This window comes from Trichosurus vulpecula, chromosome 1 (genome assembly GCF_011100635.1).
Source record: "Trichosurus vulpecula isolate mTriVul1 chromosome 1, mTriVul1.pri, whole genome shotgun sequence".
NCBI lineage: Eukaryota > Metazoa > Chordata > Mammalia > Diprotodontia > Phalangeridae > Trichosurus > Trichosurus vulpecula.
In genome coordinates this window covers 523090335-523162423 of record NC_050573.1, presented here as the reverse complement: position 1 = coordinate 523162423, position 72089 = coordinate 523090335, and the positions used below count along the sequence as shown (strand labels likewise).

Here is a 72089-nt window from a genome sequence, read left to right as displayed (position 1 = left end):
CCCTGGGCAAATCACTTAACCACCCTAAGTCTTAGTTTCTTCATGTTAAATGAGGTAGTTGCAATAGATAGCCTCTGAGGTCCCTTACAGCTCCAAATCTATTACAGCCCAGGTTTCTTTGAGCAGGCCCCATTTGCTTAACATATATCCCATGTATATCCCACCTACATGGTTGGGGACACAGGGGATTCCATGTTAGACAAACTGGGCATACTCAAAGGAGTCTGGGCTACAGTATGATCCTATATATGTCTTCAAGGAGCATATAGTGGGGAGGGAGACACACAACATCTACACAAATAAATAAATGCAAAGTATATACCAAATAATATGGGGGATGGGAGGGAGGGAGGGAGAGCCCTAACAAGCAGGAGAAGCTCAGACAAGTCTTTGTGTAATAGGTAACACTTTAGCTGAGCCTTGAAGCCTAAAAGGTGGGAGGAGGGAGCATAGTCTAGGCATGGGAAGCTATCAGTGCAAAAGCACAGAGATGGAAGGAAAGAAGGATTTATTAAAGCACCTATTATGTGTCCTACATTACTAAGCACTTTACAAATTTTATAGTATTTGATCCTAACAACAATTCTGGGAGGTGGGTGCTATTATTATCTGCATTGTATTTTTTTTAAAAAGGTTATTTATTTTTAGTTTTCAATATTCACTTCCATAAGTTTTAAATTTTCTCCCCTTCCCTCCCCCCCTCCCTCCCCAAGATGGTGTGCAATCCAATATAAGCTCTCTATATACATTCTTATTAAACATATTTTGATGTTAGTCATGTTGTATAGAAGAATCAGAATGCATGGGAGGAACCATGAGAAAGAAAAAACAGAACAGAAAAGAGAACAAACAGTCTGCTTCACTCTGCATTCAGACTCCATAGTTCTTTCTCTGGCTGTGGATGGCATTTTCCATCATGAGTCTTTTGGAGTTGTTTTAGGTCCTTGCATTACTGAGAAGAGCTAAGCCTATCAAAGTCAGTCATTGCACAACGTGGCTGTTACTGTGTACAGTGTTCTCCCAGTTCTGCTCCCCTCACTCTGCATCAGTTCATATAAGTCTTTCCAGGTTTTTCTGAAGTCAGCCTGCTCATCATTCCTTATAACGCATTAGTATTCCATTACATTCATAGTATTATCCCCATTTTAAAGAATAGGAAACAGAGGCAGAGGTTAAGTGACTAGCCCAGGGTCACACAGCCTGTAAGTGTCTGAGGCTGGATTTGAACTTCTTGACTCCAGGTCCAGGGCTCTTCTCACTGCCCACCTAGCTTTCATGAGATAGTTAAGCATGATGGAATATCATGTACAGGGAGCAGCAAGTAGGTTAGTCTGGTGGGAAGGTTGGAATTCACGAAGGAGAATAATGTGCAATAGATAATTCTGGCAGGGTGAGCTGGAGCCAGGTTGTGAAGGGATTTAAATGCCAGAGAAGTTTGCATTTTGTCGGAGGCAATGGTGAGCTATTACAGCTTCCTGAGCAGGAGAACAACATGGTCAGACCCAGTCTTTAGGAGTGTAATTTGTGCGTAAGATAGGCAGGAGAGGGGGCAGCTAGGTGGCGCAGTGAGTAGAGCACAGGCCCCGGAGTCAGGTCAGATCAAATCTAGCCTCAGACACTTGACACACTTATTAGCTGTGTGACCTTGGGCAAGTCACTTAACCCCAATTGCCCTGCCTTCCCCCCTCCAAAAAAAAGATAGGCAGGAGAGTCAAGAGGCCTGTGGCAAGAAGGCCGATTAGGAGGTTTTTGTAAAAGTCCAGGCAAGAGGTGATGAGGGTCTGAATGGGAGCAGTCATGTTTCTCCAGGAGAGTGTAAGCTCCTGGAGGGCTATTTCTGATTTTGTATCCCCTTGTGTCCCACAGTGAGCACAGCAGGAATGGTCAGTGCTTGTCCTATTTAATTAACCCTTTGTTCCCAGGCCCAGGTTGCTGAAGTATTTTTAAGCAGTTTCTCCATATCATAGGACAGCAGGATTTAGGAACAGAAACTACCTTAGAATTACGCATAGCCTATGTTCCAGCAATACCTCTACTAGCCCTATAATCCAAAGAAATAAAAGAAGAGGAAAAGGACTCATAGGTACAAAAATATTTATAATGACTTTTGTTTTTGTAGTGGCAAAGAACTGGAAACAAAGGGGGTGGCCATCAATGGAGGAATGACCAATGGGACAAGTTCAGAGAAACTTGGGAAAACTTGTATGAACTAATGCAGAGTGAAGTAAGCAGAACCAGGAGAACAATTTCTACAGTAATGACATTATAAGGATAATTAACTCTGAAAGACATAAGAACTCTGATCAACAAAATGCCCAACCACGATTCCAGGGGGCTCATGTTGATGCATGTTACCCGCCTCTCTGCAGAGAGATAGTTGACTCAAAATGCAGAATAAGACATAGAGTTTTGGACATGGAGAATGAAGGAAATGGTTTTGCTTGACTATGCCTGTTTGTTACAAGGGTTTTCTTTTTCTTTTAAATTGGAGGTGGGTAAGTGTGAGAGAAAATAAATATTAAGCAAAAAACAAAATAAAGTTAAAAAAAACTACTTTAGAGATTATCTAATTCATCTCTTTCATATTATAGATGAGAAAACTGAAGCCCAAAGACTAGTGGTCATTTACTTCAACCTCCTCATTTACAGATGAGGCCCAGAGAAGCTAAATTAGGTCACACAGGTAGTAAGTGGCTAGCCTGGGATTCAAACCAATGTCCTCAGACACATATGCAGCGGTATTCACAGCACATTCATTCTGCTGCCAGGATTTAGATGAAATGTTAGAGCTGGAAGAGATCTCAGAGCTCATCAGGTCTTATGCCCTCATTTTGCAGATTGAAAAACCAAGACCCCCAACAGAGGAATGTTGGGTTTGGGGATTGGGCTGTTTACGGAGGTCATGCAGTCAGCTGTCAGCCGAGCTTGGCCTAGAACTCAGGTCTGGTAAGTTCCCGACTGGGGCCCTCTGTCTTGCTCCTGGCCTTTAGCTCTTCCCTGGCTTTGGAATAATACCTGCTCTGGGATGCAGTCACAATGTGAGCCCTGACTGCCTGTGAATCACAGCATATGGTTAATTACGGGCATGCCACATTGAATAAAAATCCCATCCCGACCCACAGTGGTTGGCCTGCTCCCCTCAGGAGGGCTGGAAAGTTGGAGGAGATGGGAACCGGGGCTGTTTCCTACCTCGATCTCAAACTAAGGCAAGGCTCCGGGGTGGGGGACACTTGTTTCCTAGTGGGAGGTGAGGGGAGGTCCTGGTGGGAGAAAGAACCTGGATTCCAGGGAGCCACAGGGCCCAGCCGCCTCTGGCAGGGAAATTATGATTGCCTTTTTTTTCCCCCAGACATACAACCGTTCTGGCAGTTTAGCAAAGTTCATTAAAATGCTGGCATCCAGCCGGGCACCGCTTTTAACCTTGGTGCTCTCTTAATTATCAGCTCCGTCTTTGCCTCCGGGTGCAGGGAGCTGCAGCTGTTAGCTCCGAAGGCTGCTGGGGGATCAGGGAGGGGTTGAAACCTGATTTGGTAAAGACCCTGCCTGAGGAGACCTGGATCCCTATGCTTTGGGCTGGAAAAAGCCCCCTGCTTTCCCTTCTCAAGAAGGGAAACTCAATAAAAGAACTCTCTCTATAAAGAGAGGAGATGGGCAGCTAGGTGGCACAGAAGACAGAGCGATGGGGCCAGGAAGACCTAAGTTCAAATCTAGCCTCAGGCACTAGCTGTGTGACCCTGGGCCAGTCACTTAACCTTATCTGCCTCAGTTTCCTTATCTGTAAAATGAGCTGGAGAAGGAAATGGCAAACCACTCCAGTATCCTTGCCAAAAAAACCCAAATGGGGTCACGAAGAGTAGGACAAGGCTAAACAATGCTTGAACAACATTGGAAAGGTTATTGGCTGCAGACTGATATTCCTTAGTTCTGTAATTTTGGGGAAGTCAGTTAAAGAGCCCAAGCTCTAGAATCAGAGGGTCTGGGTTCAAATCCCATCTCTGATGCTTTTGGCCAGTATGACCTTCATCAAATCCCTTGATTTCCCTCATCCTCAGCTTTCTCATCTGTAAAATGGGTGGTCTCTTCCCTCTCTAGATCAATGGTCCTAAATATCTGAACCTCAGTTTTTTACCTATAAAAAGGAATAAGAAGACTTTTGCTACCTTTCTTACAGGGTTTTTGTGAGGAAAATACTTAGTAAGCCTTTGAATGACAGAAAAATATTAGTTTATTATAACGCCTTGTGTTTGGATGATGGGAGGATACAAAAATGAATTTATAAGCTCTCTTGTCCTTGTGGAGCTTGCTATCCAATGGAGTGGGTGGGGGGTGGGAAGATAAGCATGGCTCCATGTATAATGACTACAGTAAGGTCAGAATGTGGTAAGTGCCATGAGAGAGGTGTGATGTGGTATGAGAATAGATTTAAAGAGGTCACTTCCTTGGTATTGTAGATCAAGGAGGGCTTCAAGGAGGAGGTGGTGTTTGAGCTGTACCTTTAAGGATGAGTTGAAATTTGATGGAGTCATGATCTAGGCCCATTTCTACCCTATTTAATGCTTACTACTTGTGAGAACTTGAGCAAATTATATAACTTCCCTGGGCCTCAGTTATACCTCATTTGTAAGATGAGTGGGGTGTATGGAACGTTCAGGGAGGACTAGCACCTCTGGAGCGAGGGCTTGCAGAGCCCTTTTCAGGGCTGCTCATCCACTCTTGGTGTCCACCTGTCACCCAGATCTCACCTGTGGCTCTAAGAAGCTGTAGCAAGTTGGGGGGAACTTATGGGCCTCAAACTCCTCAGTGAGTTGGGGGGTGTCTACCCCACGCATACGAAGACTTCCTCCCGGTGGAATGGGTGGATGAGAACAATTTGTTCCAACTTCCATGAAGGCGGCTGATGCAGGTACTGTGGAGAGCTTAGAGCTTGGTCAGACATGGAAGATGCCAAAGTCATCCACTGCATCCGGGGCCATCGCCAGTCTTCCTGACTTTTGTTCTACCACTGGACTTTGATGAGTGAGGCCGATGACTTTGTGCAGCTCTGTCTCACTTAAATCCAATCCAAGCATGAGTCAAGACATCACCCCATGATGTCATCGGTCCTCTTCAAAACAAAGGACAAATATAACCAAGAGGAGTGGCTTGGAGTAAATGGCCTCTAGGTCCCTTCAAGCTCTAGGCTAGGGGAGGAGGAGGGTCAGTCTGAACCCTCTGTTTGTCAGTCCTTCTGATTCATTCCTTTTTCTATGTCCTGCCATGCCACCATCTTGACTCCAGACCCCCACTAGCTTTCAACCCCATCCACCTTACCCTACCCATCCCTGTCCTCCAGGCAAGTTGAACTTTTCTCCATCTCCGTCATTCATGTTTTCCCCTCTTTCCTCTGTGTTTGGGACAAACTGCTCGACATCTTCCAAGCCCCTTCCTTTCCCCATCCAAAAACAGCCTCTTGTATTTCTGACGCTTCCCATCCTCTCTCCCTCATGATAAGCAGAGAAGAGATAAGGATAAGCTGGTAGCATCATTGGGCCCCTTGGTGACTGTTGGTGTCTTCAGTCACACTGCTTCTGCCTGATTCCTTGAACTTTAAAACCAAAGGCAGGATGTGAACACGCAGCTGGCTAAGAACCATCTCCGAGCCTTTGGTACTCACATCTGCAAGCTTCTAGATTACTTCCATACTTGCTTCCAGTTCTTTTTATCTTAAATTACGGTGTTTCAATTAATTTTTTCCCCTTTTTTCATTGTTATCTTGTTTTTCTATCACCTTTACTTCTGAATCTATCCCTCTTTCCCCTTCCCTTCCCCAGTCATCCTCTATAACAAATAATACAAATAAAGGGGAAAAAACCTACTTCTGATTCCTAAAAGGACCAAACCTTTTTTCCAGATCATATATTTTCTTTTTTTAAATTATAAGTTTGTTTTTTGTTTTCAGTTTACAACACTCAGTTCCACAAGTTTTTGGGTTCCAAATTTTCTCTCCTTCCCACTCCTCCCCCTGACCCCCAAGATGACATGTAATCCAATGCAGGTTCTACATATATCTTCACATTGAACTTGTTTACATAATGGTACAGCTGTAAAGAAGAATTATAGCCAATGGAATGAATCATGAGAAAGGAGAAACGAAACCAAAAAAGAAGGGGAAAAAAGAGAGCAAATAGTTTGCCTCAGTCTGCATTCAGACTCCATAATTCTTTCTCTGGATGTGCATAGCTTTTTCCATCATGAGTCTTTTGGAGCTGTCTTTGAATCTTGTGTTGATGAGAAGAGCAAAGTCTATCAAAGTTAGTCCTTACGGATACCATGTGTCTGTAATTATGTATAATGACCTCCTGGTTCTGCTCCCATCACTCAGCATCAATTCATATATGTCTTTCCAGGTTATAGTAATAAAGTCCATTGGCTCCTCATTTCTTATAGCACAATAGTATTCCATTACATTCATATACCACAACTTGTTCAGCCATTCCCCAATTGATGGGCATCCCCTTGATTTCCAATTCTTTGCCACCACAAAAAGAGCTGCTATAAATATTTTTGTACATATGGGTCCTTTTCCCACTTGTGTGCAGATCATATATTTTCATAAAGTTTTGAACAATTACCTATGTGTCCATATGTGTGTGCGTGCATGTGCATGTGTGTGTGCATGTATGTGTGATACAGAAGTCAGGATAAAATAAAACAAACCTCTCACTCTCTCTGTTTTCATCTCCTAATACCCCTGTCCAAAGAGACCAGAATAGGATTGATCAGTATGGAAGTGTTTCAAAGAGGAGATGAATTTTTAGTTAAATTTTGAAGAGTGGATTAATTGCCCTCTAAACTCTGCATGATCTTGTCTAAAAGAACTGAAAATCTCAGCCTCCACCTTCAGGGAGGTAATTCGGATAACCATTTTACAGGTGAAGCAACTGAGACCCAATGAGGTTAAAGGTGACCAAAGTCACACAGGGAGTAAGTAATGAGAATGGAGAAGACCTGAATTCAGATCTCTTTCCTCTGAGCACAGTGTTCTTTCCACTAGAGTATGTTGCCATTTTTTCATTTTTCTCTAACACATTTGAGCAGAATATGATGTCGTTATGATATCCAGGGATTTCTGTGCACAAAGCTCCTAGGAAGCTCGTTCTCATGTACGCTAGATTCATCCATAGTTGAACAGAAAGAGAAGCGTGAAACTGCTCTATTCCAGTACCAAAGTAAAAATGAGCCAAGGCTTGACACCCTCCAGTAGAAAGAGAAGGCCACTTGTCTCTTTAGTGAAGAGAAGACTTTTTTATGTAGTATTCTCCACAGTTTTCCATGGAATTAGACAACCATAGAATGTCAGAGTTGGAAGGGATCTTAGAACACAGAATGTCAGAACTGGGCAGGGGGGTGGGTGGATCTTAGGACAGAGAGCAGAGAATGTCAGAGCTGGGAGGGATCTTAGGACACAGAGCACAAAGTCAGAACTAATAAGGATCTTAGGATATGGAACATAAAATGTCAGGGCTGGAAGGGATTTTAAGACATAGAAAATAGAATGTCAGAGCTGAGAAGTATGTTAGAACATAGAATGTCAGGGCTGGGAGGGATCTTAGAAGATAAAACATAGAATGTCAGAGGTGACAACTATATTAGAACATAGAATGTCAGCTGTGGAAAGGATCTTAGGACGTAGAATACAGAATGTCAGAACTGAGAAGGATCTTAGACATAGAATGTCAGCTGTGGAAAGGATCTTGGGATGTAGAATACAGACTGTCAGAGCTGAGAAGGATCTTAGAACATAGAACACAGAATGTCAGGGTTAGGAGGGATCTTAGGACATAGGATGCAGCATGGGACAGCAGGATGAGCAATGGATTTGGAATCACAGACAACCTGGGTTCAAATCTTGGCTCTATCTATCTAACTTGAAAGAGAGCTCACTTCATTTCCTGACTCCAGGCTATCCATCCACTCTATCCATTTTGCCACCTAGCTGCCTCTGCTGCCTTAGACTATAGAAAAGAGCTAGAGCTAGAAGGGATCTTAGAACATAGAATTCAGAGCTGGGAGGAACTTTAGAGCATAGCACAGAGCAGTTGTCTCCAAAGCAGGCACAGGGGTGATGTGCTCGTGGCACAATCCCGAGGGAATGTGTGGCCAACCAGTCAGAAAGTAGGAAGATAGGTTGCATCTCACTCTCCTCTCCATAACCAATCATGAGTTTTTCTACAACACTACACCCTGCCCCTCCTGCCCATCACCTATCATACCTCAATTCTTTCCCCTTCCACCACAGATCTCCTGTGCCTGCACCTGCACCCCACTCCATCTCCACCTCCCACCCAGCATCCCCAGCCCCTGTCTCCCAGATCCCTCAAAGGGTAGGATCTGAACATCAGAGCACTGAGCCTCACCTTTCCTTTTTGGGTGGACTAAGTGGGTCTCACTGGATAAACAAGCAAGGATGAGTTGTGATCTGCATAGAATATCTCATTACAAGGTCTTTCTCCCAGAACTCACCCCTATTCTGAAGTTTCCGGTTTCTGACAAGTGTTCCATTATCCTTCTACTTCCCCAAGTTTGCAATCTTGGTGTCATCCCTGACTTCTCACTCTTACCCCACATATCCGATCAGTTGCCAAATCTTGCCCGACCTGTGGTAGAACATTCTCAGCTTGTATCTGTCTCATCAGCCAGTCAGACACACTGTACCTTGACCCTGATATAGTGATGTCATTTTGGTCCTCTTCAAGTACAAAGGACAACGACCATCCAATCAATTGCCAGAGCTTGTTTACTCAACACTCTGCATTTCTCAAATCTGTACACCTCTTTCCATTCCCGTATCTCCTTCAGACCGTCGTAATCTCTTCTGCAGTATCCTCCTAATTAGTGTCTCTGCCTCAACTCTCTTCTCCACTCCAACCTGTCCTTTCTAAAGTGCAGGTCTGACCCTATTGCTCCTGCTCAATAAATGCCCATGATTCCTCTATTGCTCTAGAATAAAATATTATTTCATCTTTATCTCATCCTTTTTAATTTCTAATTTTATAAATGTTATAATGCACAACTATTAGTACAATAGTACATGTATATAATTTATAGTTAATATACATATCTTGGGAGTGTGTTTTCAAAAATATTTTATTAATGATGCCTTTAAAAGGCAGGAGACCACTAGCAGAAAGAATACCCAAAATTTAAGAGACCTTTAAAGAGACCTTTAACATAGAATGTTAAAGTAGAGAGGATTATATATTAGAGCTGAAAAGGACATCGGAGGCTATCTAACCTAGCTCTTTTAATCATTCATTCATTGATTGAACAAATAATGATTAAGTACCTACTATGTGCAATGTATTACACAGGTACTGAAAAGAGATACAAAGATCAGTGACAGAGTTTCTGCCCTCTGGATAAATTACCTTTGTTTACAGGTGAACTAAGTCCCAGGTAGGTGACTTGTCTAAGATCATGGAGTGGGTCAGTAACAGAGTCAGAACCAGAACCCAGATCTCCTGACTTAGTGTGGTGATCTTTTCTCTATACTGTACCTTTTCTACTCTAGGGGATTAATTAGTATTGTGCTGTTATAAGTTGCAGAGACCTGAGACTCCTCTAAGGCCTTCTGATCTTTATAACAAAGATTTTTATTTCTCTCCCTTTATATAGAATACACCTGAATTTCTTCCTCTGTAAAATGAGAGGGTTGGAGTAGACGATGCCAGGGTCCCTTCTAACCCTAGGGCTATTGTCCTGTGATCTCATGTTATCTTTGTACCGATGAGTCATACATGGAATCATAAAATGTAGAGCTAGACTGGACCTTACAGACCAATTAGTAGTTCATCCTCTCTCCATATTTTTCTGAAGAGGCCCATAAAGACTAAAGGATTGGCCAAGGTCTACCTCTACAAGCTAGAGATTTTTTTGAAGGAGAGGTGAACCCCAGAAGATTTTCTTTCCCCCCAAACTTTTCCCTCTTCCAAACTTTCAAATCTTCTTACTTCTACCTTCACAACATCATATGTATCTCTATCTATCTATCTCTGTCTCTCCGTCTATCTATCATCTATGTATCATCTATCTATCTATCTATCTATCTATCTATCTATCTATCTATCTATCTATCTCCTTTCTTCCATTTACTCACCCAGTCACCACTTAAACACAGATCCTCACTCTCTTACCTGAACTATTATAATAGTCTTCTAATTGGACTCCCTGTCTCAAGTTCCTCACTATTGTTTTTTAAAATAAAATTTTATCTATATTTTCTGTTTCTTACATTATCATATCTGATGTATCCCTTTCCCTCCCCCTCCCTGGTCCCATATGACAAATAGTATTTTTTGTAGAGCGAAAAAAAAGTCAGCATAACTGATCAATACATTGAAAGAGTCCAAAAACATGGGCAATGTGTAACATCTGTAGACCTCTCATCTCCATGAAGGGGTAGGTTGGGGGATATCTTCGCATATCTCTTCATTCAAGTCCTGTTGGATCTTTATAATTTTATTACATTTACTTTTGATTTGGGGTATGTTATTGTTCTTTCTGTTGCCATTGGTATAGTTTATATGCACAATTGTTTTCTTGGCTGTGCTTACTTTACTCTGCATCAATTCATATAAATCTTTCTGGGCTTCTCTGTATTCATCACGTATATCATTTCTTACAGCACAGTAATATTCCATTACATTCATGTACAATTTGTTGAGTGATTCCCTAATTGAAGGGCATCTACTTTGTTTCTAACTCTTAGCTATTATAAAAAGTGCTACTACAAATGTTTGGAGGTATATCAGGAGCCCTTCATCATTCTAATACATATTTCACTTAGCTACTAAAGTGGTTTTCCCAAAACACAATTTGAACCATGTAACTTCCCTCCACCAATAAACTCTCCTGCCTTCTATTGCTTCCAGGATTGAATATAAAATCTTTGGTGTAACATTAAAAGCCTTGGCTCTTCCCTATCTTTCTAGTCTTCCTACATTTTACTCCCTTGCACACATTCTATAATCCAGCTACAGTGGTCTTGTTTCTTTCCCTTGGGCACCATACTCCATCTCCTGACTTGGTGTATTTACACTAACTGTCTCTCCCATGCCTGAAACATTCTCTCTCCTCACTTCTACCTCCTGGCTTCTCTGGCCTTCTTCAAGCTTTTGTTTAGTGATGGGGTTTTCTTGGCAAAGATGCTAGAGTGGTTTGCCTTTCCTTCTCCAGTTTATTTTACAGATGAGGAAACTGAGGCAAACAGGATTAAGTGACTTGCCCAGGGTTACAAAACTAGGAAGTGTCTGAGGCCAGACTTGAGCTCAGGAAGAGGAGTCTTCCTGACTCCAGCACTATCCACTGCACCACCTCGCTGCCTTCTTCAAGACTTAGCTCAAATTCTATCTTCTTCAAAAGACCTTTCTTGCGCCTTTCCCTCTGAAATTAACTTCCATTTATTCTCTCTAGATCATGTATGTATATAATAATTTGCATGCTCTCTCCACCCCAAGAATGGCAGCTCCACAAGAGCAGGAACCGTATTTTGCTTTTCTTTGTATCACTAGCACTTAGTACAATGCCTAGTACATAGAGGGCACTTAATAAATGCTTGCTGGGTGACTTATCCAGGAATCTGCTTGTCTTAGGCCATGCCAGGCAATGGCTAGTGACTCTCTCATATGCAGTTATCTTTCCTTGCCATGTTCCCTCATCAATCCCACTGTTACTCTTTTTTCTTTCTGCTTCTCTTGCTCACTTTCTCCTTGATGGTCATAGTATAGTCTAGTAAAAATGGGGAGTGGATTAGGAGTAAAAGACCCTGGCTTCTAGCCCCAACTCTCTGCCACTAACTTGCTGTATGGTCTTAGGGAGGCTCCTTCTCCATTTTTGTGCCTTGGTATTCACCTCAATAAAATGGGAATAATGATACTGTTGCGACAATTCGGCTAGCAGCTGCTGTGGGGGTGAGAGACTAACACAAGTCCAACAACAAGGACACTGCCAGCACAGGTTCTTTTGATCGGCTTTACTAAGGAAAGTAACGTTAGGGGGTTAACAATCTTATTTCAATCCATCATACAAATATCATTCACTTAGTTCAGGGGAAAAAGTCAGCACCCTGAACTTCAGAGCAAACATACATTACAAACAGATCAAACACAATTCAGAAACAAGGAACCATCAACATCTGGGTTGATGATCTGGGAGGCTCTCAGAGTGGCTGCCCAGAGTCCCATGCCAACACTCTTTCAGAAGTGAGAGCCTCAAGCAAATAGCTCTGTTCTCTCTTTTTGTAGTCTTTGGACTTCATCAAATGTCATCTGAGTGACCAGAACTTAGGTGCATACTATTGCCTCTGTTCTTAGCAACTCCCTTTAGGACCCTGAGGGCTTCATGCCCATATCGGTTTAGCACCTAGTAATTAGGGGTTTGTGCCTGGGGCTTTGCACCTAGTAAGTCTCAATCAAAGACAATTAATTTAGCATTCTAAAACAGTAAAAAAAAGTCCCAACTTAATTAATATTACAGATACCTGTCCAGGCTATCTCGCAGGATTGTTATGAGATGGTATTGTTAAAGTGAAATGGTGGCTGGGAAAACATTTTGCTAAGCTCTCTACCAAGGCAAGGCACTAATCTCCATTTCTTCTCTCCCTCCTCCACTACCAACCCAATCCCACAGTGATGCCTCAGGCAACATGCTATAGTAGAAAGAAGGCTGGATTTGAAATCAGAAAACTTGGGTCAGAATCTTGGCTCTGACAGTAGATGTATGACCTTGGGAAAGTCATCTGACCCCCCCGAGTCTCAGTTTCTTCATCTGGAACACTGGAATAATCACACTTGCACCATCTACTGGGTTGTCATGGGTAAAAATACTTTGTAAATCTCAAAGTGCCATAGAAATAGGATTTGTTCATTTTAGTCAGTCAAAGACCATTTATTAAGTACCTACTATGTGCCAGGCACTGCACTAAGCACTGAGGATACAAAGAGGGGCAAAAGACAGTCTTTGACCTCAAGGAGCTCACAACATAATGAGGAAGATAGCAAGCAAACAGATATGTATAAACAATCTATATACAGGAGAAATAGGAAATCACCAACAGAGGCAAGGCACCAGAATTAAAAGGGATTAGGAAAGGCTTTCTGTAGAAGATGGGATTTTAGTTGGGATGTGGAGAAAGCCGGTAAAGCCAGGAGGTGGAGATGAGGAGGGAGAACTGGCACAGAGGACAAGAATATATTAATCAATCAATCAATCAATTAATATACTCATTGCCTGGGAGTATTGAGAGCATAGGCTTGGCACTGGAAAGGACTTTTCAAATCTCCCTTCTCACTCCTTTTGTTGTTGTTGTTTTCAGTCATTTCAGTTATATCTTACTCTTCATGACCCCATTTAGGGTTTTCTTGGAAAAGATACTGGAGTGGTTTGCCATTTCCTTCTCCAGCTCATTTTACGGAAGAAAAAACTGAAGCAAATAGGGTAAAGTGACTTGATCAGGGTCACACAGCAAGTAAGTGTCTGAGGCCAGATTTGAACTCAGAAAGATGAGTCTTCCTGACTTCAGGCTTGGTACTTTATCCTCCATGCCACATAGCTCCTAGGGCTCAATATACATAGGCTATTATGATGCTGGTAGGATTTATTAAGAAGAGGTTTTAGGGAGAGGTAGTATGATGTAGGTAGAAGAACCAGGAGTCAGAAGATCTGGACATGACTCCTAATTCTGCTAAGGGTGATCTTGGGTTATAAGGTCCAGGGTTAAAAGGCATTGAGTTGGGAGTTAGAGACCCTGGATTCAAACCCTACATCTCATGTTTATTAGTTATGTGATTTTGGGCAAATCCCTTACCTTACTGGGTCCTCATTTCCTCATCTATAAAATGAGGGGGTTGGACTATGTACTCTGAGGTCCTTTCTACCTCTGAATTTATGAATCTATGAAACTTTCCATTTTTCTGGGTCCCAGTGTCTTCTTCTATAAAATAAGGCAATTTGACTAGTGTCAAAGAATGTGTATTGTTCTCTCTGGTCTCACCCATGATCCCTGTAACTTTCAAGACTTAAGTATCCTTTCAATGCCATTCTTTTTGTTCCATTTTCCACATTAGAATATAAGCTTCTTGAGGACAAGAACCAATTTTGCTTTTGTATTTGTATTCCTAGTGCCTAGTACAGTGCTTGGCACACACTAAATGCTTAATAAATACTTTTTCTTTTTCTCTTCCTCCTTCTCTCCCTTCCTCCTTCTTTTCCTTTTCCTTCCTCCCTTCCTTCCTCCCTTCTTTCCTTCCTCCTTTCTTTCCTTTCTCCTTCCTTTCTTCCTCCATTCTTTCCTCCTTTCCTTCCTTTCTCCTCCCTCCCTCCCTCCCCTCCTTCTTTCCTTCCTTCCTTCCATCCACAGTCTGAACCTATGCGGAATGCTTTTGTGTCTGCTTCGTGTTTGAAGCCTTCAGGACCATGGACAGGGAGAGCTCCTGGTAAGACTTGGGGCTGGCTCCCCTCTTGTTGAATTCTGACCCATCAGCAGGTCTCGCTGTTGAAAAGGTGGTTGTTGCTGAGGATTTAGTTCAGGTTTTTTGGGCTACCCACCCTGAAGCAGCTTGGTGGCGCAGTCGAGAGAGTGCTGGACTTGGAGTGAGGAAGACCTGGGTTCAGATGTTTCCTCAGCTACTAACTAGCTCTGTGACCTGGCACAAATTACTTAACCTCTCTGAGGCTGTTCTCTTCTCCCTAAAACAAGGGGCTCGGTCTAGATGAGCTCTAAGGTAACTTTAGCTTTAATATTTGATGATTCTATAGAATCGTGTAGTAGATCCTCCCATTTTACAGATGAGGAAACAGGCCCAGAAAGGGTGAATGATCATGGCACAGCTAGGTGGAACAGCAGATAGAGGGCAGAATTTGGAGTCAGGAAGACCTGAATCCCCACTTTCTAGCTGTGTGGTCTTGGGCAAGTCATTTAAGGGGACCTCAGTTTTCTTAAACTTAAAATGGGGATAATAAGTAGCACCTCCCTCACAGGATTGTTGTAAGGATTAAATAAGGGCTATATGAATGCTAGTGGTTGTCATGGTCCCTTGTGGATATTATTGTTGTTATATTATTTTGGTGGTGGGACTTGCAACAAGATCTTCTGATTGCCAGTCCACTTCCCTTTGTATTACATCATGCTGCCTTTCTTTCAGGAGCCCTGGAAGGGACCCAGTGACGAATAATATCCCACCCCCCACTCAAGTGTCATGTTGTTTGGGGTCCCACCATTAGAGATCCAAAGAAATGCAAATGTCCCTGGGAAGGAAGAGAAACCACTCACTTGACAATCTTGCCAAAGGCTAGCCAGTCTACAGACAGCCCCTAAAAGTCTCTTTTCTGCACCACGTGATGGAAGTACTGAAACCAGAAAGAAGCTGTTTCTCCCTTAGGGAGTTATAGTCATCACAATCAGTATTAGTCTTTTCATTGCATGCATGAAATCCCTTTCAGATTTGATACGAGACAGATACCAAGAGCAGGATCATATTGAAATTAATTTTATTTATTAAAATTCCTCCATACCATTAAAATAAAACTTCCCCAAAGCAAGAATCACTTTCATATTTAAATTTAACTGATAATAGTGGGCAAAAGAGGAATACTTCTACAGAAGTCAAAAGTTGCTCAATCATCCCTTTAAGAGAAATAAATGGGGGCTTTCTCAGCAATAGTCACAAATTGTCTATACTGACAAGACCCTCTGTAAGCAGGTGTAGGGCAGGGGAGGGAGGAAACCCTGAGGTAAAAGGGGAAATGAGACTGGGAAGCAGTGCTTGAGATAGAAGAAAAGATTAGAGAGTGCTAGGAGTCTAAATGCCATTCAGTTTTGTATTCCTAGAGCCTCGGGTGGTAAGTGGATACTTCCGAGGAAAGGGTACCTGGGTATTAGCTGTTCTCCAAGATGGGGTTTCTAAGCCTTTTTACTTCTCTGGAAAAGGTATTTTAAATAAAACCAGGAAGAAAACAATATAGCCATCACTAAAGCTATACACATGGATAGGGAAACAGAAATCTTACCTTCCTTAATTTTCATCACCTTTTCCTCTGCAGCAATGTGTAAAACTAGCCAGATGTTTCTAGGGGTGGCAGAATGACAAGATGTTAGATCATATAGGCTTTCTGATGAGATAGTTGGAGTAGGGAATGAGAACTCAGATGGGTTAGAGTTTAAAAGTTCTGACCCCAGCCTTAGGGAAGATTAGCCACCAATAGTATTTTAGAGAGGATATGGATCATTCATTTTGCAGAGCTACCAACCAATACCCCACCAACTGAGGACCAAGCCTCTGTCTTATTTAGAATAGCAATCACAACTCATGTATACATAGCATAACACCGTAAGGTTTACAAAGCATTTCCTTCACAACTTTGTGAGGTAGGGAGTACATTAGGAAGAGGGAGAAACTGAGGCTCAGAGAAGTTAAATCGCTGACCCATGATGGTGGGCCCTTTGACTGAATCCAAACTCCACAGAACAAATCCCCTTAATAAAAGGATTTGTTCTGTAAAATTTGGACTCAGTCAAAAGGCCACACCCAAGGACCTAGAAGGCCACGTGTGGCCTTGATGGAGCAGGTTCCCCACCCGTGGACTGAGAGAATAACAAATGAGAAGCAATGATCTGCTCCCCAACCAGATCTAGCACTGAGCAACTAGCAAAGGGTCATCACTGACATTCTCTTGCCCCATTCCTCTGCCCATCCTCCAACTACCTCCCTGCTTCCTCTCTCCACTCCCAGCCCTCATCCAGAAGCATGTGGTCGGTATTTTTTCTCTTTCTTTTTCAACTCTCCCAGTGCCAAAGCACTCTTCTGGAGTGCCTGGAGAGACCAAGAGCCCTGCCAGTCTGTTCCAGCCAGTCCAGCTAGCTCCCTTTCCAATATGACAAAAGATGTGAAGAAAAGCGTTTCCCTGCATGAGAAAGTTCCCAATTAAGGCCCTGTCATACAAATCTATCTTTGGTGTCACAGTTCTCTGCATGCACCCTGACATTCATCACATGCATAAATCCACTGGGAAAGAGCAGCCACAAATGGATACCAGGCATGCACAGGCACTCACGGCATCCTAATGTCGTTTAGAACTGGAAGATATCTTGGAAATTGCTGAGCCCAAACAAGTCATTCTATGGAATAGGGAACAGTTGCCCAGAGTGGGAAAGTGAATTGGGGACACAACCTAGGTCCCCTGACCTTTAGTCTAGTGCTCCTTCCTTTTACTTTGTCGGGCTCTTACTGAATCATCCTGCCTCTTTAGATACATGTCCTAGGAATGAACCACAAGAATGGAATTGGTTAGCAGTGGGTGACAAAATGCCCAGCCCACCCAGATCCAGCACTGGAGCCTCTAAATTGCTAGACTCCAGCTGCAGAGAAAATAGTTCCTCCCAGGAAAGGTCTTCCAGGGGACTACCTGGCTTCTGACCTTTAGAATGGTACAATTGGAGGAACATTGGATTTAGGGCCAGAACACCTGGATCTTTGTTAACTTTGGAGGAGGGAGCAAGAATTTATACCTACTATGTGGCAGTCATTGTGTTAAGTGCTTTATAAATGTTATCTCATTTGGTCCTCACAACAACCCTGCGAGGTCTGTATGTATGTAAGCATGCATGTATATGTATATGTGTGTACATGTATGTATGTATATATACCTCTTTGAGGGTACTGAGGCAGAAAATTACTTGTTAAGTGACTTGTCCAGGGTCACAGAGCTAATAAGTGTCTGAGGCCAGTTTGAATTCAAGCATCCCTGATTCCAGGCCCAGTTCTCAATCCACTGCTCTACCCAGCTAGCCTAGGCAAATCTCTTCCCATCTCTTGGCCTCATTTTCCTCAATTGTGAAATGGTGATTCTTGCATGGTCCACTCACAAAATTGTCATAAAGTAAACTACATAAATGTGAATTATTACCCCTCTGGAGTCTTGGAAACTTCCCCTCCAACTAAGCAAGCCCGTGGGAAGACTTTTTGGAGTCCAGAATTGTTGGACACACTCAAAGCCCTTCTGGTTTGGGGTCTTCATGCATATCCTCTCAGCCCAAGTGACCAAAGGTGAGTGAATAATGAGAGAACACAAATGGAGCAGGCTTCTGCCTTAATCCCCAATGAGGAATAAAGAACTAATGGCAGCAGCAGAGAAACTGATGATGGGTTACTATGGTAACCACATGTAAGACAAGCCATGAATGTCCCAGTGGTATCACCCCCTACGGTAGGTACAAAGATCTTCCCATAACAGGTTATTTGGGCCTTCCTAGAAGGCATTGCTGATGCACAAATAGGCACGGCTGAGGCCAGACAAGGGAGCTCAGAAGTTACTAGAATTTCTTTTCTCTGCAATCATAGAATTATAGTGTTTAAATTGGAAAGGAACACAGAGGTCCTCTTAGTCCAACCACCATATATTTGACAGATGAGGGAACTGAGGCCCAGCAAAGGGAAGTGATTAGCCTAGGGCCACAAAACAAGTAAGCGAGTCAGCCAGTCAGTAAACCTTTTTACAGTACCTACTATGTGCCAGGCACTGTGCTAAGTGCTGGGAATAGAACTCAGGTTTCTTGACTTCTGTTTCAGAGATCTTTCCACTGTATCAGAGCATCTTATGTGTCTTCTCAGGCTGCATAAACTCTATCTCCCCCTTTCAGACTCATGCCATCCCTAAATCTAGAGAATAAACATAGTTATAAGATAACGGGTTCTGTGACAATCTCCTCCTCTTTCATTTGGTGGTGGGAAGGAATGAGAGAGAAATCAGACTCAGCTCCCTGTCTGGGAGTACCTATAGAAGCCCTACTTTGAGTGCCCTGTACTGGGGTGTGAGCAGTCCTGGCTCCTAGGGTTTGGTTCATTAACTCTTCAGGCACTCAATGGGGGATGGATTAGTTCTGGGAGTCCGAGCAAAGCAGGAGCAGGTAGGATTCTGCCCTGCCTGCTCCTCCTCTCTGCATGGCACCAATAAAGAACAAAACAAGCCTTTCTGTTTTTGATTGTGCCTTGCCCTGACTTCCAGCTGAACCCTAGGCCCTGCCGGTCTGCTGCTATCTTTCTGTTTGCACCTGGTCTTCCCATTTCCACAACTGCAATTCCTCTACAAAACTGTGAAGCACGATGAGGTGCCTGCTGACATGGGCTTCTGCTGAAACCAAGCCTCTGTGGGCCTAGGCAACCTAGTTCTAGTTCCAGAGCTTCCTCCTGGGGAGCAGAGTCCTAGAATGATAAATGACCCACAAGTCTGCCTGATCTGCCTTTAATTGGGCATGTTTCTTCCCCTGCTTAGTAGAGGTGAGAATGCCTGAAGAAATCCCTTACTGTATGTATATAGTTTATCTTTTCACACACCTATGTACATATGTTTGTTAGCCCCTTGGGTAGGGAGACTAGGCTGTTTTTCACCTTGTATCTCCCATGTCTAGCACAGTGCCCTCAACTTTTAGGACAAAAACTAGATCTATGATTTCATTGGCATAGGAAATTCCCAGGGAGGGAAACTCTATCACTGTATATGGACTCATTTCTCATCTGGTTGAACAACTTCGGGACTTCCCTGATTATTCCACCATGTCCCAGATAGCTCATTAGTGGGAAAACCTGATCACCCTGCAAGACCCCATCAGCCTTGGTACTCCTCCCACCCCTGACAGGAGGGTGGAGACAGGAATTCCAAAACCTCCATTTAAGGAGGTAGCTCAGAACATTTCTCACCTGGCTTAACTATTTTGGGACTTCTCAGACTTCCCCCCCCCCACCTTGAATTGCGTACCCTCTCCCCCTTTCCTTCTACTTATTGTTTTCCCCGTTAGATTGTTAGCTTCTTGAGGGCAGACACTATCATTTTTCATATTTGTATCCCCAGCACTTAGCACATAGTGGGCACTTAATAAATGTTTACCGACTGACTGATAATGAGCACTGTAATTTATAGTCTTAGAGAGTTGTTCAGGCAACTGACAGTTTAAATGACTTGCCCAGGGTCACAAAACAAGAAACTATTAAGGAGGGAACTTGAACCCAGGTCTTCCTGAATCTGAACCCACTTCTCTCTCTGTCTCTCTGTCTCTGTCTCTCTCTCTGTGTCTCTGTCTCTGTCTTGCTCTTTGTCTCTCTCCCTATCTCTGTCTGTCTGTCTGTCTCTGTCTGTTTTTGTCTCTCTATCTGTCTCTCTTTCATCTATACTACCAGAGATGTCAAACTCTTCTCCAGCAAATCCAGCAGTGCATGTGGACTACAACTCTCTCCATTGGCCAGAACCAGATGAGAATATAATTGGTAAACGTTTAACAAGATAAATACAAATACAACATAACATAGATAATGTTGGTTTATGGTTTTCTAAGTCAATATGTGGTAGACAGGGATCCATTTCTCTTACAGTTTGATACTATGCTGCCTGTCTCAGAATAGCAGGTCACCTAGTAGGTAACCGCATATGTGTGCTGAATTGAATTAAATATGTGTGGGCATATTCACCCTAGCATTATGTAGTGATCAGTGTCCTGCCTAGCATGGCTGTTATCAGGGCTAGGATGGCCAACATTCAAGCCATCTGGTTGGTATTCCCTGGTGTCTTCTTTCCTAGCTAAATTAAGAAAGACATATGGAGCACCAATGTGCCTAGGCTGTCTGAAAATTCCTTCCTAGATTAACCAACCCTGAGACCTACAGTGAACTTCTCCTAATAGCCTGAGTTTGGGCCAATTAAGTTGTGTTATATGTGTTAAGTAAACCTTTGCTCCTGGCCATAGGGTAGTATCATTATAGAGGGCTTCAGAGGATTTGGGGAAAGAGTTTTATTCTAGAGCTATTTTATGATGTGGGCATTCTTCCCAATGAAGCAGATACATTTGTAAAATAAGAGCTAAGATCCCCTTTGTCTCTATGACCATATGATCCCACAATCTGCTCACCCTATAAAACTCATTCATGATATGATATTCATCCAGGGGTCTACCCAGCATCTTAGGGTCTTCTTCATATGCTGTTGACACTATGGGGATTTTAAGATCCATGAAATCAAGATGACTTATGGGTGTTACACCTTGTTGAATAAAGCTTCATTCCAACCAATGACAAGAAAGAAATGTTAGAATTCTTCTTTCCTGCCTGGGCTTAGATCTCTCAGACGGAAATTTGTATATTATCTTTCCCATTAGAATATAAAGTCCTTGAGGGCAGGAATTGTATTTTTGCCTTTATGTATCCTGGCACAATGCCTGGCACATTGTAAGCACTCAATAAATTGATTGCAGTTGTTTAGTGACAAAGAGAAAGGAGAGAGGAAACCAGAGGGTTGGAGAGTGACCTGGTATCTCAAAGAAGCACAGCCCCATTCTTTCTGTGGAAGTGCCCTTGGGAGGCCTCCAGGCCTTGGTGCAAGTCACTACTCTTCCTAAGGGCAGGCCTTCAGGCAAGAGGTCTGAACACTGACAAGGCTACTGAAAACTTACAGTCGTGTCACTGTGCCAACATTGGTAGAAGGGAGCCATGACAAGTATGCTGCTTGATCTAGGGAGATGTCATGGCCAATTAGACAGATTTCACTTCAACTTTGGCCACACAAGTATAGTACCAAAGCTTCCCCCAGGCAGCTAAGACCCAACATGACACCAGCTCCAGGAGACCACCCCAAGAAGGAGGAACATTTTCTTTCTTTTAAGAGCCCAGAGGACTTCTGGTGCCAACATGGCGGAGTGAGGAAGAAACCCTCTGAAGCCCTCCCAAATTCCCCTCCAAACAACCAGAAAACCACCTCAGAATTGATCGAGGAGCAGGGAAGCAGCTTACCAGCTCAGCAGGAAAGGTATGTCTCACTGGGGTGGGAGGAGAACGAGGTCCAAGAGCAGTAGCAGCAGCACCCAGCCTCATAGCAGAGGGCCTGCACAGGGGCCCAAGTCTGACACAATCCACCAGTGAAGCCCTGCTTTCCTGCAGCCCAGCACCCCCCTAGGCAAGTGAGCAGTCTGTGCAGCACAGCAAGGTCCCACCCTAGGAACCCTACCCCCCAGCACTGAGAATGTATCTCGGAATGTATCTCGAGTTTTACAAGCTAGATTTTTTCCTTAAGGATAACAGCCTTAAACCCAAATCACTCTTGGCTCTCATTGATTAGCCAACAATAGGTCCCATGCCAAACCCCACTTAGTCATTGTTTGGCCTGATTGGCTCAGAATAAAGGTAAATAGAAATTGTTTCTGTTTTGGCCAGGAAGCCTTGAAGGTCTTCCCTCCCAGATTGATTTTTTTTTGACTAGGTAAAAGAGGTCATTTTCTGCCTCATTTCTTACCTAGCCTTAATCACTGAATGGTGTTGCCTCAATCAAATTGAGATCTGTTCAAGACTTTGGCTTTAAAATGCCAAGGGCTCCCACTGCTTCCAGGGCTGTCTCTAGTCATTCTGATCTATATCTCCTCATTCAACCCAAATGGCTCTGGAGGAGAAAGTGAGGCTGGTGATTTTGCATAGCCCTCCCTCACTTAAATATAATTCGCTTACATGTTCTGGCATCACCTCCCTGATTTCGTGGTCCTCTTTGAGAAACAAGGACTGGTAGTGAGGCCCCATCCTGGGGCTGATCAACAGCAAGACTCTGTGCCTGAGGCCTGCTAAGCAGAGAGACCCTGTTTCCATAGCAACCCTGTAGCAAAGCCCCACCACAGAGGCAGGCCAGCAGCTAACCCTTCTACCCAGGGGAGACCAACAAAGAGACCCCACCCCCTTGTAAAAGCTAGAGGGGAAGCCCACCCTCAAGTGAAGGCAAACAGCTAAGCCCTGAAGCCCAGTGAAAACCAGCAGTAGGACCCTGAGCCTCAGCACAAAAGCTTGGGATAGTGGAGGACTAGATCCCAATTCCAACATAAAAACACCACGTCACAAAAAAGGCAGAAAAATGAGCAAAAAAACAAAAAAGAGCTTGACTATAGAAAGTTACTATGGTGATAGGGAGGATCAAGACATAAACTTAGAAGAGGACAATGGTGTCAAAATGGCTACATGTGAAGTCTCAAAGAAAAATGTAATTTGGCCTCAGGCCCAAAAAGAATTGGTGCAAGAGCTTTAAAAGGATTTTAAAAAGCAAATTAAGGAAATAGAAGAAAAATTGGGAAAAGAAATGAGAGTAATGCAAGAGAATCATGAAAAAAGAGTCACTAGCATGGGGAAAAGAAATACAAAAATTTACTGAGGAAAATAACTCCCTAAAAATAGAATTGGCTAAATGGAAAAAGAAGTACAAAAGCTCACTGAAAAAAATAATTCCTGAAAAATTAGAATTGAGCAAGTGGAAGCTAATGATTCTATGAGACATCAAGAGATGATAAAACAAAATTAAAAAAGTAAAAAAGAATAAAATGTGATATTTCTCACTGAAAAGACAATTGACCTAGAAAATAGATCCAGGAGAGATAATATATGGATTATTGGACTACCTGAAAGCCATGATAAAAAAAAAGAAGAAACCTGGACATCTTTCAAGAAATTATCGGAGAAAACTCTTCTTATATATTGGAACTGGGGGCAAAATAGAAATGGAAAGAATCCACTGATCACTGCCTGAAAGAGATCCCAAAATGAAAACTCCCAGGAATATCATAGTCAAATTCCAGAGCTCACAGATCAAGGAAAAGTACTTCAAGCAGCTAATAAAAAGTAATTCAAATATCATGGAGTTACAGGATTTGGGAGCTTTCACAATAAAGAACAAGAGTGCTTGTATGGCATCTGCCACCTTTATATCCAAATCATGTACCCATTTGGACTTTATTTTGGTATACAGTGTCAGACTTTGGTCCACCAAACATTTAAAGAACAATTAATCTCAATACTATATATCCTATTGGGAAAAATAGGTGAAGGAGTCCTACCAAATTCCTTTTATGACATGAATATGGTGCTGATACCTAAACCAGAATGAGCCAAAACAGAGAAAGAAAATTCTAGACCAATTTCCCTAATTAATCTTGATTCAAAAATGTTAAATAAAATACTAGCAAAGAGATTACAGCAATATATCACAAGGATCATACACTATGACCAGGTGAGATTTATACCAGGAATACAGGGCTGGTTCAATATTAGGGCAAACTATCAGCATAATTGACCATATCAATAACAAAACCAACAGAAACCATATGATCTAGAAAAAGTCTTTGACAGAATACAACACCCATTCCTATTAAAAATACTAGAGAGCATAGGAATAACAGGAGCTTACTTTAAAATGACAAGTAATATTTATCTAAAACCATCAGCAAGCATTATCTGCAACAGAGATAAGCTAGAAGCCTTTCCAATCCAATCAGGGGTGAAGCAACAGTGCCCATTATCACCTCTGTTATTTAATATTGTACTAGAAATGTTAGCTATATCAATAATGGAAGAAAAAGAAATGAAAGAGTAGGCAATGAGGAAACAACTATCATTCTTTCAGATGATATGATATTATACTTAGAAAATCCTAGAGAATCAACTAAAAAAACAACTTGAAATTATTAACAACTTTATCAAAATTTCAGGATACAAAATAAACCCACATAAATCATCAGCATTTCTATATATTGCCTTCAGAGTCTAGCAGCAAGAGACAGAAAGAGAAATTCCATTTAAAATAACTGTAGACAATATAAATACTTGGGAGCGTACCTGCCAAGACAAGCCCAGGAACTATATGAATACAACTATAAACCACTTTTCACACAAATGAATTTAAATCTAAACAATTGGAAAAATATTAATTGCTCATGAGTAGGCCAAACCAATATAACAAAAATGACAATAAGTGGTCAAAGGATATGAATAGATAGTTTTCAAAGAAATCAAAGCTATCTATAGACATACGAAATAATGCTCTAAATCACTATTGATTAGAGAAATGCCAGTTAAAACGACTCTGAGGTACCACCTCATTCCTAGCAGATTAGTTAATATGACAAAAAAATGTTGGATGTTGGAGGGGATGTGGGAAAACTGGGACACTACTGCACTGTTGGTGGAGTTGTGAACTGATCCAACCATTCTGGAGCATACTTTGGAACTATACTCAAGTAGTTATAAAACTGTGCAAAGCCTTTGATCCAGCAATACCACTGCTAGATATATACCCCAAAGACATCCAAAAAAGGGAAAAGGACCTATCTGTATAAAAATATCTATAGTACCTCTTTTTGTGGTGGCTAAGAATTGAAAATCAAAGGGATGTCCATGAATTGAGGAATGGCTAAACAAGCTGTGGTATATGATTGTAATGGAATAATATTGTGCTGTACAAAGTGACAAGCAGGATGATTTCAGAAAAACCTGGAAAGACTTACATGAACTGATGCATAGTGAAGTGAACAGAACCAGGAGAACATTGTACACAGTAACAGCCATATTGTGTGATGAAGAATTGTGAATGACTTAGCTATTCTCAGCAATACAAGGATCCAAGACAATATCAAAAGAGTAATGATGGAAGCATACTATCCACCTCCAGAGAAAGAACTGATATTGTTTAAATTCAAACTAAAATGCTATTTTTTACTTCCTTTCTTTCATTTTTTCCCCTTTTATTCAAATCTTGTACAAAATGACCAATATGGAAATGTTTTACATGATTGCACATATATACCCTATGTTTGATTGCTTACCATCTCAGGGAGAGGGGAGAGAAGGGAGGGAAGGAGGAATAGAATTTAGAACTCAAAACTTAAAATAAGAAAAACATTTAAAAATTGAAAAATATTTAAAAGAAGGTAAAAAAAATAGAATCCAGAAAACTTATCATGAGGAGAAACTATTCCTTCCTGAGCCACAAGTACTTTTATCAAAATCAATGAAGCAAACTGGGATATCATATGACCTTACTGAGCCCATATCTAGTTATTTGTTTTGAATTTTACATTAGATTTAAGATTTCATTGCTTTAGGAAGCTGCTTGTGATACATGACTTGCTTTCATTTTATGATTTTAAATATTGTTTATCAATACTTGGTCTCTGGCACAAAGAGGAATATTTTTCTACTAATGGCACCTGCTCTGTGATTCAGTTTTTGCAAGTTTCCTGGGGGTATCGAAAGGTGAAGTCCTTGTCCAGCATCACTCCGATGGTATCTATCAGGTCTTCAGGCTCTCTATTCACTGTTACTGTTTCTGTTTAAAAGGAGGAAAAAGTTCTTGAGATACTAACACATCCTGTTTACCTTTGTGACCTGGGGAAATTCCCTTCCCCTCTTCAAACCTCAGTTTCCTCATTTGTAAAATGAGATTGGGGTAAGTGACCTCTGGGTTTCCGTCCTAAACTAGAATTTAATAAACAGCCCAATTAAATCTTGAATCCTAAAACTTCCCTTCATTGTCATATTTTTTGTGTCTGAGCTCCCTGTGAGTACATTCTTAGTCACTTACTCTGTGGTTCCAGTGCTAACTGGATTATCATTTACTGACAGAGGCCATAATGTTGGTAAGAACACTGTTACTACTGAAAGGAAGCTCAGTGTTTCACTGTGGTCTTGTGGTTGGTCATAGGGTTTAGGGCGTATGGCTGGTTTTGGTTTTTGAATAGCTACATCTGGTCTCTGGTTGCTCACACTGGGCTGGGACTGTATCCACTTCTCTGTTCCAGGGGCTCTCCAGTGACCCCACCCCAGCCATTCCATTGCCCTTCCTAACCAGTCCGGAAAAGCAGGGGGAAGAACAGGGGCAGGTGGGGCTTGGGTTGTGTGACCGTGGAAGGGTAAGGCGTGGATTTAGCCAGCTTCCTTGGGACAAGGAAGAAAGCTTGAGTTTCCATTCTGAACCATTCTTGCTGCCTTACATTACTGCCATACATGCTACCACTTACCGTACCACCATGGAAACTTGAGCTCAAAGGCTAAATCCCAGTGTTCCATCTTTGAGACTGACCGTTCTGCAGAAGGCCAAGCTAAGTGGGAAAGGAAGATAAAGCTGTTCATTAGCTCTAGACTCAGATTCCTAGGAGGTTGAGACTGGAAAGGACTAGAAGGTATTTTGCAGGTCACCTGGCCCAGAAGTAGACATGGGTGGTCTGCAACACTCCTGAATGTGCCTGAACCAAATTAAAATGTAATTGAGAACTATTTAACAAAATAAATAAAAATACAATAAAATATAGATGTTTCTGTCATTCAGTTGTGTCTGACTCTTTGTGACCCCATTTTGGGTTTTCCTGGCAAAGATCCTCGAGTGGCTTGTCATTTCCTTCTCCAGCTCATTTTACAGATGAGGAAACTGAGGCAAACAGGGTGAAATGTCTTGCCCAAGGTCACAAGCTAGTAAATGCCTGAGGCCAGATTTGAACTTAGGTCCTCCTGACTCAAGGGTTGGCACATTATCCATTGAGCCACTTAGCTGCCCCAAACATAGATACCATTACATTTCAGAACTAAGTTAATATGCAGCCCCCGGGGGTCCTTATGTGTGGATCAGTGCCCCTTCCCCCTTTCTATCTGTTTGACAGCACTGATCTAGACCAGCCTATTATTTTACAGACGAGGAAACTAAGGTCTAAATTGGTTTAATGACTTGTTATTGATGACACAGCTAAGGTGCAGCAGAGCCAAGGTTTGAATCCAGGCTCTTGGACTCCAGATCTGTTCCTTGAATATAAACCTCTCACTTGACAGTTGAGGAAACTGATGCCCAGAAAGGATGGATGAATTCTTAATGTCACTCAGCTGATTAATGACAGGGCTGGGGCCAGAATAAGTCCTTCCTAAGCCCATATTAAACAACCTCTTCCAGAACAGGTGGGAACATTTTCTTCCTGTTCATTCATCCAAGCCCCGGAAGCTTTTGTAAGCGATAATGGAGAGAAGTCATCCCTGGAATGGGTCACACCGGCTTGCATTGAAATCATCCTTTCCATCCTGTTTTTCTCTTTCCACAGTGAGCAAGCTTCTGTATTTTCAAATAAAGCCCATTCAGAATGGGAAAGGAAGGTCTCATCTTGCTCAACTGGAAATTTTGGAAGAGAAGAACTTGCAATTTTCTCTTAAGAAACTGGTACCCAGTATTTGAATGAGACCTGTGCTGGCTCCCCATGGGAGCTCTATCTCCCAAGGGGCTAAGCCCAATTGAGGCTTTAGCAAAGGCCTACCAATCAGGTTTGTCTCCTGGCCTAATATTCTGCAAAAATGTGCACGTGACCCCGTGTCACCCATAGGGAATGATTACCAGCTACAGCAGATACTGAGGGCAGAAAAGACTTCAGAAAAGTCTGAGTTTTTGAGTAGAACAGCCTCGTCCCCGTGGTCAATTGAGTAGGAGATGTTGTAAGAGACAATGCTACCAGGTGCATGCTTGGATGGTTCTGTCTAAGTGAACATCTTTATTTCGGTTATAACACGGCTAACACCTTGATTCTGAGTGCTATGATGGAGACGTTGCTGGCACAGCTCCCAGACAGCTCCAAGCCATGCTGCTAATCTGGCCTTCTTCCTTCTCCCACTGGAACTCAGACTCCTGCCCCTAGGACCCTGGGCTGTGATAGGTGAGTCCAGGCCACTCTGATGCTTTCCTGGCAGCTCCAAACCATGAATACACCCATCACCATCCATGGCCTCTCTTTTCAACTGAGGCTCCTGTGTAGCATAATAATAGCTCACCCATTGTATTTGTACCCTGTCTTGGCTCAAAGATGCTTGATAAAGGCTTTCTTCCTGCACTCATACATCCACTTATTTTGCCCACATTTGCTCGCACTATGGACATTTCAATCCCAGTACATTAGAATTCGGAGTTGACTGATTTGGACTTTGCTGTTCTCCAAACACATCTTGTGTTTCTCTTACTTTGGCACTTTTATTTGTGTGTCAAGGAAGCTCTTTCTACCTTCTTTCTGCCCATCTAAACCCTGATCATTCATGAAGGTCCAGGTCTAATTCCACTTCTTCCAGAAAGCCTTCCCTGATCCCTACAGACCATAGTGAGCGTTTCCTTATCTGAACTCCAAGAGCACTTATTTATTGTCTGTACTGTTTATTTGGCAGTTAATCTTAAGAGTCCGAGACTTAAAGTCACGAGTTCAAATGTGTGCCCTGACACTTCCTAGGCTTATGACCATGAATAGGTAAGCTATTTAACCTTTTTCTAGCTTCTAACTTCAGTTTTCTCATCTGTAAAGTCAGGATGAGAATACCAGTAGTAGCTACTTTGAAGGACTATTGTGAAACCCAGATGAGATAATGCAGGGGTGGGGAACCTTGAGGCAGGTTCTCCACCCCTGAATGATGTATGTAAAGTGCCACAAAGCCCTGTCCCCTGCCTCTCCTCTGCTCCCCACCTCCTCTCTCTAAATAAATATATATTATTATTATTGGGTGTCATTTTTACCTTTTAAATTCCATTTATCAAATTTTAAAGGGCTACTTTGTTTGTTGTCCTTCCGTGGTTTCAGCTGTGTCCAACTCTTGGTGACCTTATTTGGGGTTTTGTTTTCTTGGCAAAAATACTGGAGTGGTTTGCCATTGTTTTCTCCCACTCATTTTCCAGATGAGGCAAACAGGGTGAAGTGACTTGCCCAGGGTCACCCAGCTAATAATGTCTGAGGCCAGATTCGAACTCATGAACACGACTTTTCTTGATTCCAAGCCTGGTGTTTTATCCACTGCACCACCTAGTTGCCCAAGCTGTTACTAGGCTAGTTCTATAACTAGGAGGCTATTTGCAGGGCTTTATGCCTGTGTTGGTGGTGAATTAGACACAATACCCACCCTCACAAAACTGACAATCTAATAGGAGACCTAAGTTGTTCAATTGTTTTCAGTTGTGTCCAATGCCTTGGGATCCCTCTTTGGCATTTTCTTGGCAAACATACTAGGGTGGTTTGCCATTTCCTTCTCCAGCTCATTTTACAGATGAGGAAACTGAGGCAAACAAAGTTAAGTGACTTTCCCAGGGTCACACAGCTAGGAAGTATCTAAGGCTGGATTTGAACTCAGGTCTTCCTGACTCCAGGCCCAGCACTCTATCCACTGTGCTACTCAGCCTACCCAAGAGACCTAAAGCATGTCTGTAGATAAATACGATGTGAATTCAAATATGATAAGTGCACAGAATAGGCACAAACAAAGATCAGTCTTCTTGATTCCAAGCCTGGTGCTCCATCCACTGCACCACCTAGCCATCCAAAGTGCTACTAGGCTAGTTCCATAACTAGGAGGCTATTTGCAAAGCTTTATACTAGCTAGTCTGTGTTGGTGGTGAATAAGACACAATTCCCACCCACCCAGAGCAGGCACAAACATAGGACTATGTAAGGTCTGATATAGGAGAAGTTACTTCTGCTGGGAGAACATTAAAAAATCAGCTTTGGAGATGGGCCTTGAAGGAGGGGGAGGATTTCAACCATCAGTGAAAGGGAGTGGGCACCTGAGCGCTAAGGAATGGTGTAAGTAAATGCTGGGAGGTAGGAAAGAGCTGGAGCCTGCTCTCCCTACCTAGAAGCTAAGCTCTGAAAGGCAGCATGGTATAGTCTAAAGAAATCCTGGGCCTAGTTAGGAGTCCCCTGGGTTTGAACCTGAGTTCTGACACATTAGCTGAGTGACCTTAGGCAAAGGACAACCTTCATAAGCCTCAGGTTCCTCGTTTGTTTAATGGGGATAATAGTGCACCTCCCAGCGTTGTGAGGGAGGGCTCTTTGCAGACATTAAAGCAGAATGTGCACAGGGCAGGAACTGCCTTTTCCTCTCCTCTTCTTCCTCCTTCCTTGGTCTAGACCTGTCACTTCATCAGGGTGAGAGAACACCCTCTATTATTGCAGAGTGGCAACTATTCTGCAATTAATAATAGCCTTAGAGAGTTATCTGCAGGCACTGAGAGGTTATGACTCACCCAGCATCACACAGGCACTTTGTGCCAGAGTCAGTCCTCGAACCCAGGGCTTCCAGACTCTTGAGGCCAAGTCTCCTCTATCCACCTCGACAAGTTGCCTCTCCATTTTATTCATCTTTGACTCTCCCCACCACATCTGACACGCCAGCATGAGTGTTGTAGGCACTTTGTGAATGTCAGCTGATTTGATTTAATTTGGGGAGCTGTTTTCAGCTGCCAAGAAGATGAAGAACTATTGCATGTGTAGGGGGTCAGAATTAGCCTTGGAACCACAATGATTTTCCACCCGAATGCTCTCGTCTGGGGGCAGGTGATGAAGGAAAGCAGTATAACCAAGAGTCCCAGCGCCCTAGGGTCTCAGAGTTTCCTCTTCTGACCCAAAGTCAACAGTGTCTCAGGGAGAAGACCAAAAAAAGTCAGTGGGGTGTGTGTGTGTGTGTGTGTGTGTGTGTGTGTATAGAGAGAATTATATATAGCGATACATTGATATCTTGTTGGATATATCTATTTGTATCTGTGTGTATGTGTGTATATATATATATATAAAGAGAGAATTATCTATATAGATACATTAGTATATAGTTATATATGGATATCTATCTATCTATATTTTATGTGGGTATATAGGGAAAATTATCTTTATAGATACATTGGTATATAGATATAGATATCTATCTATTTATATTTGTATATATATATGTGTATATATATGTGTATATATATATGTGTATATATATGTGTATATATATGTGTATGTGTGTATATATATATATATATATATATATATGGAGAGAGAGAGAGAGAGAGAGAGAGAGAGAGAGAATTACCTATATAGATACATTGGTATATAGTTAGATATAGATGTCTATCTATATCTATTTGTATGTATGTATATATATATATATATATTATATATATATATATATAGAGAGAGAGAGAGAGAGAGAATTACATATATGAATACATAGGTATATAGTTAGATATATCTATCTATCTATATTCAATGGTTCTGTGAATTTTTTAATGTTCTGATTACTATTTCAATATAATCAGTTTCCTTTGTAATCCTAGGTATTTTATTTCACGTATTTAAAAACATTATTCTAAGAAAAACTGCCTGAGTCTTACTATACTGTGAAAAGGCTCCATGGCTAAAAAATGGTTAAGAACTCCTGGGTCCTTCTTTCTAGCTGTGACATCATGTGTTCCATGTTCTAAGGTCACTCCCACCTGATGTTCTATGTTAAGGTTTCTTCCAGCCAGAACATTCTGTGTTCTGTATTCTCAAAAGGCAAAGGGGAGTGGACATCTAAGGCATAAGGGATGATATTCTCCACCTGTGACATTCCATGTTCTATAGTCTAAGGTCTCTTCTAGCTCTGATGTTCTAAGTTCTATGTCAACTTCTAATTCCAACATTCTATGTTCTGTATTTTGAGGACCTTTCCACTCTGCTGTCCTGTGTTCTAAGGTTTCTTCCAGCTGCAACATTTTGTGTTCTGTATTCTCAAGTCTCTTCCAACTGTGAAATTCTATGTTCTATAGTACAAGTTCCCTTCTAGCTCTGCTATGCTAAGTTCTGTGATTCCGTCTACCACAATATTTTACATTGTGTTCTAAGAGTCCTTCTAGCTTGAATATCCTGTGTTCTATAGTGGTGGTGAAAACCTCAAATAGAAACAGCGGCCACAATCCATACATAAGGATCCCTGCAGGCTGTGTGTTGATAGTTTTAAAATGTAATGTTTTCTGTGCTTTATGGTATTTTTATTTATTTTGTTAAATATCTTCCAATTACATTTTAACCTGATTCAGGTTGCACTTGAGAGTGTGACATTTCACACCTCTGTTCTAAGGGATCTTACAGCACTGACATTCTATGTTGGATGTTCTTACTCGTCCATCTCTGATGTTCCATGTTCTATGTAAGGGCCTTCCAGCTTTATATATGTATGTGGTCTGTGCTTTCATTTTTCCAAAATATTATTGACAATTGAGGAACTCTCCTTTCTCCTTGATTGTCTCATTGTCCCAGGCTCCCAATTTGCATTTGCCAGCTAGTCATGGTTTGACTCAGTTTGCAGTCTTCATGCCTACAAAAGTATTTAAAACTGGGGAGATATTTGCCTCTTGAAGTTAAAAACAATTGTGACAGCGGCATTCTAAGAAACCTTGTATTGTTAGCATCAATATAGGTCCCTGTGGCTCTTCCATAGCTTTTAGTATCTCTGGATTAATTTCTCTTCTTCTTTCTCCTCTGTACAGTTCACTCTATCTTCCCTCTGGAAGAAGACTAGCTCTACTCTATACCGGTTTGGGTTTTATCTTGTTCCACTTTCCCGTTTGATCTCACTAGTTTCTCAGACTTCTCTTATTTTGTGTGTTTTGGAAAGTGAGAGAGATTTCCCTAGTCTTAGGATTAGTCTTAGTCTAGGATTCTACGACTAGAGTTGAAAGAGACCATCCAATCCAGCCCTCTTACTTTACAGATGAGGAAATTAAGGTCCTCAAGATTAATTGCCCAAAGTCACATCGACAGGTTAGCAGGTGAGACAGGATTTAAACCAAGATCCTCTTATTCTGGGGCCTTTGATTTTTCTTCCTCTGGGCCATGTTGACTTTCCTAAGAGAAGTGAAAGGAATACCTTCCTCTCACATGCCTCTTTCCTCTTTGAAGGAGAATTTTTTCCCTTTACCTTGAGCTAATCCTCGAAGACATACCAAGGAAAAGAGTTTTCAAGATACTCCCATCCAGCCTGAAGCCTAAATCCTATGGGCCCTCCTCCCCTCACCACCCTGCCAGCCCTAAGCAATCATAATCAGGCAGGAAGAACTCTTAACAGTTTAACTTTGATATGCATGAAGGGTAGGGACCATGTCTCTGGGCTTCATTTTCTTCATCTGCAAAATGACGATAAGCATACTTGTATCATCTACCTCCACAGTTACGAGAGAAACACTTTGTAAACCTGAACATGCTATGGAAATGTAAGCAGTTATTTATTTGTTTATTCATTTATTACTAGTAATCTAAGGTCCTAAGGATAAATCAACCTGAGCTAATATGACTTTGGCGTGACTCATTAGGAAGAGGCAACATGATGTAGGGCAAAGAGCACTGGACTGGGAATCAGGAGACGTGGGTACAAATTTTGCTAACTTTACTGTTGGACTTTTAGTGGAAGAAGCAGCAGGTTGGGAATCAGAGGATGTGAATTTGAATCCTGCCTCTGACACTTACTAGCGATGTGATGTTGGTCACATAGTCAGCCAAGCCCCACTCCCCTTTGTGTGGAATCTCTCCATTAAGGGCAGGGAATGTCTTTTTTGTGTGTATCCCCAGCACTCAACACATTGCTCGGCACATAGTAAATCTTAACAAATACTTTTTCATTCATTCTCTGGGCCTTGATTTCTTTCTCTGTAAAATGGAGGTGCTGGATTAGAAGATCTTTGAGGTCTCTTCCAGCTCTAAACCTATGACTTACTTATCTCTGCATCTCCCAGCCCCTAGCACTTGGTGCATTGTAAGTACTTAATACTTGGTGGTTGAATGAGTGACTTTTTCACTTCAAATCAAATCAATAATTTTTTGAGTCCCTACTATGTGCAAAGCCCTTACTAAGGCCTGGATATGCCTTACTTAGGCATGTTTAAATGCTGAGAGTGGGAGTGAGGAGGGGTAAATGGGTAGACAAGCAAGATAGAACCAGTACATATCTGACTCTTTCAGCATCTGCCAAGAAGGCCAAAGGGTATTCAAAATGAGACCATTTTCATGAGCAGCAGCTGGGCCTTTGACCCTTGAAGTTCCAACTTTCTTGCAAAGGCAGGCCCTCCCACCCCTTTGGACTTCCTTTTGGCTCACTGGTTGAGCCAGGGAGTTGGAATACTCCTTTCTCCCTTTGCCACTTCTAGGTTCTCTCCCTACCTCCATCACTCAGCAGCCTTTACTCCTCTGAGGTTCATGTTCTTCATATCTTCTACCCAATCAACTGTTGTCTACAGTAGCTGTTGTCTATAGTCTTCCACGTCACTCCCCTTCCTCCCTTAATGAGTATATGACTCACAATTTTTCTCTCCTTTGTAACTCCTGTCCTCATACTATTGTGTGTGTATGTGTGTGTATATATATGTGTGTATATATATGGACTCCCCCTTATATACGCTAATTACTCATGTCCTATGAGCTTCTCCTCCATCCCACCTCAGCTACACACAAAGATGGTCATACCTTTGTTCTTACCATCACCCACAACATACCACCTCCACATTCATGAATTCCAAAAATCCCCTTATCAGACCATAATCTATTGGCTATTTACCTTTTCCTCTGTCTTCCCTTACAAAACTTTACTCTTCATCCATACAATAACTTCTAATCCATTGACCCCCTCAGTTCTCTCCCAGGCCATCTTCTCTGTGCTAGCTACTCTCTCCTCTTCTCCCCATCGCCTTGATGAACCAGTGCAACTCTATACTATCCTCCTGTCTTGAATCCTTAGCCCCTTATCATTTGTCAAGATATGTGCTACCAAGCTCAGCTTTGGATGACTCCCACCACTTGCTGCCTCAAATTTCTCATGGCTCCCCTTCCTCCCGTCTTCTCAGCTGAGAAGTTTGTCTAATTTTATGGAAAAAAATTAAGGCTATTGTCTGTGAGCTCCCTCTTCTCCCCTCTTCCTCATCTCATCACTTTCCTCTTTGACCTCTATCTCTCATGATGAGGCAGACTTACTCCTTACCAGGGCTCACCCCTCTGCCTCCTCAGGTGATCCCATTCCATCTCCTCTCGTCCAACAGATTGCCCCCCTTCTCATCTCGTCTGTTACTCATTTTCAATCTGTCCATGTCTACTGGCTCCTTCTCAACCATCTACAAACATGCCTGTATCTCCCCCATCCTTAAAAGTCCTTACTTGATCCTTCCATTCCTACCAGCTTCCTATCTCTTTTCTGCCCTTGGTAGCCAAACTCCTCCATGATAAGTACATCTACATTCTCTCTTCTCACTTTCTTCTTAACGGCTTCCAATCTGGCTTCCAATCTTATCTTTCCAGTGAAACTGTTCTCTTCACTGATGACCTTGGTTGCTAAATTCAGTAATAGCCCTTTCTCAGTCTTCTTTCTCCTTGGTTTCTCTGCAGCATTTGACACTTTTGATCTCTCCCTCCTCCTTGATACTACTCTCTCCTGGTTTTCCTCCTACCTATCTGACTACTTCTTCTCTGTCTCCATTATTGGATCCTTATCCAGATCATGCCCTCTAACTGTAGGTGTCCCTTAGGACCCTCTTCTCTTCTCCCTCTACACTACTTCATTTGGTGGTCTCATCAGCTCTCATGGACTTAATTGTCATCTTTATGCTGATGACTCTCAAATCTACCCATTCTACCCTCAAACTTCTGGGGACCTCCAATTTTGTATCTCCGATTGCCTTTCAGACATCTGGAACTAGAGCTCCAATAGACATCTTAAACTCAGTATGCCCAAAACAGAATTCATTCTCTTTCCCCCTAAATCCTTCCCCCTTTTTACTGTAGAGGGTAATACCAACCTCCTAGTCCATCAGGCTTCCAACCTAGAAGTGCCAAGCTAGTTTCCAAACTATCTCATATCCCCCATATCCAAACTGTTGCCAAGGCCCATCAATTTTACCTTTGCAACATCTCTTGAGTATACCTCCTTCTTTCTTTTGGCACAGCCACTGCTTATAGACCCTTGTCACCTCATGCATGAACTACTGCAATGCCTGCTGGTGAGTCTGCCTGCCTCAAGTCTGTCCCCACTCCAATCCATTCTCCATCCGTCCAATAAAGTGATTTTCTTAAATCACATGTCTGACTCTGTCACAGCCCCTCCACCCCCGCTCAATAAATTCCACTGGCTCCCTATCACCTCCAGGATCAAATCTAAAATCTAAAAATCTCATTCAAAGCCATTCCCCACCTAGCCTCCCCCCTTTCCATCCCTGACACATACTCTTTGATCTAGTAACATTGGCCTCCTGACTGCTTCACAAACAAGACAACCCATCTCTTAGCTCCTGGCATTTTCTCTGTCTCCCATGCCTGGTATGATCATCCTCCTCAACTCCTGCTACTAGCTTCCCACGCTTCCTTTAAGTCCCATCTAAAATTCCATCTTTTACAGGAAGCCTTTTCTAACCTCTCTTAATTCTAGCGCCTTCTCTCTGTTAATTACTTCCCATTTAGCCTGTGTCTAGCATGCTTTGTATATATTTGCTTGCATGTTGTCTCCCCCATCAGACCGGGAGCTCCTTTTGCCCTTTTTTTGTATCCCTAATGCTTAGCACAGTGCTTGGCACACAGTAGGTGCTTAGTGAACATTTCCTTATTGTTTGATTGAAGAGAGAAGACCCCATGCAAAGAGAATCTTTTCTCCTGGGCAGAAATTTGCCTCTGGGAAATTTCAGCAGGGGGATTATTTGTTAAATTGACAATCTGAAGTGTTGGGCAGCAGAGGAAGTATAGTTTTAAAACAGCCGGAGCCATACTGGCCAAGTGGGGGAAATGATAAAAACATACAGGCCGACACAGAAGATTTTCAAGAGCTCAAAATGCATTTAATGTCATCTAGTCTTATTTTCTAGGTTTTAGATAATTGCTATGTATTTAAAATAACATGAAAATTCTCCGATTTTATCATTTAAAATAGATTTTATATCATATAGCATCACACATATCTGAAATATATGTGCAATAAAACACACTCTAGGTGGAAAATGCCCCCTTGCTAATTTCTCTGACCACCCCCCACCCCCCCAGGGAACAGCTTCCCTTTGAGCCCAGGACTCATATGCCCCAACATCACCTCCTCAGGGGACCTTGGAGAAGGGGGATGCACAGGCTAATAATGCATGAGAGACGGAGGACAGGTGAAACTCTAGGCAAATGCAGTGGGGTCTGCAGGGGGAGGGGAAAGACCACTCCATCCTGTTGATCAGCAAACACATGAACACATACTTGCACTCATACGTGAGCACACACTCATAGATCATAATTGAACCTTCTTTATTTGAGGTGGGACACTGGATTCACTCTCTCCTTTAGCACAGCAAACCCAGATTTGGGGATTTTTGTATAGCTCAGAGCTGAATGCTCTGTCCTCCACCTGTCATGGAGCTCCATGTTCCAAGGGCTGAGATGCTAAGGAACCAGGCGAGAAGACCAAATTTCTCTTCTGCCTTGTGTCACCTCTTGATGAACACATACATACACACATACATACACATAGGATGGTGTGTGTGTGTTTGTGTATTACACATTTGTGTATTTTGCTGCTCTGATCACCTCTTTTTTAAATGCAATAAAGAGGGGAAACTATTTTGGTTTTCAGCGCGAGCAAAAAAAGGAACAAAAAAAAGGTAGAAGAATTTAAAAATAAATGCATTTGTTCTGCCTGATTAAAGGTACAAAAAAGGCAGCTCTGAATTAATCTGCCACCAAAAAAGGGTTTATAGGTCAAGCAGGCACCAGAACACATGGGAATAGGCAAAGGTTAAAGGTCAGTGATTGTCCCCGCCCTATCATCAAAGTGTGCTGCATAAATCGCAGAAAGAAAGAGGACAGGGGACACCATCACAGTTTTTGCTCCCAAGTCCCTATGTGCTCTTGCCCCAAATTGGTTTCTCTTGCACAGACTGTTAGGAGAGACAGCTGGGTGCTCAGGGGCCAGCTGGGTGGACAGGAAAACTTCTTGCCATCCAGAGGGTGCTAGGAGGAAGGCGCGGGGTGGCACCTTCATTAATAACTACTATTTGTTTTCATAACCTAGGATATCCACAGGGACCAGGGTCTGGCCCCTAAGGAGATATCTGGTTGTTTTATTATAAAGATGCAGACAGCATCTAGCCAGTTAATTAGATGATTTCCATAGACAGCTGAGGGGTTCACTGGAGCAATTGAACATGGGAAAGTCCTGGCATGGGTGGGCTGCCTTGACAGGAGATGGGAAAGTGGCAGTTCCATTGGAAGTGCTGATGGTAATTGGTGGGATGTTGTCTGTTATGGGCAGGTGGGATTGTAATCCATGCTCAATGGATGTAATTAGAGAATTAAGTTGGGAAGAAGTTGTAAATTGATAGTCCCTTCTAGTTCATTACCAACTAGTGCCCAAAATAGATGCAGCCACTTCCTGGGAGGGGATTTTGAATGGCATGGTGACCACACCACCATCCCCTCTACAAACACATGGAGTGGTGGAGAGGAAACACTTGCCTGAGTCTTATCCCAGTCTTGTCTCTCTTCTTAGTGGGAGGAAGCCAGGAGGGGAAGGGCACCATGGAAAAAAAATCACCATTATTGAAACCTGAAGACTTCTACTTTCTTTTGGAGAACGTAAAAGGTAGTTACTCATTCTTGGGAGGACTATAAACTGTTTGAGGGCAAAATGAATTGTGTCATTGCATCTCCCCTCCATATCTATTATAGGGTTCACAGAAGGAGCTTAATAAATGTGTTGGATTACTGAATTAGGATCGTAGAAGCTCTCATTTTCTAGAAGAGGAAACAGACTCTAAGAGGGGAAGTGATTTAGTAGTTACTGGCCAGTCTGGAACCAGAGCTCAGGTTTCCCAGTTCTCAAGACCAGCATGAGACCCAGAGGGCAAGCGAACTCTTATGTTGCTAAATTGCTGGGTTGTAGGTTTACTAGGGATAAGGGCATCACAGGGGCTGAGTTTGATGATCATTCTTCCTTCCTTGCTCCTCAGAAAAAGGATAACCTTGCCACTGGAAAATGCCCAGATAGTTCTAGGTAGCTCAGCTCTGCACTTGGTCTTTCCAATGGTGGCGTTGTCTCTCTACGTCTGACTTGTATGGAATAGTTAGGGATAAGGTGTAGGAATGAACTGTGAAACAAGAGAGAGCATGCTATTTCCAACTTTGCCACTAACTGATTGTGAACAAGTGATTTCTCTTCTCCAAGCCTCAGTTTCTTCCTCTGTAAAATGAGGGGCTGGACTAGATGACTCTTTCTAGTTTTCAAGGTCTATGAATCCCAGAACTCCTTCCATCCTCTTCCCCAGAAACTCTGATTCTCTCTCAAAAAGGACGTGACTAGTTCTCAGGCAGTTGTCATGGAGTTGGGGACCCCATGTCTGAATTTGCCAGAGCATTGGTAGCCAAGGAAGTATAGAACAGAGGTGGGCCATCCTGCTTTTTTTTTTAAAGCAATGATGCCTTTTGCCAAGACTAGACTTTGGCCCTACCTCTAGGCTATGTCTCTCAAAGGTTAGGCTCTTTTCCTTAGCTGGATCAATGGCTTGTCAACTCTTAGCCTAATGAGAAATAATTCGGAATGCTCCCTCCTGCCAACCCTTTAATCTGGATGATTTTCCTATTGGTTCCCTCTCTCCCCTACTCAGAAACTCTATCTCACAAAGAGATTGTAGAGACACTAGTCATTCATGATGCTCAGAGGTAGCCCCTTCCTGCCCCCAATATTCATTATCAGATTTATACATCATATGACATCATGTTCCATTTCTAGAACTACACATTATATAGGACCATTGCTTCCCACTTTGGTAGGCTCCATTTTGGGAAAGAGGAGTGGATGGAAATCAAGATTGGAAGACAGGTATCGGGCTGGCCCACCTTTGCCAAAGACAAATTTGTATCCACACCAGGAGTTAAAAATACATACATACATACATACACATATATGTATATATGTGTATATATATAATTCTATTTCTTTCATTTCAGACTATACAATCAAAACTTTAAAAAGCAATAATTTACTTAAAGGTATCTCTCTTTTTTATCTCTTTAAACAAATATTCACCATGAGATAGGATTGGTAATGATGAGGTAAGGAGGCTGATGGCTGAAGAAACAGACCAGAATCGATCCATCCGAGTGAATCTTCTTCTTCAAAGCCGTTGAACTGAATTGAATTGAGTGATCCTTAATCCAAGGAGAGCTATCAGAGGGTGCCCCACTTTGGAAACTACTTTAATAGTTTGCTCCATAGTCTTTGGCATATCCTCACGGGAGGCAAATTTTCCTCTATCCTCCTCCCTTTCCTTCCCCTCTTTTTTTTGTGGAACTAATTCCGCCCACCCCTGTACCAGGACTTGTGATTAAGGTTGGGGATCAGGCTGGGACATCTTATTTGGGATTAAAAACACTCACATACATACCACCCCAATCGCACCATACATGATGACTATGAAGTCATGAGAGGCACTGTGGTACAGTGGGAAGAGCACAGGATTTGGATTCAGAGGACCTGGGTTCAAATCCTGGCTCTGGCACACTACTCGTGTGACCTTGGGCAAGTCACTTCAACTCTTTGGGCCTCAGTTTCCTCAACTGTTAAATGAGAAGGTTGGCCTAGGTGAGCTCAAAGATCCCTTCCAGATCTAAATGTATGACTCTATGACCAGGTTCTTCTTGGCTTATAAGTTGGCTCTGATGGCAAGTCCCAAAGAGAAGCACCAACAATGGCTGGAGAAATGGCAGTGGGTGGACTCCCAGGGGACTGACTGCTTTGAAGGGGATAACCAAAGGACTTAGTCAGGCTTAGTCTCCCCCCATAAGTGCCTAGCACAGTGCTCAACACTAAGTTTGTTGTTTAGTCGTGTCTGACTCTTTGTGACCCCACTTGGGGTTTTCTTGGCAAAGATACTGGAGTGGTTTGTTATTTCCTTCTCCAGCTCATTTTACAGATGAGGAAACTGAGGCAAACAGGGTGAAGTGACTTGCCCAGGGTCACACAGCTAGTGAGTGTCTGAGGCCAAATTTGAACTCAGGAAGATGAGTCTTCCTGACTCCAGGCCTGGAACTCTAACCACTGCTCCACCTAGCTGCCCCAACACCAAGAAGGCTTTAATAAATATCTATTCAGTTGGATTGAATCAAATTTGGATGGATAAGTTCTGGTGTATTTATTACTTTAACAAAAAAATCAGTCTTTAGTCATGTCTTGTAGATTAAGAAATCATCAAGCCTCTAAGAACACTTACAGCAGCATTTTTGCACCTTGGAAAGAACCTAAAAGCAGTTAAAAAATAAATAAGAGAATCCTGTCCCTCTACACCCCCCCTTCCCCCCTCCCACCCCTTACTATTGCTTAAGCTATCCCAGACTGTAGGAAGGATGTGGGAGGTCATCTCCAGCCTTTGTGGCTGGGTCTTGAGACAGCTGGAGTGGGTGAGACCCGGCAGGCATCTATTTCCTGCCTTGGAAATACCAAAGATGGGTCCAGTGTCATATGGTTATCAGTCATGGGAAATTCCACTTAAGGGGGAGAAGAGGTTGAGATCGGCTGCAAAGAAACAGGTGGAGGCAGAGAGAAGGGCTGAGCCTTGGAGAGAAAGGATATGGAGAAAGGGCATGGATTGTCCCCACATGATTGGCAAGGGAAGGCAAAGGCTACCCTCCCCCTCCCCCTTCCCCCAGATCCTTTGTTTCCTCACCTTCTGTTTCAAAAAAAGAAAAGGGGGAAAAAAGCCAGCCGTACTGAATTAATTGTGGATTGGGAGTCAGAAATCCCAGGTTCTAGTCCTGGTCCTGACCCTAACGTGCTATGTGACCATTTGCAAGCCTCTTGACCTCTCTGGTTTTGATTAGCCTCTTCTGTTGAATGGACCATATAACCTCTCAGACTCCTTCAAGATCTGACACTCCAGGTGCTTTTTCTCCCAAGTCAGGGGGAAAGAAAAAGTTGAAAATGAAGCCAAACTCCAGAACAAACATTCCGAGGTGGCAGGTTTGGAATGTCTACTCACTGACTCCCAGTCACCTAAGAAAACCCTTTCCCACTCCCGAAATCTGGATGGTGAGGCCAAGCTCTGCTGGGTCTGGATTCTGAAGCCTTCTGGGCCAGAGTTGGGACAGATGGCACTTGGTCACCATCCCTGAAACATTGTAACTCTATCTCAGGGTTCCCGTGGCCAACCAGCTGGCTCATTCTGGGAGTCAGTCAGAGAATAATAAATGGCTTCATATATAGGCTACTGACATAGATGATGGGAATAACCCCCTGCCCAAATTATCTCTGGCCTCAGTGCCTCAAATTCTACTAGACATACATTCCTTTGGGCCAAGAACTGCCCTCTTCTTGTGTGCCTCTTTTAAATTACATACGTACATTCTCAGGGGGGTTCCATATTAAGACTGAACGAAGTGATGAGACTCAGATGTTAGTAGGCACCAGAAGGGTGGCTGCTACGGGGCAGGGAACAGAGAGAAGTAGCAGGAGGCTTTAAGGATAAACGTGGAACATTTTAGGGGAATCAGTTTGAGAGCAAGATGGGAACTCAGAGGCCAGCTAGTCCAACTTCTTCATTTTACAAATGAGTAAACTGAGATTCAGAGGTGAAATGGCTCACCCAAGGTCACACAGACAATAAGCGGCAGAATCAGAATTCGAATTCAGGTGCTCTGACTCCAAACCCATCTCTCTTTCTATTGAGCTGGGTTACTTGCTCTTCCTGGCCAGCCCTAGACGATACCACCTGACCTAAGTCAGTTAGCGATAACCAGGATGTCCAACCTCTCCCTTCCTAAATTCTTTGCCTTTCCACTTAGTAATGGATGATTGGGAATGCCTCTGCCAGGACATCCAGGGGAAGGGCAGAGAATAACAGCATGCTCTCTTCTTTTTTTTAATTTTTTCTAAAATAGCCAGCATTCTGGGGTGGAGAGAGGATGGGATGGCAGGTCTCCAATATCACAGTGGACACCTGGACTGGCCCTTTCCACAAGCCTCCCCCAAAGCACAGGGTAGGCAGTTACTCTCTATGTGTGTGTGTGTGTGTGTGGCTGGGTTGCTGATTTCTCAGTGCTACAGTCAGCTAAGAAGGTGGGATACATAGAGTGGCAGAGGAGACAGAATGAGATTTTTTTTTTTAGGAGGTACATCACGGAAGATTTTAAAAGGGTGAATCATGGTTAAGGTAAAAAGAAACTTCAGCCGGACAATTTTTCATCTCTTTGTGCGCACAACCCACTTCGAAGTGCCTGGAGGGTGAAGACGGTTTGAGTCAGAGTGGGGTTTTTTCATTTTGTCAGTTTCCTTCCTGGTTTTCCTTCTGCTATTTGGGAAACTTGACAGACAGATCTCCACACATGGCATGACTATCCAAGGTGGCAATTCGTGAGTCCCCAAACTGCCAATTGTTGAAGAAAGATCATAGGATTTTAGAGTTAGATGAGACCAGGGAAGATCATCCAAACTAGCCTCCTTCTTCTACTGACTCTGAGGAAACTGTGGCTCAAGAGATTAAGTGATTTACCTGATAAGTGTCAGAGGTCTAGAGACTCCTTATGCAGGATTCCTCCCATTATATCACATTGCCTGAGGAGACCAAGACAGAGTAAGCAATAACCTACTTTTTGCTCAACTCAAAATATAACGTGATTTCTCGGGCTTCAGACAGTTGGGTGGTTAAGAAAAAATGAAAACAAATATAAAAATAAAACCCAACATTGCCAATTCCTACCATTTCCAATGAGCAGTGGCCTTCAAGCCACACGAAAGGGGATGGGTTCAACTCGGGGATGATTCATACTGAAATGTATCTTAAGGTGCAAAGAGATCTTAAACCAGTCCCTTCCCTTGACCCAACCCTCCCCCCGAAACCATACTTTTTAGTTTTTATTATTGTTATTAATATGGTTTTGCTTTTCTATTACAAATGGAATCTAAATTTCCTTATGAGCAACATGATCTATGGTGTAAATAATTGTGCTTGCTGTTGCTAACACCACGGGCGGACACTGGCGTCCACCTCCCTGGGATGGATGGAGCCTTCTCAAGGAAAAAGAGACAGTTCCAGTGTATCCCTGACCCCCTTTGGCCAGATGCCGGGGCCTCCTTTGGGCTGTTCCATTCCATGGGGGGGGGAGGGAAGTTCTGTTCTATTGTTCTGCTCTGTTGTGTTTTATTTTTTTGTTGATTAAAAAATGTTCTTTTTTGGAATTATATTTTAATTTAATATATATATATGTTTTTTTTGTTGTAAACAGTCTCACCAGCGCTAAGTCGAAAAATTAAAAACCTGATGTCTCCCCCCTAAGTTAAAAACCAGTGTGCAGCATCGCACCTACCCAGCTGCCATCCCCAGGCAAGCTCAACTGTGTCTCCTGGCCAGGCATAAGGTTAATTCTCAGTCTGTTCTAACCTGATTAGGTTCCAGGCTACACAAAACTGAGATTCTTTGTGACCTTTGACTTCAAGGAGCTATTTGCTGTCTTACCAGGCATCCAAGGGAAAAGCCCTGGTTGCTGAATGAGGCCCCTGTCCAGCCCCTGGGGGCGGCGTTACCTTTCCCCTTCTGAGCCCACTAACTGAATCTTGGGGAAAGACCCTCCAGCCAGCTAGGGCTGGAAGTCTAAACCCTCAGGGGTCGGCTTGTGACTTCCTATCCTTCTCCCTGCCAACCCTTTCAAGGTTATTGCGATGTAACATGTGAAACTACTAAGACACTACTAAAATCTTCAACCATCCCTATGGCACTTAACAATGTTCTGCATAAACCTGGGTGGACTGTAGGAGAAAAGAGAAGACGAAGAGACTGGACCACAGGGGTCAGATTTCTGACTCCCTTCTGTAAGATCTCTGATCGAGGGCTATTGTGGCCTGAAGTCTATCAAACTCATGTCTGTTTTCAGGGCTCAGGTCATCCAGACCTCGACTATCATCCTCCTCCTCATCGTCTTCATCCCGACTCATAAAAGCCAGTTCGTTCTCATAGCAAAAGGAGTTGGTGCTTGGGAGCAAAAATTTATTTTCTACCAAGTCCTTGGCACTGCAACGGGGAGTGGATGGGACCTCGTAGGTTTTGTGAAAGTGAGAATAGTCGATCTTATATTGGTTTTTCTCCTCAAACAGGACAGGCTCGAAGCGGTGACCCCATAGGATCTCGTTAGCCAGGTAGGAACTCCTGGCCTGTGTGGTCATGGCTGTGGCCTCTACCATCCCTTCCAAGATCACCACGATCTCAAAGTCATCAGTTTCCAAGTCTTGTCGGCTGATGCCAAACAGTGGGCTCTCCTCATCGATCTCATGGAGGATGGTAATGGGAGACACCAAAAAGATGCGGTCTAGGCCTTTGTCGAAACCTACGTCAATGTCAATCTGGTCAAGGGGGATATACTCCCCTTCCTCGGTGACCCTTGGCTTGATCAGCTGAGCTCTGACGTGAGCCTCCACGATGTGACTCTTTCTCAGGTTCCCCACCCGCCACATAAGGCAAAGCTTCCCGTCTCTCATGGCCACCACTGCATTATGGCTGAAGAGCAAGGTCTGGGCCCGTTTCTTGGGCCTGGCCATCTTGGCCATGATGGCCCCAATCATGAAGGAGTCTATGATACAGCCAACGATGGACTGTACCACCACCATGAACACAGCGATGGGGCACTCCTCAGTCACACAACGGAGGCCATAGCCAATGGTTGTCTGTGTCTCAATGGAGAACAAGAATGCGGCCATGAAGCCGTGCACCTGAAGAATGCACGGCTTGTAGTTTCTCTCATCTGAGGATCTATCCAGGTCCCCATGCACAATGGCGATGACCCAGAAAATCACTCCAAAGAGCAACCAGGAAACCAGAAAGGCAAGAGAGAAAATCAACAGCATATATCTCCACCGGATATCAACACAGGTCGTGAACATGTCAGCCAGGTACCTTTGAGACTTGTCATCCATGTTGGCAAACTCAATATTGCACTGACCATTCTTTTTGACAAAGCGGTTGCGACACTTCCTGCGTGTGTGGATTTTACCATTGCCAAAGCCATTGGCTCCTGGCATCGTGGCTAGATGCAAGCCGTCTTCTTCCGAGGACACTATACTATAAGGGTTGACCCTCCCTGCAGTCATCCCTGAGGAACTGGTGTTGTGGGCCGGGGGGGTCCCCTGGATCTTTGGACTCCCCCCTGTCCCTGATGACCCGCTGGGGCCTGCTCCACTCTGGGAGAAGTCCAAAGTTTTACAGATGTGGCCAGCGCTCAGGTCCAATGAGTTGGGGAGAGTACCTACAACAAAGAGAGAAAGACTGCAGTTAAGCATCATAGAATATAAGCCAGAGTATAGGAGAGACTGAATCAGCTTGTGGGGATGTAGTGGTGGAGGTGGGCAGGGTGAGGGGCCGGTGTCAACTTTTCATGAAGCTAATGTTCATACACTCACAGACTTAGAACATTCCCCCCTATAGAATGTAAGCTCCTTGAGGACAAGGGATATAATATATATATAGATATAGATATATAGATATATAGATATATATATATATAGATATAGATATATAGATATATATATGTATGTATGTATTTCATTTTGTCTTTGACTCCCCAGCCTCTTAATAGATAGATACTTAATAGATATTTCTTGTAACATCTGAGCTAGAAAAAGACCTTAGGGACCTCTTTATTTGGCAAATGGAAAAACTGAGACCCAGAGAGGTCAAGAAACTTGCCCACCATCATCTAGAAAGGCAGTAGCTAGCAGTTCAAGGACTAAGACCCTGTCAGTCTCTGAATGTTAGATCAGACTGTTTCTGGACCAGATAACTTTGATACACCACATGCCCATGTCTTCCAGCCTGGAGGAGATGCTCCATGTGTCTGATGGATATTATCTCCTTTAATCCCAGAGAAGAGGCAAATGTTGCCAGCCCATCTGGGAACCAGTGCCCACTCATTTGGCCAGACTTTACTCAGGAAATACTGAAGAGAATAACAATCCATATGTTCTAAATATTATAAAGTATTTTATTCACAACAACCTTAAGGCAGGAAAAGGGCATGAATTATTATCCCCATTTTACAGTTGAAGGAACTGAGGTGTAGTGGTGGAATGATGTCCCCCAGGTTAAAAAGCAAATTATTGGGGCCAGGACTACACTTCTGCTCTTCTAATGCCACATTCAATGCTTTCCCCACTAAACCACTCTATGACTGACTAACCAGAGGCAAAGCCAGGACTATAGACCCTCCTCTCCCCGAGGCTGCCATCACCCCAACCACATCTCTCTCTACCACTATACACACTCATGCATTTTGTACTTTTACATGTGCTAAAAATCCTACAGATCCTGCCCTCAGAGGCAGCACACATTACATGCTCTTTGCACATGTATACATATACATACAGAACTTGATGGAGAGTGAACGGTAAATTCTTTTTGCAAGAGACCGACACCAGATATGGTTATGGAATCCTTGAATGTCAGAGCTGGAGTGAATTTGAGGCATAGTGCGTGAGTTGGTAGGGCTCTAAGAACATAGGATACAGAATTTTACAGTCAGAGAGGGCCTTTTTCTTTAGACAGATGTGATTTCATTAGTATTGGCAATTTCCAGAGAGAAAATTCCTTCTATCAATACAGATTGGTACTTGTGCGGTTGCCTGGTGTCCTGAGAAGTGAAGTGACCTACCCAGAGTCACACAGGCAAATTGTGACAGAGACCAGCTCTCTCTAGTTACTATATACTATTCTGTCCTTAAGAAGGGACACAAAAAAGGTTGAAGGGCCTTTAGGATATAGAACATTGTAGGGCATTTGGATATAGAACGTTGTAGGGCCTTTGGGACAGAACGTTGTAGGGCCTTTGGGACATAGAACGTTGTAGGGCCTTTGGGATACAGAACGTTGTAGGGCCTTTGGGATACAGAACGTTGTAGGGCCTTTGGGATACAGAACGTTGTAGGGCCTTTAGGATATAGAGTGTTGTAGGTCAGATGTGGAAGTTAACCTTAGCAATCATCCAGCCGGGGCGCTTCACCTGTTTTGTATCATGGGCCCCTTTGGCAGTCTGGTGAAGCTTGTAGATGGATTCCTTCTCAGAATAATGCTTTAAAATAACTGAAGGAAATAAATAATTGGAGGAAATGCTAACTTTCAGTTAGACATTAGTAAAAATAAAGATGTATTATTTTTATCCCATCCGTGTTCATGGATTCCTTGAAGTCTATTGATGCACACTCCTTGTCGGTTGGTCCCAGGTTAAGAACTCTTGAGTCCAACTTCCTGGTTTAGTGGAGGAGGAAACTTAGGCCTAGAGACGGGATGTGGCTCACCCAAAGTCACAAAGCAGGTTAAGCAGCAGAGGTGAGGTCAGAAACCAGGTCTCCCAACTCCCTATCGCCTGCCCTTTCTTCTGTGCCATATCCGACAAGCACGGTTATTACTTTAGGGAAGGCACACTCTGCCACCCAGGTTTCTTTGCTGCTCCCTTGACTCTGGTGTTCCCCTCTTGTTGCTGGGACACATCAAACGTGCTCATCAGGGCTTGGCTGGGGCTGTCTGAGCATAAGGGTGAGCTAAGTGTGTCCTTCCCCAGCTACATGGCCTGGCACCAATTGATAAGTCTCCATCACATGGGCCTCATCAAGCTCTGCTAGGCCCCTTCCCAGCCACGTGCCCATTGACATCACTGGGCCCTGGGGCCCCAAGGTCAAGGGCGAGGACGGGGAACAGCTTTGCAGCTCCGAAACTACTGGCCACCTGCTGCTGCCCAGTGAGCCAAAGAGGGACAAAGGGCAGCAACAAGGGCAGGCTAGGGTGGGGAAACCTGGGAATAGCTCATGGACTCCACTCCTTAGAGTAGGTGACAGCTACGCCCCTAGCAGGGTAAGTGGCTATGACACCTTTAATTACAGATTCCATCCCAGCCATTGCTTTCTCCCACTTCCACCCCCAGGCCCCAAGGCTGTTTAACTAGGTTGTCTGGGCTGGAGCAGAGCTATTGATCCCATGGGCTCAGCTCTCTGCCCTAGGCAGTCACCCAAGCAAAGGGCAGAAGCTGTCTTTCACCCCCTGCCCCTCTGCACTGGGTAACTAGCTAAATCTATGGAGCTGTTTGCAGATGGAGACCTAAATGGGGCTCACATCTGAGGACCAAGAATCAGAACCCACCCTTTTCAGTTGCTTCTCAGCTCAACACATAATCTTATTTAACCCTTATTATTATTATTTTTAATTAGTTTATTGATGTTTATTGTTTTGACTTCATAGTCTTTCTAGATTTACATCCCCCCTAGCTCGCCTTTATAACATTTCAACGAAATCAATTGACTTGGTGACCACATGTGACAGTGCATGCAGCATTATGTACCCATAGTCCCCCTCCTCTCTGCTGAAAGGACCAAAGCACTCCTTTATCTCTTTTCTGGGGTCAAGATATAACCTTTAGTATTTTTTTTTAATAATGAAGGCAAATTACATCCTTTCTCTGGGCTTCTGTTTTCTGTCCATAAAATGACAGGGTTTGACTAAATCAAGTGTTCTTAAATCAAAGTCTGTGAGTTACACACACACATATATACACATACACACATATACACTTACATATGCATATATATACACACACATGTACTTGTATATATATACAAATTCATAGAATATATGTCTATACATATATGTGTATATATATTATATATCTATATATAATTTGTTTCTTTTTCAATCCTGTATCTTTTACTTTATGCATTTAAAAACATTATTCTGAGAAGGGGGCCATAGGCCTCACCAGCCTGCTAAAGGGGGTCTATAACATAAAGGAATCCCTGTTCCAGATAGCCCTTAAAATCCTTCCCAACACTAACATTCTATGTTGTAAGTTTCTTTCTCGTTCTGACATTCTGTGTACTAAGGTCTCTACCAGAGTTGACATTCCACAATCCTATGGTTCCTTATGTTTGATATTAGGATGGCTACCTCCTGGTACCAGATATTTCACTCCTGTTCTTTGCCCAGGAGCCTGAGGACCAATGAGGGGAAACTTGATCTCCACTAGGCTGAAGTGGAGAAGTTGTTGGTACCAGAAGATGAGGGAGGGGTTTTTATCAGCTTGTCTAATCTGTTGGGTCCCCATCTAACCAGTCGGATGCAGCATCTGGGGACTTCCTCTTGGAAGGTGGTCCAGTAGAAGTCCCAATCACTGTTATGTGCATCCAGGTTGGAGCATGCATATAGGGTGTCCCTCAAGTCTGGACACATAGGAAAAAATGCACATTTTGAAGTATTTGGAATATTAACAGACCTTAGCCCCCTTGACTTCTTTTTCTGGGGTATGCTAAAGGAGAGGGTGTACTCAATTAAAATCGAAGATACAACACACTTGGTTGACCGCATAAAGACTGAATGTGCTAAAATTGACGGCAATGTGGAGTTACTGCATTGAGTTCACGTGAATCTTACAAAGTGCATCAACCTTTGCATCACAAATGATGGAAATCATATTGAAGATGTTATTTGTCAATATTCCAATTAAATAAAATGTTGTTGAAAATTCCATTCATTTCTTGAAAATATGCATTTTTGCCTGTGTGTCCAGACTTTAGGAACACCCTGTAGACTCAAGCACACAACCATGTTCCAGTCTTTGGAGCAGTATAGAACCATAGGACCTATGGCTGGACCTGATGGGGTCACAGATGGAAGGGACCTTAGAAGATGTCTAATACAACCCTTGAAACTGAGCACCAGAGAGGTTGGGCCACTTGCCCAAGGTCATAGAAAAACAGTGATAAGCCTAGGTCTTCTCACGTCAAATCCAGTAATCTTTTCCTTGTATAAAATCCCCCACAACCCTGAGTATAATAGTACCAAAGTTACCAGAGGGCCTGGGTTTCCATGTGCAGGCTGTCCCTCATCACCTTCCCCAGCGTCACTGAATGAGGCCAAACCACTAGTACTGAGCATGAATCCAACTGGGCTTCCCCGGCCCCCAGTGGGCTGCATGTGGGCCTCAATCAACAATATTTACTGACCCAGGCAGGCACCTGCCCCCGATTCTTTGCCACGTCTTTCCCCTCATTCCTTGGGGTTTTCAGTGACGGTCTGGAAGCTGAGCTCACATTTCCCTACTATGCTCGGTCATCCCAGGCCACTGATCACCTGATTCTTTCCCCATCCACTGGCTCACAAGCTGCCACCTCCTGTTGTCCTTATCCCTGTCATCTTGTCCAGCCTTCTGCTTTCGCATGGATAAACTATTATTATCCCTATTTTGTAGATGGGGCCCAGACAGTTACTGAGTAATAAATAAGAAGTAATAAGCAAGCCAATGGTGATGGGGGTTAGGGTTCCGGGTTTTGGCTGGTCTAGAACCCAGGTCTTTTGAATTCTAGTGAAATACCCTTTCCATGTCACCTTGGGGCCCAAAAGGATTTTGCTCCTTGCCACTATGTTTGCAGGTAGCATATTAAACTCACCTCAGTTCATTCAGTTATAATCCACCAAGCCCTTGCTTTCTGGAGGGCTGTGGGGGCTATAACATGAGTGCTGGAGGTGGGGGGCGGGGCAGGGAATGCATAGTCCAGCCCTTGCAGGGCCAGAAGGAATCTTACAGTCTATCCAGCCCAGCTTCCTCATTTTTACAGGTGAGGATCCCGAGGCCCAGAGAAATCAAGGGAGTTGCCCAAGGTCACACAGGTGGTAAATGTTAGAGGAAGGATTGGAACATGAGCCCATTAATTCCAAATGCTTCCAGACTGTAGAGCAGCTAGGTGGTATGGTGGATAGAGTGCTGGGGCTGAAGTCAGGAAGACTCATCTTCTCTAGCTCAAATCTGGCCTCAGATACTTTCTAGCTATGTGACCCTAGGCAAGTCACTTAACCCTGTTTGCCTCAGTTTCCTTATCTGTAAAATGAGCTGGAGAAGGAAATGGCAAACCACTCAAGCATCTTTGGCAAGAAAACCCCAAATGAGGTCACCAAGAGTCAGATACAACTGATAAAAAGGACTGAACACATACCAGACTGCCTCCTCGTTATGGCCGCCTCGCCCAAGGAGGGCAGATAAGATGCAGACACATATGTGTAATATAATGCAGAAACTGATGAGGGCTATCAGAGAAACACAAACGCTGTGCAAACAGACCTGGAGGAGGGAGAGGTTACGACAGGCTGGAAGGATTGTATCAGGCTTCACGGAGGAGGCAGCATCTGAGTTGGGCCTTAAAGACTGGGGAGGATTTGAGTAGGCGAAAGGTGGCAGAGGAGTGCATGCCGGGTGGAAGGACAAATATGGTCAAAGGGCAGGAGGCAGGAAAGCTCCAGGCATATTTGGGTAACTGCAAATTGTCCAGTTTGGTTACATTGCAGGGTAGGTGTCAGGGAACTGTGAGAGATAAGGCTAGAAAGGTAGGCTGGGGGCCAGAGAGCAGAAGGAGGCAGCATAGTACAATGGAAAGTGACCTGCATTTGGGGACTAGGGGACCCGGGTTCAAATCTCTGATCTGTCACTTAGTTCCTATATGACTTTGAGCAAGTCATTTCATCTCTGCCTCAGTTTCTTCATCTGTAAAATGAGAGGGTTGGACTAAATGACCGTGAAAGTCCTTTCCAACTCAAAATCTATCATAGGATATAAGTCATTGAGCCAGGCAGAGAAGTTTGGGTTTAATTGAGTCAACAACTAGGAACCACTGGAGGTTTTTGAGAAGGGAAGCGATAATCAGAGCTGGCCTTTAGGAAGATTCTTCTGGCTACATTTGAAGGAATGGAATAGGATGGAAAATGACCCTTGAAAGGGCCAAGAAATGATCTAGCTGCTGTCGCTTCTAGAGGAACTAGGATATACCTCTTCTGTCTCCTAAATTTCTTAGCACAGAGTTGCACACAAAAGATGCTCCCTGAATCGTAGATTAATTACAGGGTTATAAAAAGTGCATTGGATTTGGAGTAGGAAGACCTGGGTTCCAATACCAGCTTGAACACTTAGTAGCTATGACACCCTGGGGCTAAGTGCTTAAATGTTCTGGGACTCAGTTCTCCTTATCTGGGACATCTAGGTGGCACAATACATAGAGCACCGGGCCTGGAGTCAAGAAGATCTGAGTTCAAATTTGATCTCAGATACTTACTAGCTGTGTGACCCTAGGCAAGTCATTTAGCCACCATCTGCCTCAGTTTGCTCATTTGTAAAATGGGGATTGTGTGAATCAAAGCACTTCGTATAGTGACTAGTATACAGCAAGTGCTTAATAAATGCTTGTTTCCTTCCTTCATTATCTGTAAAATGATGTAGGTGGGCTAGTTGGCCTGTACAACAGAGTGTCTTAAGGCTATGATTCTATGAGCTTTGTGTCTAAACCTCACCTTCTTCATCTGTAACATGGCAATCATGTTATTTTCCCACCTGCCTGACAGGGTTCTTGTAAGGAAAACACTTTGTAAACCTTAAAGCTCTGTCTGAATGGGAACTGAGAGACAACGTATTGTTAGAGCACTGGCTTTGGAGTCAAGGAAGACCTGAACTTGGGTTCAAATCCTGCTTGTGACACACGCTGACTGTCTGACCCACGGCACTCGGTGCTCCCTGACAACTTTCTCAGACTGTAAGCTACAGGAAAGTCACTGATCTGCATCAGGAGTCCTCTACAGAGAAGATGGGCAGCTAGGTGGTGCAGTGGATGGAGCACCAGGCCTGAAGTCAGGTAGATTCATAGTCCTGAATTCAAGTCTGGCCTCAGACCCTTACTAGTTGTTTGAGCCAGGGCATGGCATTTAACCCTGTTTGCCGCAGTTTCCTCATCTGTAAAATGAGCTGGAGAAGGAAATGGCACAAACCACCCCAGTATCTTTGCCAAGAAAATACAAAATGGGGTCATGAAGAGTGGACCATGACTGAAACAACGAATTAACAAAAATACAGAAGTTCCAGGTTTCCCAAAAGCTCCAGGTTTCCCAGGCCTGGGCTGAGAAAAATGGGAGTTATTAGTATTGTTTGGCCACTTCCTCCAATGGGATTCACAGATTGTAGATTTTGAGCCTGGAAGGGACATTTGAGTTCATCTAGTCCAAGTCCCTCGTTGGACAGTTGAGGAAACACAGCATAGTTAAGTGACTTGTCCAAGGTCACACAGGAAGGGCCAGAGCCAGGATTTGAACCCAGGTCAGCTGACTGTAATATTCTGATGACTATCTCCTAGGACCAGTTATTTCATTCCCAACATTTGGCCAGCAGCCTGGAGACCATGCTGCTTTCTATGTGTTTACATATACCTAATCACCAAATTATAGCCTGGGAAGAAAATGACACAGTAATTTAGGTCATACTCTATCTTCAAGCAAAACCTAGAAGAACGCTAAAATCTTAGATGTTGGAAATGGAAATTATATCTGAGTGACGTTTAAAGTCCTTCCCAGCCTGGCCCCACTGACCCTCCCAGACTTAGTATGCAGCTCTCTCCTTCCCACCCTCTGGTCAATGTGTCCTCCTTGGCGGTCCCTGTGCATAACACTCCATCTCCCATATCAGCAACTTGGCAGAGGCCGTCCCTCATGCCTGGACTACTCCCCCTTCTCACCTCTACCCTGCGAAATTCCTGACCCCACCTTCCACATGAAGCCTCTTCTGATCCACCCGTTCCCCTACCCCTTGCCAGCTGCTATTGCCCTCTCTCCCAAATTACTTTGTGTCCTTTTAAAAAAAGTATTTTGTGTAGATGTGGGGGTGGGGGTGGGGTGGGGGGGTGTCCTCCCTTCTGGATAAATATAAGCTCCCTGAGGGCAGAGACTGTTTGATTTTTGTCTTTGCCTACCTAGAACAGTGCCTAACATGTAGTAGCCACTTCATAAATGCTTGTTGATTAATTGGTTCATTGAGCTCAGGCAGATGGGGCTCACTCTTCCTTGAAGCTTTCCTGCCAAGGTGATTTCATGACCCATCTCCACAGCCCTTGGGCAGGAAGGACAAACCACTGTGGTCAGGTAGCACCCCCCACCCCTTACATACAAACTCTACTTACTGCAGGTACCAGTAGGGGCAGGGACAGAGGCATGGTCACTTAATGCTGGAGGACGTCTGGCCCTGGGCCAGGATGCTGACCATCTCCTGTCTGTTTTCCTGACAGGTCGACTGGAAGCAGAGCCTGTACCTAAGTCCGGGGCCCCACCGAGGGAACTGCTGACTGGGAGTGTCAGGTGCCGCCTCTGCCTAAAGGAACACCAATAGGTGGCAGGTTTTGAGGGCTCAGTGGCCCTGAAGGAAGTCCACTTCGTCATCGTGAGGGCTGAGGTCAAAGCAGGGACACTGCTCCTTTGTACCAGCTCTGGGTCAGTCAGGCTGGACCAACGGCTATTAAGCACTAACGAGGCGATGGATGCCTGGGGTTGGGGATGCTCCAAGAGGTTCAGACAGCCCTGCCTGTGCAGGACAGAATTACAAACAATCAAAAACAGACAATGGAAACTGGAAAGAAATCTTCCTCTTCTTCTCCCTCCCCTCTCTCTCTAGCCTCCTTCCCCAACATAGAGGTCAAGTCATGGGGTGAGGGAAGAGACATCCCAGAGGGCAATTGGGTACACACACCAATAGGGACCCGGCCTGACCTTTTCCAGGGGAAAAGGGGGTCCCTTTCAGCCAACCAGCATATGTGATGATGGCTCACTAAATATAATTGTTCTTCTAGGATTAACTCTGCTACTGTGTTCACCAAGATGGTGAAATGTCTTTATATGAAGGCTGATTGAAAGAACCAGGAATCTTTAGCATGGAGAAGAGAAGGGTCAGGGAAGACGTGGTAGCTCTCTTCAAGTATCTGAAGGGCTCTGATTTGTAAAATGGAGGAGTTGGGCAGAAGAGCCTCTGAAGTTGCTTCCACTTCTAGCCTGCGTGGCGGAAGAGATAGATTCTGTCTGGCTTGGCCTCTGTGAGCAGAACTGGGAGCAACAACCCGTGTGAGTAATAATGGACTATCTATGTAGAGTGAGACATGGCCAATATGTGGCCAATATGTGAATTTGTTGGTTTGACTGTGTGCATTGGTTGTAAAGATTTTGCCTTCTTTCTTTCTTCCTTTCTCTTTCTTTCTTCCTTTTTCTTTCTTTCTTCCTTCCTCCCTTTTTCTTTCTTTCTTTCTTTCTTTCTTTCTTTCTTTCTTTCTTTCTTTCTTTCTTTCTTTCTTCCTTCTTTCTTTCCTTCCTTTCTTTTTCTTTCTATCTTCCTTCTTTTCTCCCTCTCTTTCTTTCCTTTTTCCTTTCTTTTTTATTTTAAATTAGAGATTGGGGTACGAAGGAGAGAAAACAAGTGCTTATCAATTGAATGGGAAGAAAAGAACGATGAACCCAAATAATATATTTAGACCTAGTAGGGCCCTTAGAGGCCACCAAGTCCAACTCCATCATCTTACACATAGGAAACAGAGGCCCAGTGAAGTTAAGTGATTTGCCCAAGGTCACATTGTAAGTGTCTGAGGCAGGATTTGAACTCAGAAGCATTCTGACTCAAGTTCTAGGACTGCGTCCCCTATACCACCTAGCTTCTTAGAATCACCAAATCTCTGAGCTGGAAGGTACATCAGAGACAATCTAATACAAACTCGTATTTAGTGAAAAATCCCCTACATAACATAGCAGACAAATGATCATTCTGGCTTTATTTAAAGACCTCCAATGAGGAAAAATAATACATTATCTCTCAAGGCAGGCCATTCCACTTTTGGACAGCATCCCAAGAACAGCCGCTGCTATTACTCTTTGTCTTAAACCACAAATAGAAAATAACTAAACTGTATGTGTGTGAGTGAGTGTGAGTGTCTGAGTGTGTACATGTGCAAATGAGTGATTATAGGGATATAATGCAACAGGGACAGACACAGCAAATGAAACATGGGTCAGAGTTAGCCAACCACCAATCATAAAGAAAATAATGACACACCAAATACATACATCCCCACGCAGAGGGTCAGAGCAGAGTTACACAACAGTGCTATCTTCCAAACTGATTAAAAATAACAGCAATGACAACCACCACCACAGATAAAAATAACACACTTGACTGGTGGCCAAAGTAGTATAGTATATTAAGATCTGATGAAAACGAGGAATGAAGTCATGGAATGTGAGAGACGGAAGGGACCTTAGGAAGCACTCTATCTATCACCCCCTCATTTCACAGTTAAGGAAACTGAGGAATAGAGAGAGGAAATGACACAGTTAGTGGCAGAGCTAGGACTAGAAAAGTAATCAATAGATTAATTCTCATCATCATCATATTATCAAAGATGATGGTTGGTTGAAAGGTATACCTGCTAGAGATCCCTAGAAAATATATACAAAAATAATACACACACACACATATGCATATATATGCACACATAATATATATGTATGTATATATATGCATGAGTATACACAGCACACACATATACACATATACATCTGTGTGCCTATGTACAAACATAATATACATATACATGGGATATCCCCAAAGTTTTAGTGCAATTTTAAGCCATTAAAATTCTTTGACAGGGGCAGCTAGATAGCCCAGTGGATACACACACACACACACACACACACGAACATCTGTGTGTGTATACAAGAGGGCATCTAGGTGGTACAGGGGAGAGAGCACTAGGCTTGGAATAAGAAAGACTCATCTTCATGAGTTTGTCTGTCCTCAGATCCCGTGTGGCCCCGGGCAAGTTACTTCCCCCTGTTTGCCTCAGTTTCTTCATCTGTAAAATAATCTGGAGAAGGAAATGGCAAATCACTCCAGTATCTCTGCCAAGAAAATCTCAGATGGGGTCACAAAGAGTTGGACATGAGTGAAATGACTCAACAACAAAAGTGTATACACACAATGCTACATATGTGTATATACACATGGATACTGTACGTGTATTTATATACATGCTATGTATAATGTATATATACACACATAGACATTGTATGTGTGTATGTATATAGAGATATACGTGTAAAGAAGTTTTGCAGGGAGCATACTTACACATACATGTATACATGTATATATGTATACGTATATAAATTTATATGTACATATGTATATAACACACATAGACACCCATATGCTTATATAAAGCTACTATGTATACATTTCTATACTTGCATATACACGTATTGTGAGCCTCATGGTGGCGTAGTGGATAGAATGCTGGGCTCACGGCAGGAAGGCATCGTTTGAATCTCGCCTCCGACACCTCCTAACTGTGAGACCACGGGCAAATGTCCCAGCTTCTCTAAGTGCCAGGCAACTCTCGAGCATAATACAGCATAGGCCACTTGCTGTATGCATCATTGACGAGCTGCCACATAGGTAAAGTGCAAAGTCCTTGATTAGTGACACACCTAATATGGAATACATAATATAAACTGTATAATATGTGACTTGGGATAGCTCCTAGTGATAGGGATGCTCCTTGTATCAATACAGAGAGGTACCAGTTCTGCAACTTATACTGTTAGAAAGTTTACATATATGTGTGTAAATTTAGATTATATATGTGTCTGTCTATCTGTCTGTCTATCTATTCATCTACCATCCATCCACCCATCCATCCACCCATCCATCCACCTATCCATCCATTCATCTATCTATCTATCCATCTATCTATCTATCTATCTATCTATCTATCTATTCATCCATCCATCCATCTATCTATCTATCTATCTATCTATCTATCTATCTATCTATCTATCTATCTATCTATCCATTCATCCATCCATCTATCTATCTATCTATCTATCTATCTATCTATCTATCTATCTATCTATCTATCTATTCATCCATCCATCTATCTATCTATCTATCTCTCTGATTGTCCATCCATCTGTCTCTCTGTCCATCCATTCATCTGTCCGTCCATCTGCCTGCCTGTCCACCTACCTATCTAACTAGCTAGCTATCATATATCTCTTTATATGGATAGGGAACTGTCAATAGAAAACAGGGAATTTTCAGACAGTGAAGCTCCCCCTGTCAATGCAGGTTGGCCTTTTTTTTGCAACTTACAACTTTACAACTTAGTCTTAGCAAAGTGCAACGCTAAGAAATTACATAATTTGTCCAGGGCCACAGAGCCCATGGGTCAGAGATGGACCTGAACACAAGTCTTCCTGGATGTGAAACCAGATTTCTATCAAATATTCCACATGAGCTCTCATATATACATCTATTTGTAGAAATATATGTATATGTATGTATGTGCATATACACACAGGGTGTCCCCAAAGTCCTAATGCAGCTTCAGGCAAATAAATGACTTTTAAAAGCCATTTAAGACCATTAAAGAACTTTTTTCCCCCAGAGGGAGGCAATTGGGATTAAGTGACTTGCCCAGGGTCACACAGCTAGTAAGTATCTGAGGCTGAATTTGAACTCAGGTCCTGACTCCAGGGCCAGTGCTCTATCCAGTGAACCACCTAGCTGCCCCTGTCAAAGAATTTTAATGGCTTAAAACTGCACTAAAACCTTAGGAACACACCATGTATACATATATTATGCACGTACCTATGCATATGCATGCATATGTATGTATATATACTGCAGTATACACATAATACATAAATGAAATATTTAATACACTCATAATGATTACAAATAACACCGATAGCTTTGTTTACATTTATACAAGATTAAAAAGTGCCTCATGTACATCTAGTTTGATCTTCATGACAACCCTGTGAGGTATATAACACAATTATTATTTTCTCCATTTTACAGATAAGGAAACTGAGGCCCACCAAGTTTTGTAACTTGTCCAAGGTCACCTAATTAGTAAGCAAAGCTGAGACTTAATCCTAGGTTTCCTGGCTCCAAAGCCAGCCCCCTACCAGTGGGTATTCCACACTACCTCTTGAGACATTTAGTAGAGATCTATATTAAGTACAGACCCTATAAGCCTCTGACATAAACCATTGCTGGTTATGTCTACGCATATATCAACCATTCGATACTGTAGAGTCCATTCACATACATTGTATACAACAGGTAACATGTGAAGCATAACACTTAATTCTCTGATGTGCTATAGATAAACAATAGAGCGTATCAAAAGAAACTGATCCTAAAGCAACATGAAGCAACACAGCGATAACTAATCTAAAGCCTTGAAAGTCAACAGCCCCAGCAGGGACACTTTGTACTTAACTTTCACCCCTCTGTTCTCGAGGGCCTTGATTTCCATTTGGGGCTCACGATCCCACAGCTGAGGACCACCTCTCAGCCCAGCTGGCTGCGTCTGGAAGTGTGTGCCCCAGCTCTTCCTTCTTGAAGCCTGGGAAGACTTTGGTTTGGAGAAGACAGAGGGACCCAGTGATATTTGAACCGAGGTGTGTCTTGCCCCCCTGTGGGTGGGGACTGAAACAAGGTGCCCTGACCAGGCTCTCTATGTGACTCCAAGGGTGGGGTGGGTGTTGTCACACTCGAGAAGGTGACGTGACTCAGGAAACAGTCTCCCAGATAGGAAAGTCATCAGATGTTCCATGGTGTAGGATGGCCAGGGAGTAGCAGCTATTTGCTGAGAAACACCTGGGCTGGAACCAGGGTCAAAGTTTGGGTTCCACATTGTAGAGTAATGGTAGATACTTATTTTGATCTCAGAGGAGATTGGATGCCAAAATTACAGCAGTCTTTAGGCTCCTTCCATGGGGTAAAGGACCATTCTCATTCCTATTGGCTAAACCTCACCAGAAGGAGAATGAATTAGAATCCAATGCTTTGGATACTAATAATAACTGACTATATATATGTATACACATACACACACACACACATATATATACACAAATATATAATATACATTACTATATTATATATAACATACATTAATCAATCAATGAGCATTTATTCAGTGTATATGATGTGCTAGGGCAGCTAAATGGCATGTGGATAGAGCACCAGGCTGGTGTCAGGAAGACCTGAGTGCAAATCTGGCCTCAAATACTCACTAGCTGTGTGACCCTGGGCAAGTCACTTCATCCTGTTTGCCTCAGTTTCCTCATCTGTAAAATGAGCTGGAGAAGGAAATGGCAAACCACTCCAGTATCTTTGCCAAGAAAACCACAAATGGGGTCAGAAAGAGTTGGACATGACTGAACCCACCAAACAACAAATATGAGGTGCCAGACATTGTCCTGGGTACTGGGGATGCAAAGACAAAAGAGAGATAGTTTCTACCCTCAAGGAGCATACAATCTAAGTGGGGGAGGTGGAGACAAGAGGTGCGTATATAGTATAGGAAAATGCGGAATAGAAACAAGGCAATTGAGGCTTGGGGGAGGGATGCACTAGCTAGCTGGGGCATCAGGAAAGGCTTCATGTAGAAAGCAGCTTTTGAGCAGAGTCTTGAAAGAAAGTAGGGATTCCAAGAGAGAATGAGGAAGGAGTGAATTCCAGGTCTGAAGGATACACGATGTAAAGGACGGAGACTCAGTGTGGTATATGTGGGCAGGTTAAGGGCAGATTAGTTGGACCATAGCATAAGTGAATGGGAATAATGTGTGATAACATTGGAAAGGTAGGTTGGAGTCAGGTTGTGAAGACCTTTAAATGCCAAACAGAGGAATTGATGAAAGGGAATTGATGGAATTTATTGTGTAGACAAGTGTCATGGTCAGAGCTATACTTCAGGACAATCCCTTTAGCAGCTACGTAGAGGTCGGACTGGAGCAGGGTCATGACTTAAAGTCTGCAAAACAGCTTTAGGGACCTCACCTCATTTGATCCCCACAACAGCCCTGTGAGATACGCTGTTCAGATACCATCATCCCCACTTTACAGGTGAGGAAGCTGAGGCTCAGAGAGGGCCACTGAATCACTGATTTTGAGTCACGAGGAAGCTCAGAGGTCCTTAGGAGTTAAGTGGCCTGCCCAAGGTTACACGGATAATCAGTAGCAGAGCTAGAATTCTCCGACTCTCCATCAAGCCCACTTTGCACCACACCTCACCACCTCCTTAAGGGACTTGGCTCTGCCTACATAGCTAGTTAGTGAAAGAGGTAGGATTTGAACCTGCTTCCTCCTGATTCCAAGTCCAGCACAATGCAGCACTGCCTTCCCAGATGACAACATACCATTAAGGGATGTTACAAAGAACTGATAAATTCAGGCTTAGGGAGAAAGACATCCTATCAGAAACAACATGAAGAGCAGCTGTCAGAGAACCAACCAGAAGATGGCCCTGAGGGGTCCCTTACATTGCAATAATTTGTTGTTGTTGTTCAGTTGTTCTCAGTCGTGTCCAACTCTCCCTGACTCCATTTGGAGTTTTCTGGGCAGAGATCCTGGAGTGGTTTGCCGTTTCCTTCTCCAGCTCATTTTACAGATGAGGAAACTGAGGCAGTCAGGGTTAAGTGACTTGTTCAAGATCACACAGCTAGTAAGTGTCTGAGGCCAGTTTTGAACTCAGGTCTTCCAGGTACGAGGTAATCTTTGGGAAACACTTTTAAGTTTGTTCCTCTGGCAGTACTAACACCAGGCATGGGGTTTTCCATCAGTTCATGGATATTTATTGAATGCCAACTCTAATCACACTCCACTTTTGCATGTTTCTTTCATGTTTATAGAGAGGCTCCCTTGCTATAACCCCATGAGGTAGGATGTGTAAGTATTATTATGCCATTTTGCAGATAAGGAAACTCAGGTTAAGTGACTTTCTCAAAGTGACACATCCACTAAGAGGCAGAAGTTGGATTTATGGCCAGGTCTTCTGACTCAAGGTCCAGTGCTCTCTGTACCACACCACAGTGGCTTTCTGCTCCATACGGGGCTCCATGCTAGGTCCTGTGGGTTAACAATGCAAAGAAACAATAGACAACATCCCTGTCAACTAGAGGCTTATGTCTAGTTGAGGCAAGTCATATTATATTCAAGGCAAGACACGTGCCAGGATTGAGAACTACATGAAGCCTCATATTTTATCCCTTAAAGGTAGAAATGAATGCCCAAGGAAGTAAGGATTTGCCTGACTTTTTTAGATAGAGTGGCAGAGGTGGACCTTTGACCCAGGGCTCTGCGTTCCAAATCTAACACACTTTTCCCACATATCTGGCTGCCCATAAGGAAAAGATGTCACGAGAGTGCATGGTTTAATTACCAAATGAGGGGTACAGGCCATAAATGCTGTGAGCCCAGAGGAGGGAGGGAACCCACAGTATGCAGTGATCTGAGGAAGCTTCATGGAAAATGTGGGCCTTGACTTAGATCCGGAAGGATGGGTAGGATTCAAAGAGGGAAAAGGGAGGAGAAGGAGGGCATTCCTTGGAATTGTTTGAGCGAAGGGTAGGAGATGGGGAGAACACAACGTGCCTTTGGCTAACAGTGAGTGGACCAGTTTGGCCACTCTAGGAGGATTCCAATAGGTTAAGAAGAGAGAGATAAGACTTAAAAGGCAGGGTGGGGCAAGACTGAGCATTAAAAAGCCTGGCTATCTTGGAAGCTTTCTAACTTTCATGTCTTTAGGTTTCATCTCTCTCACGTAAAATGATAGGGGGCTGAGGGTGGGGTTGGGGGGTTGGGGTGGAGATTGGACTATATGCCATCCAACAGAGAGAGTACCAAACTTGGAGTGATGAAAGAGGTAGGCCTTAAACGGGGGCCCAAAGGGTGGGCAGGATTCAGAGGGGAGGACAAAGAGGGCATTCCTTGTGGGAGGGATTGTTTGAGCAAAGGTGGGGATAGCACAAAATGTCTTAGGGTGCCAATGAGTGGACTAGGTTGGCTACTCTAGGAAGGTTCAGATCCGGCCTCAGACACTCATGTATCTGTGTTGAGTTTTATGAGGAAAAAAGGAATAAAGCAATGTAGTATCATTAATAATGGATTTTTTTTAGTGTATCAATGGCACAATGTTGCATTTATTTCCTTGTTATTGAACTTTTAGGAGATTTTTAAAAAAATTTATTTGTTCATTTTTAGTTTTCAACATTCACTTCTTTTTCAAAAAAAATTTTGGAGCGGGGAAGGCAAGGCAATTCGGGTTAAGTGACTTGCCCAAGGTCACACAGCTAGTAAGTGTGTCAAGGGTCTGAAGCCGGATTTGAACTCAGGTCCTCCTGACTCCAGGGCTGGTGCTCCACTCACTGCACCACCTAGCTGCCCCTCAACATTCACTTCAATAAAATTTTGATTTCTAAATTTTCTCCCCCTCCCTCTGCTCCCCCCTCTCCAAGATGGCATGCAATCTGATACAGGCTATACATGTCCAGTCATATTAAATATATTTCCATATTAGTCATGCTATAAAGAAGAATTAGAAAAAACCACAAGAAAGACAAAGAGAGACAGAGAGAGAGACAGAGACAGACAGACAGAGAGAGAGAGAGAGAGACAGAGAGACAGAGAGACAGAGAGAGAGAGAAGGACAGAGAGAAAGAGAAGGAGAGAGAGAGAGACAGAGAGAGAGAGAGAGAGAGAGAGAGACAGAGAGACAGAGACAGAGAGAGACAGAGAGACAGAGAGACAGAGAGAGAATAGTATGAGTCCTTTGTAATTGTCCTAGATCATTGCATTGCTGAGAAGACCTAAGTCTATCAAAGTTGATCATCGCACAATGTTGCTCTTACTGTGTACAATGTTCCAGGAGATTCATTTTTAAGGTAAAAGATTTGTTGTATGACCAACTGTTTCTTTTGTTCCGCTCTTCCTGTTCTGTTTGCATAATCTAATTTCATTTATGAATGGGGGAGGGGAAATGGATTTATACATACACTTTTCCACATGTGTGTCCCAATCCATTGTTCTACAGCTGAATCTTAATGAATATTTCAGTAAGAGTTAAAAAAAAAAACCAAACCAAACAACCAAACTTGCTTGTGTGACGTGGGCAAATCACTCAACCTCTGTGTGTGTGTGTGTGTGTACGTGTGTGTGTACGTGTGTGTGTATGTGTGTGTGTGTGTATGTGTGTGTGTGTGCCTGTGTCTCCTCATCTACAAAATGACTGGTTTGGATTCAGGGGCCTCCAGGGTCCCTGGCAACTCTACACCTATGATCTTATGGTAGTCCTATATGTAAAACATTATGTTAATGCTAGATGTTACTATTGTTGCCTTCCTCCTCTAAATCTCATGAGACTACTCCCTGTGCTCATCAGACTCCTCACAACCCCTCGGACACATGGAAACAGTTGCTAGGTCCTCCTCTTCTTCAGATGAAAGGATGCTGATTTATTTCACTTTGCCTCCTCACTCCTATCTCCAGCTGCTTGGGCTGAGCGCACAAGTGTCTGTTTGCAGGGCTGCCTTGGATAGTCAAGATAGCACTGAGTACCGTGAAGGCCTTGTTATTAGCCTGATGGGGGAGGATGTCCCGGGAGCCAGAAGTGACCTCTGTTAATTCCAATGGTCTCCTTCTTATCAGCATCTCTTGTCCTCCGATGTGAATGAAAGGCAGTGATTTGCAGGCTGTCAATCATGATTTCCTTCCCCAAAGACCTAGGAAACAAATCTTTAACTCTCTCACCATGGCCCACCACCACCAGCAGCAGGAATGTTGCTTTTAACTACCTTTCTTAGCGTCCTAAAACTTCAGAGCTGTTATAGAAGGGACCTCAGAAGATGAGACTTAGAACAGCAGGGGCTAGAACGTCAGGGGCTTTAGGGCTTAGAACACAGGACGATAGAGCTGGAAGGGACCCTAGGGTATAGAACACTGATTGTTAGTGCTAGAAGGGAGCTTAGCCTATAGAACTATAGAATGTCAGAAATAGAAGAGACCTTAGAACATAGGTTGTTAGAGCTAAAAGTAACCACAGAATATAGAACCTAGAATGGCAGGACTGGAAGACAAATTAAAAATAAGATGTTAGAGCTAAAAGCACTCATAGAATATAAAACCTAGAATGGCAAAACTGGAAGACAAATTAAAAATAAGATTTAGAGCTAAAAGTACTCCTAGAATATGGAACCTAGAATGTCAGAACTGGAAGATAAATTAAAAATAAGATGTTAGAGCTAAAAGTACTCATAGAATATAGAACCTAGAATGTCAGAACTGGAAGATAAAAATAAGATGTTAGAGCTAAAAGGAGGTTTATAATGAAAAACCCAGGATGTCACAAATGGAAGGGGACTTAGGCCATGGGATGTTAGTTAGTGATATATGTATGGGACCTTAGAATATACAACCTAGAATGTTGGAGCTGGCAGGGTACTTAGAACGTAGAACTGAGAACATTATCACTAGAAGGGAGCTTAGCATAGTGACCATTAGATCTGAGGCTGATGATAGGGCTGAGTCTTCTACTTGCTTCCTGTGTGAGCTTGGTCAAGTCACTTAATCTCTACTGCCCTGAGTTTTTGTTTTTTTTGGAGAGGGGAAGTCATGGCAATTGGGGTTAAGTGACTTGCCCAAGGTCACACAGCTAGTAAGTGTGTCAAGTGTCTGAAGCCGCATTTGAACTCAGGTCCTCCTGACTCCAGGGCTGGTGCTCTACTAGCTGTGCCACCTAGCTGCCTCCCTGAGTTTCTTTATCTATAAAACGAGGGTGTTGGAGATGACCTTGGGTTTCCATTCTAGCTTCCAATCTGTGATCCTGTGTTAAATGAATGAACAGAGAATCCAGAATGCTAATGCATATCTTTTTTTCACGACAACCCCGTAAGGCAGGTAATGCTAACATTATCTGCATTTTACATATGAAAAAACAGACTCAGAGGTTATATGAATTGGACCCAGTCACATAACTAGCAAGACTCTAGGGCATAATTTGAACCCAGATCTCTTAGGATTCTTACCCCTTCACTGCAGTACTTATGCTTTATAAACTCGAAATGTAGAAAGTCAGATAAGAAGAGATCTTTGGACATGCGACAGAGACTGTATGCAGATCATGTACATAGAAAATCAGATGTGTAGAGACCTTTAGACATATAATATAGACTATATGCATAATGTTGGGAAATACCTTGAACTCATCTCATCCCACCCCTGAGCCTTCACTACAACTATTTTTTAGATGAGGAAATAGAGGCCAGAGAGGGCCGGCCAATGTCACATTGTGAAACAGGGGCAAAGTTGGCACTGTTGGTTTCCTGGACCATTTTTTTCTGGGACATTCCTAGCTACCTCCTAGAAAATAACCAGATTCTAGGTAGGACTATTCTGCTCAGGCATATGAATGAATAGAGTGAAGATTGGGTGATCGATGGCTGAAATATCAAGGCTTCCTACTGGTGAAGTGCTGGCTCATGGGGCTTTTCCCACCCATGCCCATGATGGGTGTGGAGCAAGATATTCCAGGCAAACCATAAAGACGGCTGGTTAACTTTGCCTGGTTAAAAAACAAAAACATAAGTAGCTACGGGCTGGAATACTTGGGGTGATGGGGGTGGGGAGAAGAGATCTGTTTGCAAGGTTTGTTTATATGAATCATAACCCTGGCCTTCCTCAGAGGTATGTATATCTGGTTTCACCACACCCCTTTCCTTCAGGTACAGTGTTGGGAAGAAGAGGGAAACCACAGTCCTTAGAAAGGTTGCTTGGCAGGTAATGACCTTGGCCCACAGATCAGGAATCACAGAGTGAAGATCTCTGGGAAGGCTGCTCTTGGGAAAGGTTCACATGCCTTAGGAATGGCCCTACACCTTTTATACAGGGGAATCATAGATGTAGATGAGATCTAAGAGTCCTATGCTCTCATTTTATGTATGAGAAAACTGAGACCCAACTAGAATAAATGATTTGCTCAGACTCACACAGTAAGTGTTTCCCAACCTGGGTGAAAAATCCAACGCCATGGGATGTTTTATGGAGCCCTGTGGTGGTATATTTCTGAGGGGGTGGGGGGCGGACATTATCATTCCTGGATTACAGAAGGAAGGTATAGAGAGGTTAGTTGATGGGTCCAGGGTTATATAGTAGCAACAAGTGAGCCTAGAACTCCATCTAATTGACCAGGCTTGAAGGTAGTTTTCAAAAAATTATTAGGTCACAAGCCCTCCTGTCTCTACCATCCACTGCAAATTACCTCTTCCCTTCATACCTCTGTGTTGTGATACAGAGGAAAAGACACTTGCCTAGGAGTCAGAGGATTTGTGTCTGCCAATCAATACACAAGCACATATTAAATTCCTACTATGTGCCAGGCAGTGGTCTAGGTGGCGGGAATACAAAGAACAAAATGAAAAAATTACTGTTGTTAAGCTGTTTCTGATTCTTTGTCACCCCATTTGGCGTTTTCTTGGCAAAGATACTGGAGTGGTTTGCCATTTCCTTCTCCAGTTCATTTTACAGAAGAAGAAACTGAGACAAACAGGGTGAAGTGACTTACCCAGGGTCACACAGCCTAGTCTGAGATTGGATTTGAACTCAGGAAAATGAGTCTTCCTGACTCCAGGCCCCTGGCACTCTAGCCACTGAACCACCAAGCTACTGAAACAGTCCCTGGCCTTAAAAAGCTTACATTCTATCCAGAGAGTATGGGATAAGTTTGGATACAAGGACAGGAGGAGGAAGTAAGAGGAGAGAGCCATCACTGTGGGCTCAATGATCGTCAAGAAAGGCTTCACAGAAGAGATGAGGATTGAGTTGAGCCTTGAAGGATGGATGAGATCTGAATATGTGAAGGTGAGTACCAGTGATGGTGTAGAGAGTAAAGTACCAAGTGTGTTCTTCAGAGAATGGATAGCCCAGTCTGGTGGGAGCAGAGGGAAGGAAGAGTCAGAAAGAAGCTGAAATCAGCTTGAAGAAATAGGTTAGTACCAGGACATGAAGAGCCTTGAATGTCAAACTAAGGGATTTAGACTTTAATCTGTAGTAAGAGCTGATACTTCTGTATCAACAGCTACATGGGTGAGTGTGGCCTGTCTATGATTATATCCCCTGACCTTCACCCTGAGAAGCTAAGTGAGCCTACCCTGGCTAGTAGAGCAGGTACCTGAGTTCTTCAAGGTCCCAAGTCCTTGGCTTGCGGACAGAGCCAAAGATGGGGCTACCAGCTCACTATATGACCTTGGTTAGGTCTTTTCCTTTCTCTGGGCTTTGGTTTCCTCTTGTTTAAGATGGTGTGGATAACAGCAGAGATCTCTTATATCAGAGATGTCAAACACATGGAAGAAGCCACATTGTAATCCACAAAACTTTAGATTAAAATGTAATTAGGATTTTTTTGCAGATGACTTCAAACTTAATTTTAAAGTTACTAAAGAAATCACAATGAAAACATTTAAAAGACATATTTAACAAAATAAATTAAAATCGAACAGAACATATATAATGTTAACATGTGGTTTTTTAAGTCAATGTGTACCTGCAGGGATCTTTAGATACAATTTAGTGGTTCCCATTTCTGAGTTTGACACCAAGGCCTTATATCACCCAAGGTCATGATTCTGTGCTCTCCCCAAGTTCACAGACTGCTAGCCTCTTCTTGCAGGAATCCTGTACCTACTTACTGTTTCTAGCATAGGCACATTTGGCCACCAAAGTCAACAGAAAGTAGGAAATTTTTCATAAGACCTGCCTTGATTATTTTTAAGGCCTGGGGAACCAGGACTGCTAATCAGGCTAGCTGCTCCTGGAAACACTCACTACCTATCACAAGAAAACACAGTGTAAACTTGATTGCTTTCATCCTTATTATAATACAGTAAGTGACTCACACAAAACTCTCAATTATCCATGTGAATGGAGGAGACCATGGCATAGATAATTCTTAACCCAAAAGGGCTGCAAAAAAACCCCAAACCAAAATAAAACACAATCTAGAATTCTACTGCATAAATTTTCAACATAAGTTCCTTTTTAGAAATTATTATGGTATTTGGAACAGGTTGGAAACATCAGCTTCATTCAAAAAAGTCAGTAGTAGACACAAAAATGTCAAAGAAACTTATAAGTAGTTGTGGTAATATTCACTTTTGACCACGCCAAAAGTTACAAACAAGAGTTCCTACAAAGAGAAATATTTTAAGATGACCTGGTCACATCATGTGCATAGTTAAGTGGAGTTTGGGGGTTTATTTTAATAAAGTTTCTTTCACAAAGAGGGAAATGAAATGTAATAAAGTTGTGCACTTTTTTGATGGAAAATTTTTGAAGACAAACCAGTGGTTCAGTACATCTTATGGGCTACTTCTTACAGCAGTCAGATCTTTCATCTTCCTTTTCAGAAGCTGGCCTTCACATCCCTGCTGGAGCAGACCCCCAGGTGGCTCTCCCATCTCTGTGTATCCTCCCTCCAATCCAATTAGCTCTTGCTAATGCACCGTTCTGGAGGGGTTCCTCCTTTGCTCAAGCACCTTTAATGACTCCCCATGACCAATGCAGAGGAGGAAAGATATCATGGAAAAAGCACTGGGTTTAAAATCAGGAGAATGGGTTCCAGTCCTGTCTGATGCTTATTAACTATGTGAACCCTAATTTAAGTGAGCTTCAACTTCCTCACTTGTAAAAAGGGGGAATAAATCTTAAACGACCTTCCTTATACAGCTGTTACGTCCTTTGAAACCCTTAAAATGCTATAGAAGCGTCAACTTTTTATTATTACAGACTAAAGTCTAAATTCTTTAGTTTGATTAAATTAAAAGAAAATAATAATAAAATTAAATTAAATTCCAAGGTTCTTCCTGACCTGGTCCCAATCTACCACTCCAAGCAGATTTCAGCTTCTCTCCTATTCTTCCTCCACCCTGCTCAGCCAGACCAGCCAACTTATTCTCTAAAGAATACACTTGGTACTTCTCACTTCTACATCTTCACTCCTACTTACCTTCACATATCTAAGCCTCACCTATCCTTCAAGGCTCAACTCAATCCTCATCTCATTGATAAAGCTTTTCTTGATGATCACAGCCCACAATGATGGTTCCTTCCTCTTAGCTCCTCCAGCAGTTGTATTCATACTTGGCCCACACTGCCCAGAATTGTATTTACTGGTGTATCCAGTCTTATCTTTCCCTTTTTCTGGAGTTCAAAGCATTTTATAACTGCTCTCTTCACCTCTTTCTGGTTTTTTTCTACCTTACATTCTCCTACTTACTCTTCAGTCCATTGACAATGTACACCTGCTATTCCTCAAATAAGACACTTCATCTCTTGACTCCAGGCATTTCCAGCGGTTGTCTCTCATCCCTGAGATGCTCTCTCCTCAACTCTGCCTCCTGGCTTCCTTGAAATCCCAGCTAAAACCTCATCTTCTATAGGGAGGCTTTGCTGTTTTTCTTTAATTCTAGGGCATTGCCTCTTGATTATTTCCAATTTATCCTGTATGTAGCTTGTATGAACACGGTTGTTTTCATGTTGTTTCACCCCTTTACACTATGAATTCCTACAGAGCACAGACTTCCTTTTCTTTGTCTTTCTGGCACTTAGCACAGTGCCTGGCACATAGTTGGTGCTTAATAAATTCATATTGACTGACCTCTATGTTGTAAGCCACCTAAAGGTAGAATAGGGTCTTTTCCTTCTCTGGCTCTCTCCTCAGGAAGCCTAACATAGGGAGCTGGGCACATGGGAGGTACTCAAAAAAGGAGCTGATTAATTGATCGATTGATAATATAGCTAAGAGGCAAGA

General features: G+C 43.0%; 1 protein-coding gene across 1 annotated transcript; it reads right to left on the bottom strand.

Moving 5' to 3' along the window:
* Window positions 1-41751: 41751 nt before the first annotated feature.
* Window positions 41752-55839, bottom strand: LOC118842378 (ATP-sensitive inward rectifier potassium channel 12). The gene is made up of 2 exons (XM_036749919.1): window positions 55593-55839; window positions 41752-46861 (listed from the first exon to the last, which is right to left on the bottom strand). Exons 1-2 carry the CDS (start codon window positions 55837-55839, stop codon window positions 45414-45416), a joined length of 1695 nt encoding a protein of 564 aa, XP_036605814.1. The 3' UTR covers window positions 41752-45413.
* Between the last annotated feature and the right edge of the window lie 16250 nt (window positions 55840-72089).

What these genes read in the sequence shown, in the direction of transcription:
- LOC118842378 (XM_036749919.1), bottom strand. Translation starts at nt 55,839, where the DNA reads ATGACGAAGTGGACTTCCTTCAGGGCCACTGAGCCCTCAAAACCTGCC. An exon ending in CTCTGTCCCTGCCCCTACTG is followed by an intron (nt 46,862 to 55,592) that starts GTACCTGCAGTA and finishes TCTTTGTTGTAG; the next exon opens with GTACTCTCCCCAACTCATTG.